Raw genomic sequence first — 52,053 nt, forward strand, 5'->3', positions numbered from 1 at the left:
TAGGCAAGTTCCCCACCGACTTCAGCTTAGTGCCTCACTTCCCCAGAATATGGGGCCAAAATTATATAACAGGCTACCGCAAAATATTACAATGGAAAATAATCCTACAAAATTCAAAAAATTATTATATAACTATCTCATACAGAAAGCTTTTTACTCGGTTGGTGAGTTTTTTTCCGATTAGTAATTTTAAAGTGGCTATAGAAATTGTGAAAAGTTTTAGAAATATTGTTTTATTTAGATATGCAACTTAAACCATATTTTTCTGACGAGTGTAATACAATTATTGTAAAAATTGTCATACTACACAATAAAGAATTTGAATTAGAATTTGAATATAACAAACGTTTATATACGTTTAGATACGTCTATGTACATCATAGTGCAACACATATTTTTATATGAATAATTTAAACTTATCTTTGACACTCCTTACATGTACACTTATCGAAATTATTGTACATACAATGATTGTAGAGTAGATTCTAACTTTTTATCTCTATGTAAAACAGCTGCAATTATATTCAATTTACCAGATGATCTTGAAAAACATCATATTGCAGAGATAGATATCAACTCAAGGCTACTGGAAGGGAAGTATCTGTTACTTTGTCAGTTACTGTCAAGTGTGTGTATTGTGATAGTCGTTAAAATTACTCGTATATGTATGTGTCGTACATGTTTATATAACAAAAGTTGTTTTCATCTGTAGTGACGTTCATCGGATCGAAGGCCGCGTTTTTTGTGTTTATTAAAATTTCTGTGTATCGTAGGATCAGTAGGCTGGTAATTATTTTGGAATAACAAATAACTCAGTGTAGAGAAAGTACCTAGCTTACTTTGGCATTCCTATCTTCACTTAGCTAAATTAATTAGTGTGGATTTTCTTAGTTTCACTGCCAAGCTTCTTTATAAAAAATAACAGGAGTTCCAGAGAACTCAGTGTATAATACAACGGGATGTAGGGGTTTTCTGATAAAAATTGATGGTAATATCTATTACCTTTTGTTGGTCACTAAAGTTATTATTCAGAAGTAACTAAATTGTATTGCATAGACAAGAGATCCTATCCTCTTCCGAAGATGACAGTTCCTAGATCAGGATCACAAGTAAAATATGAGTTACTTGAAGAAAATAAAAGGTGAGACATATGATTAGTTACTATTTTGTCCAATCCAGTGTTTGATATGTAGGCTATATTTTTTACAGGCCTATTGAGATAGGGTACGATAAGTGGACTTGGTTTGTTATATTGATATTGACAAACAATATTATTCAAGTATAACTTTCGATATATCTAACCGATACTGATTTTGAACAATAACTAATTTGTATAAACTATAAACACTTTCATATACTAAATGTATGTTCTTTCATAGATAATAACAGACAGTTGAAAGTTCGTGTCGTGAAACAAAGTTTAAAAAGTGGCATATTAGCCGACCTGCTTGCAGACCCTCTCTGTGAGTATTTATGCTGAAGAGAAGTATGGTTTTCTAGAGGAGAAGCTTCAACAACTTCTTGAAAACGGTTAATCATTGCTATTCAGAAGAAAACATGTAAATAATTACGCATATTTCGTATGTGCTGTTATAAATATTTAAATGTTGTTGTTATCATTTCATTATTATTTATGAGTTTTCCTATTTCCAGTTCTAATAGTTTTTTGATCGTTAGAGCTCATTTAATATTTATAAGATTATAACTATGTGCATCGCATTAGTTATTTCAATTTAAAATATGTTTGTGGTTATGGCTATAGATAGATATTTTGATATGATGTATAAACACATTCGATAAATGAATATTAAGTATCGATGATAGTACTAATGTATATAACAAAAACCGGGTCCACTTATCGTACTCTACCCCCCCTATTGCTTTAATGTTAGCCTGAGGCTACAGTATACTTGATAAACAGCCACCGCGACAATCGAGTCAGCAAACCAAATTATCAATTAAAAGTACCTAAAATATCGAGTACATAAAACCTATCCTAACCTTTTTATACCTGTAAAGAGTAGACTTTAACAAGCAGCCTCCACTCATTATTCAGTTGTTTTTATCTAATGGTTCAATGTTTTTATCGGAAGGAATAATTCAATATTACGATTTATTTAACTTACCATATGATTTAAACTTATTAGTTATAGTAATTTTAATGTAAGCAGTAAACAGCAAGAAGTAACTAATATTTTGAGACTTTGAAAATGGCGATGAATGAGGAAAATATGTGAGATATTTGTCACAAGTGACAAGATTTGTTTAAGTGGCTTCAACATGTGGGTTTGGCTCCTGGTAACCCATGGGGAAAGTTCTTTTCTCCATTTCACAAAAGCGGTTGCTCATTGATACATAGCTGGGCAAGTTATTAATATTGTAAGGTTTTTTTATATCTAAGTCTAGGCCATAGTTGGTTTTGTTGTTTTGTAACGTTAGTGTTAAATTTGAGTTTTTTAAATTATAATGTATGAGATTCTTCTTGTTTCTGTATTTTATTAAAACTTATTGTGTACAATTTGTAAATATCAAAGTTGGATAATATATCGAATTGTCCAATAAAAATAACCGAATAACGAGAGTAGGCCGCTTATTAAAGTCTCCTCCTTTTAAATTATAATTATAGTTATTTAAAATTAATTATTGCTAACTGTTTGAAATGTGCAGTCTTTATTTATTTGACAGTTCCCCATTACATGGACTTGATACAAGATTGTGCATTTAACATTATACTTGTAACAAGTGGAAGATAGTACATGTGATAATTGCAATAACATACAGTATATAAGCTTAACGAACAAAACAGGTTCAAACTAACAACATTAAATTAAATTCATGTGCAAATGTTTGTGGTATTAGAATAATGGCCACAACTACAATTGTGATGAACTTGCATTATTTGTGTCACAAGCTGTCAGATACATTTATCCTTCAAAATAGTAATAAGTAGCCTAAGTAAGTTTTACACTGCTTTGTCTATTAAATTTAATAAATACACATTGATAATTTTTACTCAGATAAATTTAGATAATCAGAAATATCAATGATTCATTGTCTAGAATAGTCTTCTGTTGGTGATGTATGCTAATGTTTTATTTCTTTTCAGTAATTTTTGATCATTTGAAATTACTACTAAGTTGTTTAAAAATTATGTAAACAATTATTCCAGGATATCTACTAAGTTAAATAGAGTATGGTCGACTTTGTTTAGTGTAAGCCTACATTTTTACTAAATTACAATTTTTACAATTGGCAATACCTGTGTGCTATAAAATTTTAATTTTTGCAACCTTAGTATTTGAGTGAGAGACTCATATACCAGGAAGAAAGAGATTGCTCAGCTGATCACTCGTCATGATTGGGATTTACACTGTCTCAGAGTAACACGGGGGATCAAAAATTACAATGTTCTTGTTTTATTCCTATGTTGTATAAAGGTCTTGTTTGTGTAACTGCTCAAGCATTCATACTAAAGTTGGTAAGTCATTATTTACGTATTTAAGTTTATGGAGATTGTATGTTCCAAAAGAGCTGTTGATGATAAGTTCAATTTGTTTTAATTCTGTGTACTAGTTGAATATAGTATATCAGAATACTTAGCCTAACTAATATTCTCATGTTAACAAGTTAATAGTATATCATTTTAGAATTCTTAATTTACATCACAAAATTACAGAGTTCAAGTGATCTCTATTTAATAGGGTGTCCAGCGGGAATTGTACTTAAATTTACTATGTAGCCTACGGGAAAATGTGGGATATGTACAGGAATTTTGAGCAAAATGCATAAAAAGTTAAGAATAGACAAAGCATGTCTAACGCTGATTTTTTTTATTAAGTTCAACGATATTGGACAGCGCCGCCTTAGTGAAAGAGAGAGTAGAGGTTGTGAGTTGACGGTTCAAGGCCACTCTCCACTAGTGGAAGTGTTGTGGTGTTGCGCTGGTCCCTGACCGATCATTTTAGACTGGGAATAGTCAGGGAATTTGAAAAAATGGAGAGGGTTATGGAAAAGTCAGGTAATTTCACGATAGGCTGGAAAAACTAACTGGATTATGACTTTGTGATAAATTTTCTGTTTAAAAAAATATTTAATGGTATTGTGATAATAACTATAGTTATGTGTCGAAGCCAAATCTCGAATCAACAGAATCTTTAAGAAAGATTTGGTCCGAAAATCGATCGATGGGATTCAACAATAGAATCTGGGAAGACTCCCCACATCATTAATTATCGGCTAATCGTCAGTATACTAAGTACTCATTAAAAAAACGTTTTTGTCTTATTCTGTGTTTGAAAGTTCGTTAATAAATCATCTTTTTAATGAACAGCCTGAGTTTTTAAAATAGTGCTTTGCTTGCAATGAGTATTAGATTTACCTTCGTAGATCACCACGAGTCTGCTGCGCATCTTCTCGGACGTTAATCAGCATTACAGAAATTACCGATCGCGAAAACGTGATTTTTTTTTTTTTACAGAAAGCTACTGAAAGTGCTACTTATTACACATTTAAATCCTTAAACAGTGTTTATAAAATTAGATGTATGCATATGTAGCCTATACATGAAATAATATGTGTATACAGTTAAAATAATTCACAATCATCATATTCTTTCCAGACTAATTTCAATCATGCATCGATAAAAAAATAAACATATTCAAACAGGAGGTATTAGTATTACATTGTATTAAGGATTGTGAAGCTTTTACTTTACCACAAACTATTGTAAGGATTGCAGACATTAAAACTCAAGTTTTCATAAATATTCAATAAATAAAAATGAGCGAATTCAATATAAATCGAAGTAAAATAAATCGAATGTCTTGTTGTGTTTATCAATAACTAACTATTGCATTTTACTGTACTTTATTAAAGACGCGTCAAATTAATATGTTTTCCCAAAATTTATTAGTCAATATATTTTAACTTACAAGTATTTGAATTCTTAATGTTTTCCTTAAAATCATTTATTATAGACGGCTTAAGTGGATGTTTTTACGTTTAAAAGAGGGCAGTAGAACAGCACTAGACATATAGGTTCACCCCCTTGGATGATCCAATGTGCCATGTAAACTTACCCCTACAGACCCTCCACTGTATTCCTGCCAGCTTCTCTCTCACGGCAGTCAGACTGTAAGAATGATGGCTGACATTGTACCACGGGACAGCTGTAGAGAAACCTATATCATCTAAATATCCTTATCTTGCGGTTTAGTTTCGGTAAACTTGATCTTTCAAATGGCCCCAATAAAAGCAATCAAGAGGGAATAAATCTGGAGTTCGGTGCCAGCCATTCTACCACGCCCTTTCTATTGATCCAATTAACCTGGAAACACATAGTTTAAAAGATGTCTTATGTCTAAACCAAAATGAGGAGTTGCTCCATCTTGTTGGAACCAGTTTTCCAAAGTCCTCACCAGCAACATTCTGCAAGGCTGAAATTATTCGGTTTCTAAGCATTGCTATATATTGATCAGAGTTTAAGTTTTCTTCAATAACAAATGCTCCTACCACCTGGCCTCCAAATATTCCCACCCAAACATTTAATTTTTGCAGGCATTGTGTATGGTTCGCAACCATTCAATGGGGGGTTTTCGTCACTCCAATACAGATAGCTGTGTTTGATGACTGTTCTATTCAACACGAAGTTTGCTTCATCCGTAAATATTACGTTTGTTGGAAGATTCGAATCTCTATATATGCTGTCCATTATAAGTTCACAAAACACCTAACGACGATCAAAATCTTTTCACATAATTCATGAACTAAGCACAGTTTATAATCTTTACAATGACTTCGTTTTAAAATCAGACTCAATGAAAAGAGTCTATTTCATGTTCTAATGCGGCTGACGTAATAGAGCTGTGTTGGCCTCCAGCAAATTTCTGTTGGCCTCCAGCAAATTTCTGTAAGACATCCAATTCTTACACATCTTGTCCTCATTGGTAGATGTGTGTGGCCTTCCAGATTTTGGTCAATCTTTAACGCTACCTGTTTCTTCAAAACGCTTCATGTGTAAAAACAATAGATTTTGAAATAGGATTTTTATCTGGGAAAGTGTCATTGAATAAATTTTGCACCTCTTCAATAATATATTCGATTGAATATGATCACCATAAGCACACGAGTACACCATCATGATGAGTTATAGCTAGCTACAACACTCAATACTGTTGACAGTGAACCAGCAATTTTATTCCCAATGTGGAAAACCCCTTAATTATGTTATTATTCTATTAATGGGCAGAGTTCAACTGATTGAGAAAATAAGCAATATCTTAGAACTTTCTCTTAAACATTTCAATGTTTGGAATTCTCAGATTAGATAATATAACTACTTGGGTGATCACTCAATTAATAACATATTGCTTATATCCTTGTTGTGAACGTAAATACAGGAACACTTTTTTTAAATAGTTTCGTACTGTAATTTATTGTGTAAAAACAATAGATTTTGAAATAGGATTTCTATCTGGGAAAGCGTCATTGCATAAATTTCCCACCTCTTCCAACAATCGAATACGATCACCATAAGCACATATCATTAACAAAGTGATTCAATGTAAATCAATGTAATTTTGTAAATCAATAAGGTAAATTAACTGAGCTTTTGAGCTGTAGTTTGTGGCATTCTTCTTTGCTTGACTAGCCATTTAAAATGATGTGCACATTGACCTATTTCCATCGGCTCCTTACGGGATAACCCCCTAGGGTGGTGAAGAGCTACTGATTGCATCAAAAAGTTCAATTGTATGCCCTATGTCACTGTACAAGGTTGTATGTTTGTACGTTTACAAGTACAGAAGATTTTAAGCCGTTTCAAAACTTTTCAGCACCCCTGTATATTTATATTTGCATATTTGACAGAAACAGCCAAGTACAATATAATTAAAACGTAAAAAGTAAGAGCCAGCACACTCACCCGGCAAGTGAGAGATTCGGGTGCAAGTCCCGGTGGAACAAGTACTTTTTGTGAATCAATGTTTATTGAAATTATATTTATATATATATATATATATATATATATATTTACCAACAAGTGTATCATGTCAAAGGAAATACCAACTTAAACACTAGAAATTTACTTTATCAATTTGATTATAATTACTAAAAAACTACATTGTTGTTGGCCAAACGTGGAATCCCTTACTCATAAGAGTAACTGGCTATCGATTTAACATTGTTCATAACGACGTAGAAAAACCTTTAGCCAGTCCCACTATAAATGTACACAATCAAAATTGTTTAGAAAATTGTTACTCTATCATAGATTTTCATAAGATCCATGAAAATTGATATGAGAACCTTAATATATAAAAATTGAAAAAAATGGAACTGCACACCAACTGGTACTGCAAAATTACATCCGAGAGGTCTTTTAACTATAACATCAGTTTTACAGACCAATCTATTGTGTTTATTTATAATGTTTGTTTTACTTGTTTGAATCCTCATTTTTTCTTTTATATTTGTTGTTCATATTTATACAGTTTATATTTATCTGAAGAAGACGTGTACTAGATACATGAAAATTTATACATTTTTTAAACCATTATACAAAAGCTGTTTCTTAATTTTTTTTAAAAAAGAATAAACATGTTTTCTTTGTGTATGTCCATGTGTGTACATCTCTTGCATTTTCCAACTTTGCTGCTGATACAACTTTGGAAAAAGAAATAAGACCAAACAGTATTGCAAATGACCTGAGAGTTAAAATACTATTTTGCTTTCCTCTGTGACATAAGAACTGAGAAATAATCCTTTTACAAATTTTGAATAGCTGTCAGCTTGAAACTTCAAAAGAAGAAAAACATGCAAGATACAAGTTGTTCAAATTACATAATGTTAAAAAAAGTACGGTATTTGTAGTTTATGTTATGACCACCTGTTTCAATTTCTTTTGTTTAGATTTGAACAAATCCATTGAATCTATAAACAAATAGTGTCCTACCAATTTTAATCTGATCTATTAGAAAATTAAGGCAATTACTATGTTCACAAGCTTTCATTATGTTTCATAAGCCCATGCATATATAAATTTTCAATTATGTTTGTTTTGAGTTTTGTGGACCTTTATTGGAGAAAATACAAAACTTTCCTGGAAATTCATGTAGGTGATTACCATGTGCAGGATTTATATGAAATCCACCTAAAAAGGAACAATGTAGATTAATGTAGTAGCACTAACCTGTAAAAGTCATATATTCATAAAAATTTGATTTTGTTTGTTATGTTTCAGAACTGCAGTTAAAGCAAGTCACTTGTGGTCAGCAGTCTTGTTAGTAATTTTAATCACATGTTCATCGATAATTGCGCTATATCTAACATGGCAACATATGGTGAATGTTTCAAAAGAACAAGAAAACTTGGATTTCTTAATGGTTGGACCCACAAAATCATCTGGAGGTAAGCCTTAATAAATTATTAACTATCTTGTTAGTTGACTGATTTCAATGTTAAACATCATGCGAATTACAAAAAATACAAGATAAGTGATACTGCTAGTTGATAGTTCATCTATCCTCATGTTTAGTTTTATTATCAGGGAGAAATCACAATCTCACTGCAAAGAAACAAATTCTGAATTTTATATGAAATTATTATCTTTTCTATCAAAACAAGCTGAAAAATCATTTTTAAAATAATTCAGATGGAGGTTTTGGGTTTTTGGATACCGTTTAATAAATGTCTTCCAGCACAGTTGGATGGAATATGTAGATGTCACTTAAGGGTGTCATATCAAAGTTATACAACTATAGAACAGTTGCACTTCCTTCCTGTTATTTCTAAAGTTTTTGAGAAAGCTATTTGTAATAGGTTAATTGATTTTTTTAGAAGCTAAGAGCATACTTTTTGTTAATCAGCATGGATTTACAAGGGGAAAATCCACTTTGTCAGCCATAATCAAATTTCTTAATGAAATAATGAAAGGAATAATAAATGGTGATTTTAATTGGGGTGTGTTTCTAGATCTACAAAAAGCTTTTGACTGTGTAAATATAAATATTTTGCTTGATAAATTAGAAAACTATGGAATAAGAGGGACACCTCATGATTTACTGAAATCTTACTTGGTTTGTCAGAAACAGTTTGTCACTATAAAAAATGATCAGGCTGAAGTCACATCTAAAAGAGCAGACATTAAGTGGGGTGTTCCTCAGGGTTCCGTTCTTGGTCCATTGCTATTTTTAATATATATTAATGACATTGGAAATGTAAGTAATCCTAACCAGACAATTTTATATGCAGATGACACATCTATACTATATAAACACAAAAATTTGGAGGATTTAGAAATCATAGCAAATATACAAATTAATAATATAGTGCAATACTTTAATGAAAACTTTTTAACAGTAAATGCAAATAAATCAACAGCTGTAAATTTTACTTCAAATAAAATATCTTCCTTTGAAATTCAAATAGCAGTTGAAAATTTAGTAATAACAATGTATGATTCTACAAAATTTCTCAGATTGATTATCGACAAAAATTTAAATTGGAATGACCATATAACTACTCTGTTTAAAGTTACCTAAACCAATATTTATGATGAGAAAACTGTCTGAATTTTGCAACGAAATAGCTCTTAAAATGGTATATTATGCATTTTTTACTCTTAATTAGTTTATGGTATTGAAATATGGGGAAATACATTTAAAAAGAACATTAATAAAATTTTATTAATACAAAAAAAAACAGTACGTTATATTTCTGGTATTGGCTATAAGGATTCATGTAAACAAAAATTTCAAGAACTTCATATTATGACAATCCCTTGTTTAGTTGTGTATAAACTGTTGCTTTACGAGATTGCTACGTCAAACAACCTAACATATAAAAACATCCACCAATATAACACAAGGGGCGCAAACAATATTGTAACCAAAAAACTGATTTCCAAACAATATTCATTAGTGACATTATCTCTTGGACGAAAATTATGGAACGCACTGCCAAATGGATTAAGATTAAGATCACTGCCATTTGGTATTTTCAAAAGACAAATTGGATTTTTCCTTTTAGAACACCCATTTTATGAAGTAGATGAGTTTTTTGGGATTAGTCATGAATAAAATAATTATTGTTGATCTTGGGAAATTCTTTTATCTGTGTTGTAATTAGTTTTTAATGAATTAATTGATTTGTTTAATTGATTTTATTTATTTAATATATTACTTCTTTTAAAGATCTGGACGAACTGGATGATTGCATTGCTCTTAAAAATGAAATGAACAATAATGTGTTTTCATGTGTTTTCAATGTGACAATATATGTAATCTTTACCAGTAATTAATGAGTATAATTAAGTATCAAATTAAATTAAATTTGTATTAATATTTCAAGAGGATAATCAACACAAAACTGGCAGTATGACAAAATCTTTATTAGTTGGTATGCTAATATTATTATATTATTTTTATACTATTATTATAATACTATTGAAAATTTAGAAACCTCGTCCTCTTAAAACCTTTCATATTTTAATAGGTATGAGCATATCAATGGTTTCTAAAAATAATGTACTTGGCGTTTGATTCTAATCAGTTAAAAATTATGTTTGTAAAATATATTTACTTGTATTGCATTACTATTATTGTATTGTGTATTAAAATTATTTACTGGTTTACAATTATTCTGATTTGATTTGAGGCATTTTGATTTGATTTGATATTCTCTGTGATACATAATAGCTGAAATATATCTATATTTTTATTTGAAACTGAATAAGTTATCCACCATCTTGAAACCTCAATAGATATTGAAAAATGTTACTACAAAAGTTATTTGAAATTGTTTATTTCTTTATTATTGGTCTTTGTTATGAAATATTATATATAGAGTGTCAATAATTTGGACATAAAAATCCACACTGTCAATAATCTAAATTCATTTCCAGTGACAAATCACATTAAGATAATACAGTATTACATTAGTTTAGCAAATCGCAGAGTGCTAAATATGATTTCCTTACAAATTGGGTTGTAGGTACTGTCAGGAGAGAGGTTTGGAGATGGCGGAAACTTTATTGTTTTTTTTACATAGACATATTCATTTGCAGACAATCACCTTATGCAGAAACATAAAATTGGTCAGGAATGAAAGTGGCATTTAAGAAGCAGGGAATGATTTTAAGTTTAAACACTGTAGGTAATGTATTTGTTTGTTACATTTTTACTGCTGCACTTGTTTATTATATAACTCAATTATTCAGTGTAATAACTTAATAATTGTAGACTCTTGGAGCAATTGGAAAATTCTTTAAATATTATTAAATGTTAATAAAAACACTACTTTTTTCCAAATTGTTTATTTTTTTGGACGAGGCCTTTCGAAACCAAAGGTTTCATCTTCAGGCAACTCCACAAATAAATATTTACACATTGTTTGTTATAATTTAATATTAAAATAACATATGGTGTAAAAATGTAAATACAAAAATTTTGGAAATATTTCAGCCAGTATGAAAAATTAGATTTGACTAGAGTTTAATTTTTGAATAAATTGAGAAGAAAGAAGATTTGAATTTTCAATAGGGCCCTCTTCATTGTTCATGATTTTTCTTTATTTTTTGTTTATGTATAGTGTTTCCCAAGCATTCAAGTTCATTGGTTTTGTTATTTCTTTTATTAATTTTAGATTTGTAATTGATGTTCTGTGTCCTGATTCAATGCAGTGCTTGGCTAAAGCAGATTTGTCAACTCTTCCATATTTTGTGTGTGATAAATGCTCTTTAAATTGTGTTTTTATTGTTCTTTTTGTTTGTCCAATATAAATTTTGTCACAGTCATCGCATCCAATGTCATAAATTCCCGATTTACTATCATTTGAAATTTTGTCCTTAGGGTTTCCTAAAATTTGGGATAATTTGTTGCTTGTTTCTGTGAGTGACAGTTTTATTTGTATGCTTTTTAAAAGTTTTGCATATTTGGTTGAAAAAGTGCTGTAATGTTGTGCAAATAAATTCATGTTTTGTGTCTTGAGATGGTCTTTAATGTTCGTCTTATCTTTTCTACTTCTTCTTTTTAAAGCTTTTTTTAGTATATTGTCAATGAGTTGTGTAGTGTAACCATTGAACATAGCAATAGATTTGATGTAATTTAGTTCTTTCTTGTAGTTTTCTGTTGAAAGTGGTGTATTTAACAGTCTATAAATCATTGAATTAAATGTTGCTCTTTTTTGTGCAGATGGATGGTTAGATTCATTGATGATGAACCTATCTGTATGAGTTGGTTTCCTGTAGATATCAAATTCAAATTTTGTTTCATTTCTAATAACTAATATGTCTAAAAATGGGATACTATTGTTGTGTTCAATTTCATATGTAAATTTAATAGTAGGGTAAAACGAATTTAGAGTTGTGATAAAATCTTGTATGTTTTTATTTTTATTAAATATTGCAAAAATATCATCGACGTATCGTATCCATTTTCTTGGGAAATATGTCATTTTAGATTTGGTTGTAGTTTCAAAATAGCTCATAAAAATATTGGCAATAAAACATGAGAGAGGATTTCCCATAGCCGTTCCATCAATTTGGGGTGTAGTAAGATTCTCTATATTGGAATGTGCTCTGAATTCATACATAAATTTATCATACGGGAATATTCATCAATTATTTCCTTTTGTAAATTTTGAGAAGTTAACCAGTCTGTAATTATTTTAATTGTATCCTTAATTGGAACATTAGGATAAAGCGATGTTACATCAAAAGAAACGAGATATTCATCTTCATATAGAACAATGTCTTTAATTGATTCTATAAAAAATCGTATCTGTTCTTGATGGAAAATGAAGGAAAACTTTCTAAAGTTTGAAGATTTTTTCGACAACCATTGAGACAGAAAATATGTTGGGGAGTTTATACATGACACTATTGGTCGCATTCCATTCCCAGGCTTGTGTATTTTTTGGGAGACAGTGTAATTTTGGAATGGTAGGATTAGGAACTATGAGTTTTCTATATAATTGGTTTGTTAATTAAATTTTTACAGTTTTTTAAGGTTTCTGATACTGATTTAGTGTACTTTTGGATTGGATTTTTTTGAAGGATATTATATTGTCCAGTGTCTAAAATTTGTTTTTTAACTCTTTTATGATATTCTTCTTTGTTCATAATGACAATAGTATTACTTTTGTCAGCTTTTCAAATAAAATACATTCTTCTGTTTAAGACATTTTATTGTTCTATTGTATTTTTGTGTTATGTAAATGTGAGGAACGTTTTTCTTTTAGATTCTTGGAAAAGGTAGAGTATATGTCGGATCTTATGGCAGTTCTTTGTACTCTCATCTAAATATTGAATGTTACTTTCTATATCAACAATTACATTTTCGCTGTCATTTCTACTTGTTAGGTTAAAATTTAAACCTTTGTTTAAAAGATTCATTTCATCTTCGGTAAATGTTTCTGATGACAAGTTACACACTAGTTGTTGGTTTTTGATAGGAAATTTTGGTTTCTTGATGAAGAAATGGCTCATTGGAATTTAGAAGTAATTTAAATTTGTTTTCTAACTTTTCCTGTTTCTTTTTTGAATTTAAAATCAATACTATCAAGCATATTACAATTAAATTACTATTAAATTTACATATGAAATTGAACAAAACAATAGTATCCCATTTTTAGACATATTAGTTATTAGAAATGAAAACAAAATTTGAATTTGATATCTACAGGAAACCAACTCATACAGATAGGTTCATCATCAATGAATCTAACCATCCATCTGCACAAAAAAGAGCAAACATTTAATTCAATGATTTATAGACTGTTAAATACAACACCACTTTTCAACAGAAAAACTACAAGAAAGAACTAAATTACATCAAATCTATTGCTATGTTCAATGGTTACACTACACAACTCATTGACAATATACTAAAAAAAGCTTTAAAAAGAAGAAGTAGAAAAGATAAGACAACATTAAGACCACCTCAAGACACAAAACATGAATTTATTTGCACAACATACAGCACTTTTTCAAACCAAATATGCAAAACTTTTAAAAAGCATACAAATAAAACTGTCACTCACAGAACAAGCAACAAATTATCCCAAATTTTAGGAAACCCTAAGGACAAAATTTCAAATGATAGTAAAATCGGGAATTTATGAAATTGGAATGCGATGACTGTGACAAAATTTATATTGGACAAACAAAAAGAACAATAAAAACACGATTTAAAGAGCATTTATCACACACAAAATATGGAAGAGTTGACAAATCTGCTTAGCCAAGCACTGCATTGAATCAGGACACAGAACATCAATTACAAATCTAAAATTAATAAAAGAAATAACAAAACCAATGAACTTGAATGCTTGGGAAACACTATACATAAACAAAAATAAAGAAAAATCATGAACAATGAAGAGGGCCCTATTGAAAATTCAAATCTTCTTTCTTCTCAATTTATCAAAAATTAAACTCTAGTCAAATCTAATTTTTCATACTGGCTGAAAATATTTCCAAAAATTTTTGTATTTACATTTTTACACCATATGTTATTTTAATATTAATTATAACAAACAATGTGTAAATATTTATATTTGTGGAGTTGCCTGAAGATGAAACCTTTGGTTTCGAAAGGCCTCGTCCAAAAAATAAACAATTTGGAAAAAGTAGCCTAGTGTTTTTATTAACATTTAATAATATTTAACTTAATAATTGTTCAAAAAAATGGTATTGATTTTAATAAGGTTTATGTGGAAGACATCTGTTTGGCCTTTTATGGGTTCATTTTGAAAATCAGGATAATTTAATAATCTGGAAGGGTCCAGTTCCAAATAATGTAGACTATCAACACTGTACCGTATATAAATGATGCCAGAGACTTAGTGAATCGCTCAGTTACATGTTCAATTGTTCAAAAATGCATGAAAAATCTATATCTAATCTTACAATTAGTTGTCCAATCTAAAATATATTAATTTAATTTCAAAATAGGAATTAAATTGTTCCTCTGTATTAATTTAGTTTTTGGTGTTCTATTACCTCTCTCTGGGAAAATGAGTACTGTTTTTTTGTGCTGGAAACTTTCTCAAACACTGTATTTAGATTTAATTTATATCTTCAAAGATTTCTTAGAGGAGGTTCCCTAGACCATTCATTCTTTTAGTAGGTATCCCATACCACTACAATCACTGGAGGTTACAGTTCTACCACCTCTGGTCCTAGAAATCCAGCATTAAAAATGTTGTAAGCATTGATGTTCAAAACTGCCTATATAAAGTAATGGATATTTATTTATTTCAATATTGACAAAAGTGGCACGTTGTAATTTCAGAATAGAATAGGAACAGTATTCAATAATGTTCTGTACGATATTGCAATAATAAGGTGTAACCATTGATAATGCTTAGTATCTAATCTCTGTCACTTTAAGCCGCTGGTATCTTGGAAGGAATCTGTACAGTTATAGACAGGGTATGATTGCAACAAACTGAAGCTCAATTTCTCATTTGTATGGTAACATTTCTTTCTGTATATATATATATATATATATATATATATATCTATATATATAAAAATGAATGTTTGTATGTTTGTCCTTTATGGAATCGTGAACTATTGGACCGATCATGATGAAAATTTGTACGTATATGTATTTTTCCACGGAGAAGGTTTATAAGCTATGCCCATCCCTTTCCCGATTCAGGATTCCGCCCCACTGGTTACAGAAATACCCATAAGAAATGCATTGCAGCAAACATATGTTAACGTCTTTTCAAATTTTTAATCAGCTGTTCTTTGTAAACATATATTACACTTATAGTTTTAAAGCATAGAGTAAGCTTAAGAGAAACGACAAATTTTGTTTAAACTGTTTTTGCAATCACTGTTAAACATAGACTTTACTATCCAGATAATACAATTCAAATTTGACGTAAAAATTCACCTTTAACTGCAATATTTATTTAATATAAACCATGCTCATGCTTGATCAGAAGAGTAATGCAGATATCATAATTACTATCTTACGTTGGCTACAAATATAAAGAATGTTATAAAATCAACCTTAGTTGTTTTTTTTGACAGAAGTATGGTTCTCAAAACTCCGTGTGTACATATTCTCTCGATCGAGACAACAAAGCAAGCTCAATCGTGGCATCGGAGATATAACTAATTTAATCTAAAATTTATTATAGTAAAAAAAAAAAATTTACTAAGTAATATAAGGACTTCGGTTCTTAAGATTTGCGTGCGAAGCCGTGGGTAACAGCTAGATAGAGGCAGGAATATGGTACATACCTTCATAATACGCCCAAGAGGCTCACGATGGAACGACTATCAATTATCTCAGCAATGTTTAGAATGTGATAGAAAAAGAATAAGTGAATATAGTGTACTGTTTTCAACGGGAAATTGCGTGCGAAGCCGCGGGCAACTTTTGCAAAAAATTATTGAAATGCGCAGCAAAGCGCGCCGGGCCCGCTAGTATATATATATAAATATATATATATATAAATAAATGTATAAATTAATAAATATAAATATAATAAACGAATAGTAAATTACTCAAAATTCCAAAAATAAACCTAAACAGTAAAGCATATTTTACAATATCAGAATTTTAGATTGATAGTATGCAATGACATGTTACATGTACCATTGATTTCATCTAATGGTAAATATGATCTTTGAATGTTATGAATCAAAATCTATATTCTTTTTAAGTGGTTTATAACATTAACAATTTTTGCTTGTGTGTATTGTTAGTCTTCGTTTTTTTATATATTTCACCGATTTTAACATTTTGGTGGGTTTAAGAAATTTATTTTTGAGGTAGGAATACACCACAACATGTGTCGCATAACAGGCCTCATTAAGGTTACATGTCCAATTTCAAGTCTATAGCTCATTTTTCATTGTCAAAATGTCCCGCGAACAGACAGACACTCATCCAGAAAAGAAATTTATACATTCCCTCAACAGACTAAAATATATTGGGTCAGCCTACTGAAGTGATAGGTTTCAATGATGCTCAGCCAAATTCCATGGTTAGATATGCACCATCACTGAACTCATTCTTCCATGTAGAAATGAAGTAACATGCAGAATAAAATCTACAGGTAAAATCTTTCTTGAAATATCTTACACATTCACATTTTTGTTCATTAAGTTGGGTTTCATAGCGGTATTCAAAAATAATAAAAGTTCCTGTGAGCTAGGAGTACTACAATGTTAAAATATTAACATGTTAAAATCTCATATGGTTGTACTCTGTTTACAAGTTGATTTATTCTGCTATTTTCTTGTTAACATCATGATTACCCATCAGACGAATGTACACATATTCACTAACATTCAGCCAAATCCCACGTACCACCATTGAACTCAGTGTTGCATACGTAGAAATGAAGCTTCATGCAAAATTTCAATTCTATACATCAGTTCATTTTTGAGATATCATGCGGACAGTCAGAGATAGATAGACAGAAATTAAATTTTTCAACCCTTCAAGTGATAGGCTTCTCTAACGCTTGGCCAATAATTCTCAACAATTAGAATAAGCATTTATTGAAGATTCCCAATGTACAAATGTATATCTAGGCCTAGTTTATTTTAAATTAACCGTCACTGACTAATTTATGTTACTAAAGCATTGTTGTTTTATTTTGACCATGGCTGTAATATGACATTGTCAATGATTGTAAGAATATGAACGACAAATAAAGATTTATTTATTTATTTATTATTGTGGTTAATGATGAGGTACATTGTTTCTACTCCTTTTATAAACTTTTCTGTTTGCCTAATTTTTAGAATATTAAAATTAAACATTTAATAGAATAAAAACTGAATATTATTGATTCATATTCTATAGGAAACATGCTTATTATTTGAAAAATGTTTGTGGAATGATGGAATTGTCACTTATGTGCAAGTACAGGGTCACTTACACTTGTGTTACCTAATCTGTGTAGGGTTTTCCTGGAAATCCTGCCAGCTAGGGGAGCTTGCAGCCAGGTGGAACATAAGATGAGCAGAGACCCACACTGGTCTCAAACACAGCTGGTGCTGAACATGTCTCATCATGCAGAGCCACCAGAGTATATGCTGGTATTTTACTATAAATTACCTGATCTGTGTAGGGTATTCCTGAGTCCTCCCAGATAGGGCAGCGTGCAGCCAGGTGGAATGTGAGATGAGCAGAGTAGATCCACACTGGTCTCAACCATAGCTGGTAATGAACATGTTTCATTGTGTAAAACCACCAGAGTAAATGCTGGAGTGTTACTATAAATTACCCAATTTGTACAGGGTATTCCTGGAAGTCCCGTCAGCTAGGGGGACTGTACAGTCAGGCGGAACGTGAGATGAGTAGAGACCTACACTGGTCTCAACCGCACCTAGTGCTGAACATGTCTCATCATGCAGAGCCACCAGAATACATGCTGGTGTGTTACTACAACTTGCCTAATGGAGGCAGTACAGTAGTGCTTAAACCAGACCTGCTGGATCCTGATCTTTGCTCTCACATTAACATCGCATTTGCTACTGTTGGCAATGGCACTATTCAACCCAATCTACCCTCTGACCTTGAGGTATGACCTTTTCTCATATGGAGGGTGATTTTGGATTGTAGAAAGTTAGCTTTATAATTTAATAATTTGTATGATAATATTTAGTTCTTTGGTTCATTAAATGTAATACATGTATATTTTACTATCATATTTTAATTTATGTATATAATTAGTTTTTACTATGACTTTTAGATAGAGAAAAACAATATTTTCAGGTTTACAAAGGGGTCACGGCACTGAAGAAAAAGAATCCACGGTTGAAGGTGATGTTGTCAGTGGAATGGTTCACCAGCACAGGAGAATTTGCATGGATTGTTTCTTCTCCGGAGAACAGAACACGGTAAGAAAACCTCATTATCAATAATAAACAATAATGTTGGTTATCTAACCACAGTAAACCACAAGAATGTTAATGAAAACATTTGAGGTCAGATGATGATTGTTCAGCATACACACACGAACAGCCATTAGAGCCTCTATACTCACCTTTCTAAAATATTCTTGTTTTATTTCCTGATTAAACTATTTTTTTGAAGTAAATGGTTTTACACAGATAAAATATTTATAGCTTTACAATTATAGATATTTCATGTATAAAAAACATTTTAGCTCATTTAAAAATAAATGTATATTTTAATTATGACATTGGCAGAATACAAAATGTGAGGTTGGTGCAGTTTAGTTTATTGCAAAATTAATTTTCTTAATTGTACCAAAATCCCATAACAAGAAAACACTCTATCGAAAAAACATATTCCAAACCGATAATGGTTCTATCTAAAGATGATCTAAAAATAAAAAATATCTAGGAAATTAAACTAGCATAAAGCTTTTATGGAAACAGACAAATTAAACTGTAGTTTGACAAATAAAACTTTGATTTTTTTTTCGATTTTCCAACAGAGCATAGAATGGTACATAAATAATATCATTGGTAACATTTAATTACACATGAATGTTGTTGTCATGTTTTCAATTATCAATAATATAGGGAAAACCCCAATTATAAGTGAATAATGAATAATCTCTTGTTTGATTTGTTGTGCACAGTAATGTGCAGTTAATGAATCGTCCACTGTATTAACAGAGTTAACTAAATGTAATTGGCTGAGTGTTAATAAGGCTTATAACTCAAGGGATTAGACAAATTGCATTTGTCTGTATACCTGTTTACAGGATATTTTGAAAATGATTTCATCTGTAGTCTTAAATTTTGCATTAAGTTTCTTTTCCATATAAGCAACATTGAATTTGATGATGGTGCATGTCACTCCATGGGATTTGGCCGAATGTTAATGAACATTTTTGTATTGGTCTCGTGTATAACCATGATAGTAAAGTGAAAATCGTAGGGTAAATAATATCATAAACAGAGTCCTGTCTTTAGATATTTTGACATGTTCTCCAATTATATTCAGTAATTCCATAACTGACGATGGATGCAAACCAGCAAACGCGCTTTTATATTAAAACTTTGTGGAAGAACAAAAAAATTTTGTGTAGTAACACATGTAAAGGTTTGTTGATTCGTTGGTAAGACTTTCCTTGTGTTTTCTTCAGTCCTTCAATATTCTGTTGCTTTGGTTTATTTTTATATAAACAGGGTAATGTTTGATTATTGTGTGTGTCCCTCCTTGGGATTGAGTATTTGTGTAGCCTACCTAAATGTTCACAGAATATTTTGAGAATTATTTCTCCTGTTGACTTAAATTTGCATGGATTCACAAAAAACAAATCAACATCAACTGCTCTGATTAGCTTTATTGAACATATAATAGATCAAATAGAAGTGAAAAACACAACTACTGCAATACTACTTGACTTAAGTAAAGCCTTTGACACGCTTGACCATGAACAACTCTTGATCAAACTATCGTCCTTAGGTGTACAGGGCACTGCGGCAGAATGGCTGGAGAGCTACTTGACCAATAGCAGAACAGGTGGTTGAAATTAAATATGCCCAACATAATAAAGTTCAGCGAATTAGATCCTGTCCACTACCAGTTTTAAGAGGCGTTCCACAGGGATCTGTCCTGGGGCCTGTCCTATTCACACTTTTTACCAACGACCTGCCTAAATATTTGGAAGAATTTGCCACAACCCTGATGTATGCTGATGATACTGTTCTGCTTCTGTCTGAAAAATCTATAGAACATTTAGAGATCCAATCATATATTGCTATGAATATGGCTGTACAGTATTGCCACAATAACAATCTAGTGGTAAATGAAACTAAAACCCAGCAGATAATTATGGGCAGCAAAAAGGAACAAACAGCTCACCTGTTGAATGTTCGGGTGGCTTCAGAAGCAAATTACCTGGGAGTGACAATAGATAAGGATCTCAGCTGGACAGCTCATGTTGACAGTTTGTCTAAGAAACTAAATACTGGGATCTATGTCATAAGAAGATTAACAAAAATTACAGACACTGCCACGGCTAAAATAGCATATCATGCTCTTTTAAAATCTCATCTCCGTTATGGTATCTTAGTATGGGGAAACTCTTCAATAGGCAACTTACATGGCATCTTAGTTATCCAGAAAAAGGCAGTAAGAGCACTGACTGGCTTACAACAGAGAGACAGTTGTCGTCCATTCTTTGTCAACTTTTCAATATTGACGGTCACGGCTCTCTATATTCTGGAGGCAATTACCTTTGTTCACAATAACGGACTACCAAGAGGTCGTGACATCCATCATTACAACACTCAAAGGGCAGAAAACTTTCATCTTCCTGTGCATCGAATGGCCCTGTTTGAGAAGCCATCATACATGGGTATGAAGCTGTGGAACTATTTACCAGAAGATCTGAAGAAGAGTAACACAAAGGCTTTCAGGAGTGAAGTAAAGAAGTGGCTGCTAGAAAATCCCTTCTACACCATTGAAGAATATCTAGAAAGAGATGTTTGATGGAAAAAACAAAACCAATTTATTGTATACAAATTTTAATATTGTTTAGTATTAAGGACGCTGTTTACTATTCTCTATGAATATGTAAATAAAAAAATATTGTCATGAAACTATTTCTACATAGATAAGAATGAGTTTCAATGATAGTATATGTCCCTACATGGGATTGGCTGAGCATCATTGAAGTAGGCTGGGCCAAATTTATCTTCTATTTACCTGGGGGCTGTAAAAATTTTTGTTTCTGTCTGTCTGTCCACAGGATATTTTGAGAATGAGATATTTTTATATTTATATTTTTTTATTATTAGATATTTTATATTTTTTTTCACGAAATTTTCAAGAAACCAATTACACAATACATGGTGTGGCATACTCGTACTACTTTGTTTTCTATTTAAAATGTCATATTTTAAAGATAAATTATAATCGTGCTATTTATGAAAATTGGATTGTATCATAAAATTGATAATAATAAAACAGCAATTCTTAATATTCTGATATTTGTTATAGCATTTTAACAAGTCTAAAGACTATATCAGTTTAAAAATTTTTCTCACGTGAATAAAAAAACTTTTTGCTACTCATTTTTGGACATTTATTTTGAATTCAGATAAACTTAATTAATAAAATATAATTAATTTTCCTGTCTGTTTATATTAGTATGTAATCATTTTTTTTTTTTTTTTTTTAATATCTTTATTTATATTTTGCACATGAGTACAATAAATAGCGTCACTAAAAATAAGTTACTATAATAGTTTATGAGTTAAAATCATAATATTGTATAAAATTCTTCAAATGAATAAAATGCCTTTTGAATTAAATACTTTTTTAACATTGATTTGAACTTCTTTATGTCTCGAACACTTGATACTATTTTTTGGAATTGATTTTAAAAATTTTATTCCAGCATAAGAAGTTTTTTTTTTTTTATAAATACTCCAAATTATGCTTAGGTAATACTAATTCCTTTTTATTTCTAGTGTTATATGTATGATTTTCACAGTGACTCTTGAAACTGGACTGATGAGTCTTAACATACATCACACATTCTAAAATGTAAAGGCTATGCACTGTTAAAATATTTAGTTCAGTGAAAATGATTTTTAACTGATTCTTCCTTATCAATTTTTAACATTATTCGCAGCGCTTTTTTTGCAAGATAAGAATTTTAATTAAAATTTTGATTTGTGGTTCCTCCATACACATCTATTCCATATGCAATATGGGATTGAATGTGGGCATGAAAGACCATCTTTAAAGCTGATAAGCTGCATAAATAAGACAGTCTTTTAAATAGCATATATTCCAGAATTGATACGATTTATCACCTGTTCAATATGCAAATCCCAGCTAAGGTTGTTGTCTATGATTAGTCCTAGAAATTTTGTATTGCGAACTTGACCCAAACAGGAATCATTTAATAAGATATTGGGACTTGAGTGTTTTCTACTTTGTTTGGTACTGAAAGAAATAAAGTTAGTTTTTCTCCGTATTTAGAACTAATTTGTTGTCAATGAAAAATGTTTGTAATTTTGAAAGTTCCAAATACACCGTTATTTCTAATTCAGCTTCTGTTTTGGCAGAAATGATTAAGTTTGATCATCTGCAAATAAACAGAGCTGGTTTTTGTTATTTTCAAGAATACTAAGGCACTTTGGCATTTCCCTTATGTAACAAAATAAATAATAAAGGACCCAAAATTGACCCTTGAGGTACTCCATTTCTTACTATTTGGATGTTTAGATTGAAATTTTTGTAATTTGTTATTTTTCTATGTGAGATATCTCAACAACATACTGTTTTTCTATTGGAAAGATATGTTTCAAACCATCTTAAATGGATGTTATTGATTCCTAAATTTTTCAATTTCTCGAGTAAAATGTCATGAGATATGCTATCAAAAGCTTTTGACAGATCCATGAATATTCCTGTTACATTTTCATGTTGTGAGTATATCACGTATGTTCCACTCTATCCTATTTTTGAGTATGCCTATTGTACATTTACTTTTTGTTAAAGGCAGTATATTACTATGAATATTACCTACAGTTTGGATTTAATGAAAAATAGCATATGCTTTTAATTAGTTATTCCAGTTTTTTCAGTCTAATTTCAAAAATAATTTTAACATGTTTATTGTAAATGATAGTTATTCTTAATCACAAACCATCACATCATAGGTCTGAACATAACTTAACCCTCCATCTATCTGTTAGGCGACTAGTGACTAGTCACTAAATGTTTCTCCAATCTTAAACAACTAGTCATTAGTCGATTTTGCAGTCATCTATTTAACACGTTAGATGCCACGTCGTACCGATCGGTACTTACACCATGAGTTTCTAAAAGTAACACGTCGTACCGATCGGCACGACAATGCCACCTGGTGGCGTTTTACAAAAAAAATCGTTATGTGAATATGAGAGGCATCTAACGGTCACAAAAGGAACTGTTATGAAGTTCAAAGTGTATTCTAAAACACAGAAACAATTTGTTCTGTTTATGGGCAATATTTGGGATGTCACCTAGCAACTGAAATATTGAAATTTCGTCGTACCGAGCGGTACAACGGTGAATTTTGGGAACTTAGGAACTAGAAAGAAATAAGAAAATGCACTATATTGTTGAAAAACATTGTAATTAGTATTAATTTATATAGTATATGCTTAAACAATATTTAGTCTAATATTTTAGGTTAGGAATAAGTACATTATTCGGAGACGTTCATTGTAAGTAATATGAACACAAATATAACCCTTGTGCATTATAATAAGTTGTATTTTTATACAAAAAATTACAAATCTTTAGGCTAGAATAAAATATGGACAGGTTAGGTTTGCATTACAAATTAGTACATTGTTTAGAGACAAGTTCATTGTAAGTAATGTGAACACAAATATAACCTTGTGCATTATAATAAGTGGTATTTTATACAAAAATTACAAATCTTAGGCTAGAATAAGATATGACAGGTTAGATTGCATTACAAATTATTAATTATTTCCAGATAGGTGCATACTAAATAATATAAAGAAAAATAAACTCTTTCTTCAGCTTAAACATGAATGTTCCTAAAACAAGTTTTGCACATAAACGGTTGTCCACAGCACTTATCGCAAAACGTAGTAACCTTGAATTTATTCTTGGACCTTTCCCTTCCTTCTAATCCTGCACTTCTTTTATAGCACATTTTACACATTTTTTTAACCCGCCGCCTGTTTTTGCCTGTACCAACGAAATGTTCAGTTTCTAGTAAACGATGTTGTCCTGTTACTTCTACACTTAATGATGGCTGTTCCTCGAGGCCCATCAGTTTCTAGAGCAATACTTTCTTTGAAAGATGTTGATGAGAGTCGCTTGATGTTTGGTTTCACAATTATCCTTGTAAGAAAGCCCAAGCATTTACAATACAGATACCAAAAAGCAAGCTCTCGGCAACTTTGTGATACCAGCATAATGTTTTTGCGGACAGCTGAATTGTATGAGGCCATTTGGTCAGCAATATCAATCCCCATTTTTAACTCATTGTATTTTGATACTACAAGAGGCTTCATAATACTATTCCCATTTCTATCCCTTTTCCCTGTATCCACCATATCTATAGCATGTTTAGTAGAGAGCATTAAAACTCTTCTTTTGTCTTTGCCAGTTAGTTATAGTAATTCCGTCAACATTCTCTACTACAGCCATTTCTCCAGGGGTAAGATTTATGTCTAAAATCAGGTCTTTGGGTATTCCTATATGATCAGACCATAGTGTACCCACTAAGTGTGTTTTTTTTTTCGAAGGAGACATTTAAGCTAGTTCAATTGAGCAATAATAATTATCTACATAAATGGTACTTCCAGAGTTTACATAGGGTTCAATTAGTTCCAGAACAACAGACGTACCCATCAATAAATCTGGTGTTACAATTGTTCCCTTTCCAGAGTAGACTTTGACACCATATGTATACCCTTTGCTGTCACACAGTTTGAAAACCTTAACTCCATACTTATGAGCCTTTTTGGGTAAATACTGTCGGAATTGTAGTCTTCCTCTAAATGGAACCATTAATTCGTCTACGGCTAGTTCATCTTCAGCAGTTTTTAAATTTTTGAATACATCATTTAGCATTTGTATCAAAGGGGTTATTTTTGCTAACCTACCAGTTTGTTCTGCGTCTTCGTTATTATTAAAATGCCAAAATCTTAAATATAAGTTGAAACTTATTTCTACTCATAACTTGGGCTTGCAACAACATTCTTATGTAATATCTTATTAGACCAGTAATCACTTATTCTAGGGTAAGAAGCTAGCTAGCCCCATCCATATTAGGAGACCCAAAAAGTTTTGTCATATCTTTAAGATCAATAGGCTGTCACTTTCTAAGTCTACTACTCCGACTAAGACGCCGTCCAGCTAGTGTTTGGACAGCATTGCAATTAGTCTCATCAACCATAAGTTGAACAATATCATCTGTAACCACACGTTTATAGTAATCTATAGGCTTACTGTTTCTTGGTAAGTTAAAATGATATTCACGTAGTCTAGTTACATCAAATGATTGTTGTAAACCTTGGAACGCACCCCAAGAATTGTCAATAGGCGCATTGGCCCTGTTGTTCCTCCTACCTCTTATTGCTGGTTGACGGTTGAGAGAGCGTCCACGGCCTTGACCTCGACCACGTCCTCTTCTTTCACCTCGACCTCGCAGACGTATAGCAGGTGGATCGGTATTGATATGGCATTCCTCATTAGTAGGTTGCTGGATATCTGATTCTCTGTCAGCATCATTCATGTGGATATCATGAGATTCAGCTAGGTTCAGATTGTTGATTTTCATGCTCGGGGACATTAGAAGTTTGGAGGTTTATTTGGTAATTGGTCATGGAGAGTTTGGTTGTCCTCAAATAAAGGTATTTCTGTAAATAGGTTATCATCTTGAATTTCTAAATCAGAAGTTAGTAGGTTTTCATAACCATTCTCACTTTCAAAAAGATTATTTGTGTTAGATAAAATCGTGCTAGTATTACTTTCCTTTGATAATGATACACAATTGTCATTTGAATGTTCACTGTAATTATTGTCCCAATCACCTAATAAGTCTTGCAAAAATGATGACCTTTGTTAGTATGTGTGTTATTTGCAGTCTCACCTATATCACTATCTTCATCTGTGTCAGGTCCACCCGAGTCACTCATAGGAGGTGTAAAGTAGCTAGTAATTGGAACCACAGTTATTGTCACTTAGATCACTAAACCTCATCTCCCATTAACTCTCTGTCAATTTCAGATGAACCCAGTTGATCAGACATGATTGCAGAAATATCAATTCAAACAACAAAACACTTCACCCACAATATCGTATTACACAAGCAAAACATTTACTACTATCAAAAATATGCCACAACCTATAGAAACAATCAAGCGTAAATGCGATGAAAACAACAAATATCTATAAACGCGGGAAGTAAACACCACCTGCGAGTACACAATATGAACGCAGCTAAACGAATACGCTTGCAAGTATCTGGATACAGGCCCATGGAGAACAAAGTTAGTAGTAAACGCGCGGGAAATAGCCTCAGTTGATGTCGTAACCGATCGATACGACGGGTGAATTTAAAGTGATATTCTGCTCACTAAAAATGACATGTCGTACCGATCGGTACGACATTTTTTTAAATATTTATAAACATTTTGATGGTAATATTTATCATTTTAGATGTCCCTCTAAACACACTACACTAATTTATATTTAAAAAATGTTGCCGGTAAATGTTGGCATTTCTGATGGAAATCAGGTATTTAAGGCCTTGGCAGCTAACGTGTTAATGAAACTTTTGCTATCAAAAATAAAACTTAAGTAGGACAAATACTATATCAAATTAATTGTGATGTTTCACTGAATAATTTGGTATATTATTTATTGAATAATAATGCATAATAAGTATGCACCAAAATTGTAAAGTTGCAATACAAATGTTGGTTTGGTGTGTCTTTGATAGAGCACGAAAAAACAGGACTTTTTCGGTATACTTTTGCTGCAGGAAACTCCACTTAGGAATGAGTATGGCTACATCACTACATTCAAAATTTACTTTTAACAAGATCATCTGCTTCAAACATCGTTTCATTGATGTATGTTGCAAAGAAAAACCTACGACGCAACCATTGTTTGCAACATTTCTGTAATGTAGTCGGACTAGTTTAGTCGCTAGTATTTTGTTGTTTCTCGTAATATATATTAGAGTTGTGTTAGTATCAAATGATATCAAACTTCTCTTAGTGAAATTTGCCATTAAGTGGTATAGATATCTTCAAGGAATAAGTAAATTATAAGGGTTTATTTTATGATCAAAATTTATAATTTGGAGAGGACTATAGCCGCCATATTGATTGATGCACCGGCATTGCTCATTGTGTATTCTAAACTTTTATTTGTGAATTCTAAGCTTTTACCTATAAACTATACTGTGATCAATGGTTTGTTTGTGATTCATTTATTGTATAATAATTGAGTGACATTTCACAGGTTTGTAGGCTAAATTGTGATATAAAAATCGTTATACCTAGGTCTACACCTAGATTACAAATAATGTTTATTTAATTATTTTTTGATGTATTGAACACTATGAGTGATGTAGTAAATAAGTCAGGTAAACCTAGACAATTATTATTATTACACAATGAGGTTTATTATAATAAATTTACTTCATTTTCTGACAATATATTATGTGTTTTTTACAACTTTTATTTCTTGATAAAACACTTCTTAGGATTTGTAAAACACATTTTTTATATATAAAAGTATCTTTAAAAACAAAAAGATTTGTTTTTTAAACTTTTATGCTCTACAACATATTCTTATTCTTATTCTATTTACCAAAAACAATTTACAAATTTTGGGGAAAGTGGAGTTTTTTGGATGTTTTTCACAAAAAAACATTTTTAAGACATTTTGTATATTTTATAAATTAATAAACAAAATTATTTCTATTTTTATAAGGCTTTACTTTTGGATATTTTTGTCTTACTTTTATTATTTTCACTTAAAATGAAATAAACCTAAATTTAAATTTAAAAACTAATTTAACTGCATATAAATGTTCCTTGTTTCGTACTGAAAAATAAAATATATAATAGAGTATACTTTGTTTCAATAATAAATATTCTACATAGGTTTGAATGAAGGCATGTACAACTAGCAAAATAGTGCCTGGCATTATAGGAATTTAAACTGCCAGATTCAGGTTTAAAGTTATTTAATGTGCAATTAATTATATGATTTGTAAAACGGACCGAAATTCCTATAATTATTTCATAGGTGGTATATTGTTCTATAAGATTATTAAGTAAATGTAATAGATATAAGAATTTAAAATGTATATTTTCCACAATTCTGTCTTCAAAATATATTTAACCATGTAAATTACGTTTCTTCAGAACCAATCATTAACTATTATTAATGACTAGGTTTGTCGATGAGGCTGTCAAGTTCTTGGAAGCGTACGAGATGGATGGACTGGATTTAGATTGGGAGTTCCCTAACTGGCCAACTGTGGTCACCAACCAGACCAACTGTTTCACTGAGTTGCTGCGTCAGTTGTCCGCTAGTTTCAGGCAGCGGGAATCTCCTCTGCTACTCAGCGTGGCAGCCGGAGCACCCAAACCTATCATAGACAACTCCTACAACATCTCAGCTATGGCAGAGTGAGTGGAGAATATATTACAATGTCACATAAGTTATATATTGTGAGTCGTATAGTTTTATAAGGTATACAATTTTTTTATTATAGTTTTAACATATCATATAAATTATTCAAGGTAACACTTTTATTAAAATATTTTTAAAGATAACTAAGACGGATGGAACTATATTCTTTCCAACATTGATTTTCTGATTAGAAACCAATAACAAAATCCCAAAAAATCTGTTGTTAAATAACAGCTCATTGCTATTAATCATGTGCTGATTTCAACAACAGTTCAAAAACTCTAAATATTTCAAAATTGTATCTATTTATAAGAAAACCTATTGTTTGTTGCATTTTATTAATAAATTGTCGTTTTGCATTAATAAAATTTAGAGTAAGGCAGATTCAGAAAATGTGTATTACCTTGATAGCATGTCATTGTGGAATAATTGTAATACTTGGAACAGTATTCCTGCATTAACAATATAAACAACATTGTTTATTTACAAAAAACAAACAAATAATTACCAAGACAGAACAAAACTTCAAAAATGATGAAGCTGAAAGACGTAGTACATCTGTCTCATTCGATCTTACAATCAAATAACAACTTTAATATAGGATGTTTTAATCGAATGATCGTTTCACCCACAGTCAACAAACATGATTATTTTTAATATGTATATAGTAGATATTTCATGGTACTTTTTGTTGGTAAAATAGACTTTTGTAAACGTAACATGGAAACCACTTGCTGGGTTAAATATAATTTATGTTTTATTTGTATGTATCGCTCAATACAACCTACTCCATTTTACTACAATATAACTGTTAAACAACATAAAACAACAATAAACAATTGTATAAGATTGAAATATTAAAATTATAATATAGGAAACAAAAATAGTAATCTTAATTTCAAACTAATAAAATTAGAATACAACTGATAAAAATAAAAACAAAGGTGTATTGATAACAGCGCTTTTAGTGATAGTTCCTAAAGTCTCTTATATTAGTTTTATCCCTACCAGTCTCTTATTAAAATTGGTATTTAGTATTAATAATAATTAATGAAATAATAACACTAAGTATTTATACAGTATATAAAAGAAAAAATCCCCAAATTAAGTTATTTGACGGGATAATCAAAGTAAAGTCTGTGCTCCACTTAGTTGTTGCAGTACTTTGCTTTGTTTCTTTGTTCACAGGTTATATTGTGCTAGCAAGCTGAAATCCAGAAATTCTCTTTGTTTGTATTTAAAAGTGTATCATATCATATGATAATTGGGGAAGTGTAAAGTGAATGATTGTATAGTTGAAGACCAAGGATTTTAACTATTAAACCTAATTGGTTTCTAGACTAGAAGGAAAAGTGATAATGAAATGTTTTGTGTAGTACATGACAGTGTAATCAATGTAGCTAATAGGTTTTATCATATTATTTAACACGCACAAATGAAAAAAAAATTTAGCAAAAAGTTAAATGTGAAACTTGCCAAACATAACTTGTCTAACTTCTTCAGGAGGTTTAACCCTTTGGATGCCAAGCAAATTTCAAGATTCGTTTTGAGTAATGCCATGCATGTGAGCTGTGGGTGTTTCCTGAGTGCCAGTGGTAAATGGCCTATAACAGCCAAAAGTGTGCCAAGCACAAAACAGCTATTTTGTTATGTTAGACTAAAAATTTTATAACTACTATCCTAATAATGATAAATGGATAATTTTTGTTTTGTTTTTTAGGTTATGAAATATACTGTTATGTAATAGCAAAGTTTTATGATAATATCCAAAAATAGAAATAAGTAAACTAAAAAAGAAATAAAAATAAAAATCTTTTTTATTTTTTATTTTTTATTTTTTTTTTATTAAAAAACTTATACTATTATACTATTTATGTAAACATATGTTACATTTTACATTAGTATGTATAATTATGAACCAATATAGAAAATTTCAGAAAGAAATTTTGAGAAATAAAAGTTTTATAAGATTTTTAATAAAACTTTACATTTGGACTAAAATGCTAAAATATTGACAATGTAATGTAAGGGCATGTTATTGTAAGGACTTTTCTAAACAAAACTATATTTATTAAACTAGCATTGAGATGGTTGAAAAACATTGGTTAGGACCCTAATGCATGTTCCAAAAAAATAAAATCATGACAAATAGCCTATTTTTTATATTATTTGCTTTTACTCACCCTCAGTTATTGAAAGGCAGAAAAAGTCCAATCTTCAATCACTCACTATTTTTTAGTGCCTATAGTCTATAGCATAGGCCTATTGAAAAATGTTACTAAGTCTATAAAAAACTATGCAAAGAAATGTCTCTATATAAAATATATACATTGTTACATAAACGTTCAGTCTATTTACACTCGTGGCGGGGGAGACAGTCAAGGTGGCAACCCCGGGTGCACTTGACACATACTGTCCTAGACCTTATACTATAACAAATTATATATAAATTTGTTAAGTAACTCTTCCCCTTTCATTTGATGTATCTGTTATGAAGATTCGCTTACTATATGATTTAAAAAAATAATATAATTGCAAAGCCGAAAATATCGGCCCGCGGCACACTTCGGTTAAACGTAATGGGCCGAAAACATCGGCTCTCGGCACACTTCGGTTAAACGTAAAGGGCCGAAAATATCGGCTCTCGGCACGCTTTGGTTAAATATAGTGAGCCGATAATATCGGCCCTTGGCACCCAAAGGGTTAAACTTGTTCCAGTACTAGTACAAGCGATATGGCTCCAAATCTAATAAAAACATCACTCAGTTACCGAAACTAAGGAGAACATAGTCAGAACTGAATTGTTGTGGATAGTTAAATTGGTACCATCACATACAGTATACAATTTGAGACCCTTTTTTATGGCTCCTGTTTGTATTTTTACCACTAAAAGCCCTGCATAAGTTGATAGTAAAGTTGTTATTGTACATTTAGTTTCAAAATTACTAAAGTTTTAATGGAATGCTGAAAATTAAAACTAAATATATTTTTAGAAAAGTGGAATAGAAAGATAGTTTGTATAGTATATTATTCGACTAATTATTTCACTTACTAAAGGTGGTTGAATAATATCAAATTAAATATTTTGTTAAAAATTTTATAAATGACACTTATATTCCAGCTATATAGACTTTGTGAACGTGATGGCATACGACTACCACATGTACCAGCCGTATCTGCCGCTGACCGGAGCCAACGCGCCACTATACGAGCGTCAGGTAGAAAAGGGCTACTTCACCACACTTAACCTGAACTGGACTGCTGCCTACTGGTTGTATAAAGGGATGCCTGCATCAAAAATTATAATTGGAGTTCCGACTTATGGGCACTCATTCACGTGAGTTGTTAGAATTTTCTAATTTCAGATTAAAGACTACATGAAACAGTTTTTGTTTCAAAAAAGGATGATTTTTCCTAGACTAAGGTATTAAAAGTTCTCATGCTTGTTTTAATTAGAGTCCGTTTTTCTTATTTTGGGTACAAATGCATTAATAGTGAAGATTGTACATCAATACCTTAATCTGTTTGGAATATATTCAGGCGTATCAGGTCTTAATTAATTTACACCCTGTATATACACGTAAAGGGATTTTTTTTACAAACCTGTATATATACAAGTTGTAAAATAGGTCCTGATATGCCTGGATATATTCCAAACGGATTGAGATCTCAATGTACAATATTTACCATACTTATTAAAATACGTTTTAAGATTTTTTAAGGATAAAAATTTCCTTCCCTTCCTAAAGGAGAGTAGAAGGGAGTAACTTAAAATTTTCAAACTGCTACCCGTATCTTGTGACATGTCATTTTAAAGAAACAGTCCCAATAGAAACATAATGACATGAATAAACTTCTCTATGGCCTTCCTAGCAAAAGTTATGGGCAAATAATTCCTCACATTTTAGTAATTTTGGAGAAAAAAATTCCCCCCCTTTTCAAAGAGAGTAAATTAAAATTCTCAAATTGCAACCCCTATTTTGTGACATGTACTTAAGGTCAATTAAAAAGAAACACAATGGCACTAAGAAAATATCTCTACAATGTTTCTAGCAAAAGTTATGGGCAAATAACATAACAAAATAATAACCTGTGGGGACAATGCCAAAGTCGTGCACATGTCAACACAATGCATGTGTGATATCTTTCAGTAAGACTTTGATGATATGTATATATTTATCTAAAACGCTCCAATGAATACATGTATATGAATATGAATACAGCTCTTGAATATTGTATTTGAATACTATTAGTCCAAACGAATGAATACTGTAGGTTTGAATTTGATTCTTACAAAGAAATTGTATTCATTTCAAAAGTATTCGAATTCATTTTGAAGTATTCGAATATGTGAATACCCGGCTCTATTCGAATACTATTCAATTATGTATTTGTTGCTCCGTCACTACTTTATAGGTGGCATTACAATTTAAGACATTATTTGCCCATAACTTTTGCTAGCAATGTTATAGAGAGATTGTCTTGTGTCATTGTGTTTCTATTGAATAGTTATTTAAAATGAAATCTCACAAGATAGGGGTTGCAATTTGAACATTTAAAGTTACCCCCTTTAAAAGGGGAGGACATTTTTTTAAATAAGTATGTTAAAGATCGTACATTGATATATAAATCCCTTTGGAATATATCCATGTGTATCAGGACTTAATTTACAACATATATAAATGTATATTTTATTAAAATTAAAAATAATAAATAAAGTAAGTAAATAAAACGTTAATTTAAGTAATAATGAATTAGTAACTCAAATGTATTTTATGTATTTTTTTATTTTACTGTCATGTTTCATACATTTCATATTCTTCAATTGTTCATGATTTTAATTGCTATTGACTATGAATTTAAGTGAATTTAATTAAAACAACTTATAAACATAGTCATGAATTGGTTCATTGTTTTAAGTTTATATTTGACGATGGAAGGATTGTGAAGAAAACAGGATTTTTCTGGACATTTGCCATCGTTCAGTGAAACAAAAAATCAGTAACACTATGTTTCGAGATCTGCAATCTGATCTCTTCTTCAGGTAAATTACTAACCTAACACATAATTACAAACTAGGCTAAAATAAACAACATACCAGAGTGTTGTGACACGTTTAAGTCAGGAATCACAACCACCATGTTGTGTGTCAACTTCACTAACTCTGCACTTAAAAAAAAACTAAACACAACACTAATTATTAAAACTGAATACAGAATACAGGCCACGATACGTCTGCATGAATTGGTATTTAAAGAAATGTGATACAATGGAATTATTGATGGCTTTATGATTTACAAAAGTTATTCTCAGATAGTTGGATTTTGTGTTACAGGCTGCTGAATGAAGGCAACAATAGATGGAATGCACTGAGCAGTGGCATACACTCAGCGGGGTCTGATGGGTTTGTCTAATCTACCATTAGTTCTGCCCAAATATAGTTGGATTGTGTGTTGCAGGCTGCTGAACGAAGAAAACAATGGATGGGATGCACCGAGCAGTGGCATACACTCAGCGGGGTCTGATGGGTTTGTCTAATCTACCATTAGTTCTGCCCAAATATAGTTGGATTGTGTGTTGCAGGCTGCTGAACGAAGAAAACAATGGATGGGATGCACCGAGCAGTGGCATACACTCAGCGGGGTCTGATGGGTTTGTCTAATCTACCATTAGTTCTGCCCAAATATAGTTGGATTGTGTGTTGCAGGCTGCTGAACGAAGAAAACAATGGATGGGATGCACCGAGCAGAGGCATACGCTCAGTGGGGTCTGATGGGTTTGTCTAATCTACCATTAGTTCTGCCCAAATATAGTTGGATTGTGTGTTGCAGGCTGCTGAACGAAGAAAACAATAGATGGGATGCACCGAGCAGTGGCATACACTCAGTGGGGTCTGATGGGTTTGTCTAATCTACCATTAGTTCTGCCCAAATATAGTTGGATTGTGTGTTGCAGGCTGCTGAACGAAGAAAACAATGGATGGGATGCACCGAGCAGAGGCATACGCTCAGTGGGGTCTGATGGGTTTGTCTAATCTACCCTTAGTTCTACCCAAATATAGGTGGATTGTGTGTTGCAGGCTGCTGAACGAAGAAAACAATAGATGGGATGCACCGAGCAGTGGCATACGCTCAGTGGGGTCTGATGGGTTTGTCTAATCTACCATTAGTTCTGCCCAAATATAGTTGGATTGTGTGTTGCAGGCTGCTTAACGAAGAAAACAATGGATGGGATGCACCGAGCAGTGGCATAGGCTCAGTGGGGTCAGATGGGTTTGTCGCATACCACGAAGTCTGCTCTTTCATGAATAACAAGGGAGTAAAGTCAGTGTTTGACTATGAGAGTAAAGTGCCATATACTTTCAAAAACAAAGAATGGATATCATTTGACAATGAACAGAGTGTTGCTTATAAGGTGAGTCATCTTGCATATTTGACCTATTGGCTACTATACATTTTTAATTTGCTTAGTTTATGCTTGCCATATATATATATCATTCTTTAATTAATTACTAGTGCAAACTTATGCACATTCAATGGCAGTTGGTGGAAAATTAGTGCAAATTATAGTTCTTGTAGTGATTTAATATTACACATTCTAATAATTCCACTGATAGTAATTATTTATTTACTTCCAAGTATTTTTATTTATCAGCTAGTGAAATTTTGCAAAAAATTTCATATCTAATCTGATATACATGACAACTGTTACTGGAAAAAATAATGTTTGAATATTTCAGTTGGTTATATATAAAACTTTGATTCCTCCTCTTTCAGGGCTGGAATTCAGTTTGTTATATAGTTTGTATTTTTTCTATTTTTAACAGCCTTAACTTCATTACATTTTCTATTCAATGAAATTTATTTTGAATTGTTACGATATTCTGTCCAATTTTAAAAATTGTTTACATAAAAATACAATTCTGATGTTATACACATTTTATAAATGAATAATGAATAAATATTGTCTTTCTTCACATTTTCAAATAGACTTGAAACACAAAATTGATATAAAGTTCAAAAGCCAGAATCTGTGTATCATGGTGACTGTGATACAAAAGAGTAGTATTTGGTGAGTTTAAAACATATTAAAGATAGCTTACCTTGTAGTAAGTATAGTGGTGATAAGATCGAAAGAAAATGCCAAAAAGGGCTTTGACTTCATTCAATTAAATAGTAATGTTTTGAGTTACTGTACTTTAATTTCATATTTAGGATATATGTTTTGTTACTGTTATCTATAGAGACACGTCAAATACAAGAGTTATTCTGAAAGTCAAGAGTGTCCATTTCTCAAAAAATTTTAATTCAATAAAGACCTCACAATTTTACAACATATTTTCATATTTCGCTACTTTTTTATCTTGTACTCCACCATCTTTCCCGTGTCTTGCACACTCATCTGCCACCAAATTCAAAAACCAGTCACAAACTCCTCTTTAACTTACTGTGAATCTCCATATTGCCAATCTATTCATGTCTGCTAAGTTATCCATTGCCAACCAACTACTATTCCGGAGTTTTGCTCCGGTATGCTTGGTATGACTCATTACTGCATAGTGCAGTAATTCAAGGTCATTCATGACTGAAAAAATTATATCGTTTTGTTTAACATTTTGGATTAGGTGAACCTCTTAACGTTATACTTTTTATATTTGAATTAATAGGGCTGAGAGCCAGGGATTGTTACTAGTTGATAGGGAGATCAGCAGACTTACCTTGAAAACTATGTTCTAGAGTCCACTGATTGATAGAACATAAAAGTATACATATTTTACACATAGTTTTTTGATTGCACTGTAATCTTTCTCAATCAGTAGAGTTGTCTATAGACAGTATAGTTCGTGGATTGTATTTTTTGTTGACTATTATGACTTTTTCTATTATTTTCTGTAAAAGAAAACCCACAATTGTCCAATAATTGTTGATTCACACCAGTTTTTCCAATAAGAAGAGCACCTTCTTCACTGAAATATTCTAAGACTGTTTAATCAAATTCAATTAACTCGTTTGCGACGACATATACCCCATCAGGTACACACGATCTTTCATAATTGCTGTAATGAACCTGATCAGGTACACACCAGGCTTTTGTAAAACGCATTGTGTGCCTAATGGGGTACACATTGCTATGTGATTCCTTATTGCGCACACCAATTACCCCATTGGGCCCACAATTTCTTAATTTTTAAGGTAAATTAATTTTTTAGATACTCCTTGGGGTATACGAAGAAACATATTAAAATAATTTTTGTGTGCAAAATTGTGAAGCCTACTTACTTTCCTCATTATACTTAGATGTTTAACATAAAAAATTACGGTTTTTGCCATTATTATTGAAAAAAATCAATGGCAAATAAAAAAAGTTTGGAAATAAGCCGTCATTGTGAACGTGTAGTTTGCAAATATACTGAGCTGCTATATGGAAGTCGTCTCCACCCACAGACATATGTCTATTTGGAAAATTTATTCTATTAAATTAAATTAATTAACTAATAACCTATCATGTAATTTTAGGAAAAACAAATTTATTTTCAACTAAATTTTTTTACATTTTAGTTTTTATGCTTGTGTGGCCTGTGTCATGACTATGTTTTCTGGTTCACACCAATTTTATTTATTGTTAACAATTAAATTCTTGAAATAATCAACATAGCTGTGGAGATTCATCGTCAGTGAACACAGTTCAGTTGAAACTGCCAATAAAAAACATGTCTGCTTGTACAGTTGAATTGAATCAGGCAGGGCTGTGTAACATGATTATCTGTGACAAAGAAGCTGTATTGATCATTGATTAATTATAATTAAGCTATGCCAACCATGTTACAGCTCTCATCTCTTTCAACTCATCTGTATAAACGGGCATATTTTATTGGTAGTTTTATTTAACATCTCTGGACTGACAATAGCTCTAAGCCAAAATAAGCTGAAATATTTAAAGAATTTAATGGTTTTTTTTAGATATTTTTAACACGAAAGGAAAGGTTAATCGTGTTTATATCCTTATTCTGCCTATCTTCCTGAGTCACTGATCTGTGCAGAGAATAAGGTAGAGAGTCAGTACATTAGATGGTCAACAGTACTAATAAAAATTGCAATGCTCACTAATAGAATTTGAACCTGCACCATCTCTAACTCGGATCTTAAGTCTAATCTTAGACCATGAGGTCGTCACTGCTCTCCCATGATAACAATGTTTCAATGCGATGTGAACTATAAAACGTAGATGATGGTCATACCTAGTATATTTTAAAATGAGAAACAGTATTAATCATATGGAAACATGTTTCTGAATTATTTTTTTTTCTCTATAACAAGGCTGAATTCACGAAAGAACATGGGCTGGGTGGAGTGATGATCTACTCCCTGAACACGGATGATGTGTTGCTCTCCTGTGGGGGGTCCTCCAGGTTCCCTCTGACAGCTCGGGTCCGGGATGTTCTGCAGGATGACCAGTTGTGACAGGTGGAGCGGGGCCTAGACATCGCCCTTCACCTTCACCCCACGCTCTCAATCATTCGCTAACTTACTCTACTACTCTGCAGTGTGTCAATCCTATCATACAAACTTTCAGTTACATTCCAATATTTTGATCCAAACTCAAAATAATTAAATTTTTCCTATGCATTTGTTTACATGCATAAACACTCCAATTTTAATCAATACATCGTTATCATCACACTGTCCTGTGCCCCAGTATGTTATCAGGACTTAGAACCTTATTAATGGTGCTTAAATTGCAAAAATACTACAATAATTATTTTATGTAAACATTAATATGAATATAACAGTTTTGTAAAAAAAAAAAACACACACACACACACACACACACTGCAGATCTCTACTGGTATTGAATTATTTATAAATATTCAGTTTGTGTGTTTATTGTATGTTAAGTTTGTTTAATTTATATTTGGATTTTTATCATATGATGTCATATAGTTTTATTAATGTTATGTTTTGTTTGGTCTCAAATATTTTTTTACATGAAATATGTTAGATTCTATTAAGTTAATGTTGAGCATTTTAATATAGATTATTAAAGGCTCATTAAGCATTTTAATTACTGGCTGCTGTAAAATAATTGAGCTTGAAGCAATTTACAGTTACTTTAAAACTAGACAAAAATGCAAAGAAATTACATTCCAACAAATAAATAATTTTGACCCCTTTTATAATGAAGAATGCACGTTGAAAGCTACATTATTTAGTAATTCAATTCAATTAAAATTATCAATCTATAGAGAAAATCTTATATAAACTACCTTTTTCTGGGTAAGTCTATAAAAATAACTGAAATATATATATATATATTTCAGTTATTTTTATAGACTTCAGTGTATATATATATATATTTTGATAGTAGTACATTTATTCAAATGTTTATTCAGTTTCCTTGTTATAGTGATGTGACAATCTATTAATATACCTTAACTTTATTTTTGTTGTAATTGGTTCAGTTACAAAGTTAATAACAGTTTTAGGTTAATATTTATTTGTTTTTTATGTATTGGTGCTCAGGAGAGATTTGACTTTTTCTTTTGATTTATAAAAAATTATAACAAAAATGTTACCGTATATATTATTGAAATTTTCAATGGTGTTTAATATTTGTGATTTTAATCTAATCACTGTTTTATTACTTCTCTCATTTCGAATTTAACAAAAGATTTGATTTTTTATAAAATAAATATGTAGCAAGAAAAAAAGTGTTATGTACTGACCATGATATGAATAAAGAAAGGTTTGTACAACCGTGAAGTAGCTAATGCACATGTACAGGTGAAGCAATTATTTGGCACTCACAACTGTCCATTTCATATGTTAATTGAAGTCAGAACTAAACAACCTATGCAATTGCAAGGGCGGGTTTAAGAACATTCCTTTTCAATATAATGTTTTGCGTAAGGTTAAGCTTACTGGCCTGTGGTGGGAAGTCTTCTGAATAGCCATCATCACTTTCTCTCACATCCATATTTAGTGTTTTCATTTACCACATCCTGTGCTCAGAAATGGATTTTGAGAGTTATTCTACTATTCAATGAATTTTATCAATGTGGACATTACAATCATCTGGACACTATTTTGCTTCTTATTAATAAATTTCCGTAGATGAAATAAGCTGTTCAGATAGTTGTTAAATTAATGTTGGAGAGGTTAAAAAGTGGACCGATTCTAGATTTTAGAAACAATGTCTAGAGATTAAAAAAATGATGATTTGGAGTGTGTATGCAAACTCTTAAGGTAAGATTAGAAAAAAAATTATTTTTTCAAATTTTTGGTACAAACCTTTCTTTTTGACTTATCTTGTATGAGTTCATTAATTATTACAACTTGATTAGGGGAAGGGGATTTCAGGGATTCTTATTTACATGAAACTTGAAGGGGAAATCGTTACAATAAATGTAACAGATGATTTTCTCTTGCCTGAATAACACTTGTGTGATGAGTCTTCCATAAATAGCTATACTAAATTTGACAGGTACAATTCTGAGGTATTTAAATTACATGTTATATGCTTGCAAGTAAAACAGGAACATGATTTATAATTTTAATATTAACATCACACACACACACACACACACATCATTCACTTTTTTATTATAGTGTGTGTTTAGATTATTTCCAAAATTAAGGCTTGTACAGGCCTGTAAAACTTTTTTTAAACATGAATTAGTGCTATTCATTTAATTTTATATCTGCGCTTCTAAAATGTAATTTTACAGGGACATATTTAAGTGTATGAATAAAACAGATTATCTCATTTTAGCACAGCATGCACAGGGTGTTTTACATGTATACTATATTAAATTCAAGTATGCTATCTTAAATGTGAGTTATTTTAGATTGTACAGGAAACATGTAGCTTATACTCTGGAACTTCCAATGTAAATTATGTTAAGTTATAATTTAAAATGTATAATTTTGTGTATTATTATTTGTACCATATATATATATATATATATATACCAATATATAAATAGTGTGTAATGCAATTATTATAAATTGTTTTTCCAGTTTACAGAACACTTTTTGGTAAATTAAATTTTTTTACATTCAAGAAAATTTTTGTTACAAGGTTTGTCTATTCTGATATTGAGTTTAGTAAAAATCAATTGATCCGATCGGTACATATTGTTAAGAGTCTTTAAAATAGCAACCCTGGAAATCGATACACTGCTGCCAACATGATTCCCATCCTGCAAATGCTTCCTGGAAGTCAGCTACTACAATCTCTTTTTGTGATTTATTAAAATCCTATTGCATGGTGGAAATACCTTTAAAATAGTGACCTCTCAGGCTTCTTTTTAGCTTTAAGAAAAGGAACAATTCGCTAAGCTCACTTGGAGTCTGCAGCAAGTTTCCAATGATTAGCAAATTTTATATGTTCAAATTTTCAAAATTCATTTTACGCATGTTGAGGTTATCGCAATGACAGTAATGTTACATACACTCAAGCGACTGTCTGAGATCTCTTACTTTGGCCAGATTTGTTTCCAAACCACTATTTGAAGGGATCGGATGTTTTCAATGGCCTCCTGTCCATTCTTGAATTTATTGAACCACTGCAAAATATTCAGTCTTGACAGAGAGTTTTTTTTATAACTGATGGAATCATCTTATTCTCCTGTGACAGCCAAATTTCATTGTGTAGCTCTGCTCTAACAAATGCTCTATTTTAGTGTTATGAAAACAAATGACCCTCACTATTTCATAGCTTGGATATGGAAGCCGCCCAGTGCATTAGTTAGCTTAGAGCTCCACAACAAATCTTGCCACAAGGGTGTGTGGTGTTAGTGGTAGTAGAGTCTCTTAATACAATGGACAAACCTTGTATGTTATGTTTTGTAGGACTCAACAGTAATATTTAATACATATTCAATATTTATATATTAATCATTAGTTGTGGCATTGCTTTCTATAATTTCGCTGTATTTTATGCAGTATTAGAGTGTATATGTTGACAATAGTAAATCTACTGTAAAAACTATTATTTAAAAACAATATAAGTCAATAAAGTAAATAAAAAGATTTTTGTAAAATACATTGTGAGCTGTATGTATAAGTGCCCAATATTTAGATGTGCCTTTAAGCGCTTTTCATTATACAAGTATTGCAGTCATGTATTGGAGGCAAAACATCTTGTATATTATAAATAACAGCTTTTGTGATATTTGTGCAAATAAGCTATTTACATTGTTTATAATGTATAATAATGTTGGTTATTTATTATTGATAAGGTAATGACCATTCCTTTTAAATTTTATGACGAAATGTAATAAATTACTCTATACTATTTCATGATAAAATTCAAGCTAACATTATAATAATAACTATTACCAAAATAATAAGCGTTATTTAGATTTTTGTATTACCTTTTCTAGTAAGAGTTCTGCATAGATTTACTCTACAAATTAATTATTTTACTTTGAATGTCCTTTTTACCTTCTATTTAATTGTATACATTAGTTTAAAATGTTAAAAAACATTTAAATAAACTATATACAATAGTTTAAAATGTAAAAAAAAAACATTTAAATAAAATATTTGGCTTTTAATAATTTCTTGAGTTTGATCTACACATAGAAATCTCAAGTTCCTATGTAGTAATAGACTAGACTTAGAGCAAAATTAACTAATATGTGGTTTTTGCAAAATTAGTCATATTCAGTAAAGACATTTTTCCCAAAGTTTTTGTCTAAGAAAACTATACGCTGTATGTACATAGTGTTAATAGTATTTTATGAGAAAGAATTTTTGTTTTCTGTTATATTTTCCTTAAGATTCTTGGTGTTTATTATAATTTCAATTAAAAAAAGTTAGGCAACTTAAATTGATTTGGTTAGTTGACTTAAAGCATATTCAAATAATCTACAAATAAAATAATAATTAAGGTATTTAAAAAAATATGTCATATCAAAAACAACTTTTAAAAATTAATTTAATTGGGTGGCAAAAATGTTTCCTTTGTATTTTTTCACCACTTTTCAGCTTCATAGACACAAAAATAGTAGGTCCAATTCCAGCAACACCTGTGTGTTTCTTCGTGTAATGTAGAAATTGTTTATATCATTAAAAGATACAATTATAATACACAATCATATTAAGAAATTTTTTCCTATTTGGTATATTAAATATATGTTAGTGCTTAATAATGGCATTTTTAATATCATTAAATAATATAAAATGTAAATCTATAACTCTGTATTATTTTAACCTTTAAATGATGTTTCTCCTTTTTTACCAAAGAATTTTGTACTAATAATGATTTGTAAAGAATAGTTAAACCTTCAAGTGTATTATATCACTCCTTAACTTGGTATACAGCTAACCCGCTCATGTCTGGTCCTCTGATATCCGAAACTTCTCGTCTGGGAAACACCCATATTTAAAAGTGATATAAGACATTTTAGGTTAGATAGTGCAGTATAATGGTTTTAGCATGAGTAGTAGCATGCAATATTGTGTAAAGGTAGAAATATTTGTACAGTAACAAACTGTAAAGGAATGTGAGGGATAACATGAACTTAGCATTGAACTTTGAATTTTCTGCCAGACGTCACTGTGATTGGTGGCTAAATATGAACAGCTGTACACTGTTAGTTGTTGCGTCTAGCCTACAAGGCGCTGGAAACACGTGCAACGTGACACACGTTGCTGTAACACTTCATCATTAGCTATTCAAGATGTCATTAGATACACAATGGCTTGATAGATATTGTCAGAAATGTAATAATCTACTGTTTAAATATTATACACTGAGATACATCATTGCAAGCCTGGCCATATGGGCAGTTACTGCACCCCACTTTCCCCTCACCTTGCGACGTTTACACATTGTTGTATCAGCTTAGTCTCAGTATGAGGTGATGCAACGACGTCCCACTTCCTTCCGGTTGTTTACATCCTTTTTATTTTTTGGCATTCAATTATTCTGCATGTTTTTATTTTATTATAATATTTTGCTCACATTCTGTGTCATAGTGTAGACACTTGTTAATTTAAATTGTGAAGGTAAAGAATTCAAGAAGATAGATGAGCAGTAACGATCTCTCGATTGTTGAATTCAATCGATTATCCCATCACTATCTATTCTTTGTTACAGTTGGTAACACTGTGCCACAAACTAGACTCCCATTGATATGGCTCGTATTATAGTAATTTTTTTAAAGTATTACACACAAATTTTAACTACACCGCATGGGCCATGGAGGTCAACTCATTTGCAAGGCATTCACATTGACTAGATTAAAGTTCAAAAAATCTACAAAAATATAAATTAAACATTTAAATAAATTACACAGTAAACAAAATTAACTAAATCAGTTGAAAAGAATATATTTAGAAGTTTTAATCAAAGTATGAAACTTATTAAAAATGTAAACTGGCAACTCAAAAAAAAGTTAGAACATTTTAAAATTATGGTATTTTTTCACAGTTTAAGAAGTCAATAATAAAGAAGAGAACTATCATAAGCCAGTTCTTAAAAACTATTAACATTATTCAGACTTGTCGTTCATGCATTATTAGATAATTTATTAAAAAGTTCAACCTTCACAGAACTGTTAAATATTTCTCCCAGCCTTACAGGAATTAAATGTAATGTACATTAAACTATAGTATTATCATTATGAATGTTATGACACATCTCGTATTACTCATCAAAATTGTATCACACATGGATATAATATACACAAATGGTATCATCATTATGGAAAACTGCTAAATTTGGTGACAAGATTCCCTGCCCTTCACATTCTTGATCAATCTTAGAGCTTGCTGAAGCCATAAGATAACACTTAGGGATCCACTACTATTACCTAAACAAGATTGTTTCCTATAATAAAAGTGAATGAAAAAATATAATGTTATTGACATTTCTTTTAACTTTCGTAATAAGGTCACTCTAGATAGTTTTGTACATTCAGTACTTTTGTGAGTATTTAAAATAAGACTATTATACAAATGTATCCCTAAACAGTTAAACAGCATTGTTTTTATTTGCAACAGAAAAACTCGAACCAAGCTAAATGTTTTTTGTGACTGTTTATATTTTTTTTTATTTGCCCTAAAAATATTCGAAAGCCGTCATTACATTACCCTGCACTGTCCAAACTAATTAAGTGTTTTCCAAAGTTCAGTAATGTTGTATCATCTGCATGTAACATGAACATACAGGATACACTAAATGTCACATCGTTAAACTTATCACTACTATTGCAGCCAAAAATAAGAAAGGCTTCAGAATGGAGCTCTGATGAAAACTAACTTGAACAGTTTTGACCTCTGAAACATCAAACCTTAAGCTATAATTTGCCTTATGCTTCTTAGCCTAAATAGGAGTTCATTAAATTTAACTCTTTACCCTATATAGCTTTGCAATAAAGTTCTTTCAAAAATGAAATTAAAGTGGCTGATAATATCTCCATATTTTTAATCCTTTTTCTAACTACTGATCCAACTGCCATAATAGTAATGTTTCCAGGTACAAATATAAACTGCTCCGTACGAAAAAATTCACTGTCAACGAAGTAATTGTTCAATTCAACTTTTATATATTACTTAAAAGTACTTATTAAATATAAGTACAAATGATATCAGATGATGACTAGGATATGATTTATCTACTTTTTGTAAGATACAGGTAATTTTAACAACTTAAAGAATATGTAGGGAAACACTCTGCACAAGCATCAGACTAAAAGGAAATGTCAGAGGTTCAAGGATAATGTCCTATTTCTTTGACTATTTTGTTTGAGAAACCAATATCATCACTCTGTGATGAACTCAATATAGAGACAAATTTGAGCACATCATTTGAATAGATCTGTTTCCATTGAGAAACGCTCTTGTCAACTCTTAAATTAGATGTCCAAAAACTGGATTACACAATAATTACAACTAGTCATTACATTTTGTGTAGATGTGGAGTTAAATAGTTATTAAAACTATATAAGTCAACTATTATTTCTTGATCAGCCTCTGATATAATAAAACTGTTTCACACTCTTACTGAAAAACTGCCATCTAAAACTTATATGCATCTCAGGTAAGAGTTAGTACAGGTAATGATATATAACAAAGAATCAGTTTTCAACGCCAGGAGGGTAAACATATCAACAGAGACTCCAATTCAAAAACAAATTTCAAAAATCTGACTATGGCATTTTATTCTTTTCCTATCATAAATATAAATGTTCCCCCAATTATGAAATAATGACTTGTTTAATATTAAGTTTCCAACTGTATATCAAGTACCAGATGCCATTTAAAGTGTAATGAATAAATAAAATTAACCTTTATGTTCATTGTTGTGATTTACCTACCTTTCTATCTTTATCCAACCATTAGATATAGTTTTAATGATACAGTACAGCCTGTAGGGGTAATAGATCAGTCTACTCTTAAGATAGCTAATCTTCCTAAAAATCGTCACGCACAATAAAATAAACTTATATTTTTGTACATAATTATAAACAGACTACTTATATTTTAACCCTTTTTTACACTAGACATCTAAGTCGTAGAGACAACATGCTCCTTTCAGAATAAAATTGTTACCTGGGTGTGTTCACATTCAGCAACCATGACCTGGTTACCAAATAGTACGATGAAATGCAGAGGCAAACATACAATGCTTGGAGCATGGTTTTCAATAATTGGCTTTGGTTTCATTAATACTAAATGACAGAGTACATTTTGTCTCCTAACCTGCTTTCTTCACTGTTTGCCTTCTAAAATGTTGAGAGTTACAATGTTAATAATATCAAAATTAATTTTATGAGAAGAGTAAAACCAAACCCCTCAATTTGGTTGAGATATCGTCTCCTTTGTATTTTTATCTAGCCTTAAATCATTACAATGTGTGTAAAAATTTGACCAACTGAACACTAAAGGTTTTAATACATTTTTATAGTCCTGGTAATTTTTCACTCTTTCCATTATCGAAAACTTCCAATGGAATGAACAATCTTGTAGATGTAGAACAAATTAAACAAACTTACCGAGATCATGGAGCGAAGCTTAACATTCACACTAAGACACATATTAGGCGTTTTTTTTAAATCACTATAAATTCATCCTGAAGTGGAAAAAGATGGAGTAAGGTAGTGGCTTGTTGATGGGAGTATATTTAGTTGGACCAGGTTACCATAATTATTGGAGAATGACTCAGCTTAGGTAACACCAAAGGGGGGGACACTTTTTGGTATTAACATATTTCAGACTTGTACACTGACATAAATTGACATTGACATTGTGCAAGAATCTTCTGTTGTAATCTGTATCCTCCTCAGACATTGGTAGATACTATTTCATATTCGTAATAATGGTTTACATGGTAAAATACCTTTACATTACTTGATCAAAACTTGGGTTCTCTAGTAATTTCCCATAATATTTTAAAAATTATCTGTGGAAGAACAAGTAGAGAGTGTTAGTAAAGTATATCACTTGAGAGTGTAAAAAAATGTCATGTTCAAATTGCTTTCTGTCCGATATCTCAAAACAAAATTGAACTATAGACTTGAAATTTTGAAAGAAACTTTGTTTCTACATAGGTAACACTTACATTGATGGTGATGCATCTCACTCCATGGGATTTAGCAGTACGTCTATATATATTTTTAATGTGGTGCAGCATACTGTTACCTTGTATTATTATTATTAGAGATTTATTACTTATGATATTCCCTTTGATTGACAACATTTTTGATAGGCTCTTTATAGCTCCTGCCTTCTTGAAAGAATTTTAAATTACATAAATCTTTGGTAACATTCTTTTATCCAAGTAAAATACATTTTTTTGCAAAGCATGTATCTATTTATACGTATGTATATACAATTTTTCTTAAATAAATATAGAGGTATTAGCGGTGGCGTAACTAACGCCAATGCAACCAATGCGGTGCATTGGGGCGCAGGCCTTCAGGGGGCGCAGGCCCTAGAAGGCGCAAAAGTGTTTTTTTTTTTTAATTGAAGCTAAATTTGTGGGTAACAAAACATTTTGACCACCCGAGTTGTATTCGTTACTCTAACAGTACAATAGTATGAACTATTAATTACACTATTTAAAAATATTCTCATGATGAGTATATTTGAAATGAAATATGATAACTAGTCCACTCAAGTTTAGGTTATCTGCGATGTTACTATGCCGGACTGATACGTTCAGTTTGAATGTTGGGACACTACTGAGCCGCGCGCTGTCCCCACAACTCAGTTTTACTCCGTAACTGCTGCGCATCTCAAGGTCATGCGGCATGTAGTAGGCCGCCGCCCCTCCCCCTCTCGTGTGCCGGGTGCCTGGGCGAGTCCAAGTCTCGGCGGGGGAGGGGTGGCCGCTGCGCACTCACAGACTAGTCACCCTGTCCTGTCAGTCGGTCCTTGTTAGTACGATTGTGCGGTTCAGTAGTGTGAGTTTTATTACAAAACAATTTTGTCTGTGTATTTGTTATACAATTTAAATCAGTGGACCGTTTTTACCGTATAAATTTGTGCGTTTTTTAATGGATTTCGTTATGATTGTTTGTGATTGAACGAAATGGACGGAAACAAAAGACCTAGTGTGCCGAGTTCCGAAAAAGGAAAAAAAACAAGAAGAAGAAAAAAGTGAAGAAACTACCAAGATTGACACGTTTTTTTAAAAAAACGGGATTTTGCTGATACCTCTCAAAGTCAATCAGGTGACGATGGTGTTGGTGAGAATGAATGTGGGCTTGGGGGTAAAATATCCACGTCAGAAGATATCATCGAATTGAATGTTCTTGCCGATAACCAAACTTTCAGAAGTCCACCAAAATGTGAGTAAGTCTGCTGATTTAAATATTACATATACTGCTCCTTCTACATCAGCAACTGGCGGAAGTATTTCAGTACAAGAAAATACTGATGTCTTTTGGTATAATCTGCAATGATGGTGGAGTAGAGAGTACAGACATAGCTCTTTTCTCAGAAGATATTAACAATGATGATTGAAATCTCGGATTTTGAACTCCGAACCGTGTAGACCTCAAGGGCCATTCCCTAAAGACATTAAAACAATAGATCCTTTTCGAAAGATTATTATTTTTCCGAAACGAAAACTGGGTCAAAAAATTGAGCGCTTTTGGCTTTGTTACTCTCCGTCTTTAAATGGCGTGTATTGTGAACCATGTTGGCTGTTTGCTAACAGACTTGATAAAAAACTTTAACAATGCATGGTCTACTGGGAAAATTAATGATTGGAGAAAAGAAATCTGTCAACAAAAATTAAAGACCACGAATTGAGTAAGTGCCATATTAATGCATGTATCGCATATGGAATAAGAAAAAATAATAGAGATATCAAAACTCTTTTCTATGACAAAGAAGATAAACTGGTTGAAGTAATAAAGAGAATTTTGGATGTTATCATAACAATGTCAACTGTAATCTAGCTCTTAGAGGTCATCGATCTGAGAGCATAAAAAAATGTTAAGAGTGAGTCAGGAAATTTTCTGAATATTATTGATCTCCTTTCTAGATACGACCCTATTTTAAAGAATCACCTGGAAAACGAAGATAGTAGGGTAAAATACTTAAGCCCTTCAATTCAAAACGAGCTTATTCATTTGACATCTTATCAGATTTGAGTGAAATATTGACTGATGTTCAACAGTCTCCATTTTTTTCTCTCATTTTAGATTACTACACAAGACATTTCGAAAATTGATCAGTTATCAATAATCTTAAGTATGTTTTATACAAACCAGACCTAAATCAGCTTGAGATAATGGAATCCTTTTTTAGGCTTTGTGCAAGTACTAGACCAGTCAGCCGAAGGACTAGAGGATCTTGTAGTTAAATTTATAGAAGAAAAGAAAATATCTTTTGATAAGTGCCGAGGTCAAGGATATGATGGCGCTTCTGTCATGAATGGAATTTACACAGGACCTGCAGACCAGAATAAAATCAAAGTCTCCTAACGCTGAGTATGTCCATTGTGCTAGTCACAATTTAAATTTAGTTTTAAACGACAGTGTGAAATCGATTTCAGAGATTTCATCATTCTATGATACAATAAACAGTATTTATGTATTTTTCGGCCAAAGCCTACCAAGATGGCAATGTTTAAAAGAGTTGACCGACTCCTGTGTTATCAAGTTAACCTTGAAAAAACTCTGTCCTACTAGGTGGTCGTCAAGGTACGACGCTTTACTATCAATCAATGTAAATTTTGTCGCTGTGCTGAAGTGTCTATCGAAAATAATTTTGACTTCAAGCAAGAACAATGAAGTCGCAGAAGCACTGGTCTTATAAAGGAAATGTCTTCTTTTGAGTTTTGTTTTTGATGTTAGTGTTTTCAAAGTCGAATTTTAGAAAGAATCCAGATCACGTCGAAAACCCTACAGAGGTCCGACGTTAATCTAGACGATGCAAAGAATCTCCTTCAGAAGTGTTTAAATACTGTGAGCCAACTGCGAGGAGGAGAATTCGACGATGTCCTAGATCAAGCCAGGAGGTTAGCTGCTAAGTGGAATATTGATTCGTCAATGACCTCCAAACGTAAAAGAAAAGTAAAGACTTTTTTTGAACGAACTTTCTAGTGACTATGAGTTTAGTGATCCTGTGCATTGCTTTAAAGTTAGGGTATTTGTGAGAGCTGTTGATATTTTAATTTCACAGTTAAACGAAAGGTTTAAAATCTATGTTATGTATAACTGACACGTTCAGTTTTTTAAACCCAGATAATTTGTTACGGTTTTCTGACGAACAACTCGTACAGTCAGCCTCTGACTTTTGTAAAAAAATATGAATCTGATGTGACTCTCATGCTTTAGTTAACGAAGTCATTTGCTTTAGAAATATAGTCAAAGACGACATCAGAAGTAATAAAATAAGCAAAATCAGCCAGCTGGCTGATTATCTATTGATTGAAAATAAGTTTATTTCATCAAGTGTGCCAAACGTATGTACTGCATTCATAATGTTTCTTACATTACCCGTGACTGTGGCAAGTAGTGAAAGGTCTTTTTCCAAACTAAAAATAATTAAGGAAACTACTTAAGAAATTCTATGTCCAATACTAGACTGTGTGACCTTAGTGTAATTAGTATTGATACATGAGAGAGCTCGGTCTTTAGATGTAAAAAAGGTTAGCTAGACGGTTCCTAGAAACAAAGAGCCGTAGGGGCTTTGTCAGGGAGTGGGAGTAGGAATTAAAACCCTCAATTAAAATGTCTATGTTTCATGTTTAGCATAAAATTAACATTAAGATAATGTTGGAGCTTCTTACATCATTTATATGTCACTGAATAAATGTAAAATAAAGTAAAAAGAAGTAGTCTTATTTTATCGTCCTAAAAAGTACAATAATTAATTGAAAGTATGTAATGTGATCCTAGTCTTGTAGTTAAGCCCTAATTGAAATGTTTGTACATAATCTTTGACAATCAAAACATGTAAATGTAAACAAAAGATTCATCATTGGTGTTAACATTTAACCAGGTGTTTTGCCAAATTTAACATTAGTGTTTACGTTTACCAATTACCAGGTGATTGAATGATTGATTTAAATTTTACTAAGTTTGAAACTAATATGACCAAGAAATACAAACAGTAAAAAGTCATAACATCATAAGTTTTAATAATCCATTGATTATAAAACATTAAAAAATTAGAAATACCGTCATTATTTGACAGGATGATAACCTAAATAACCTAGTATATAATATATCTTTCTCTAATTGGATAGAGATTGTACAATGCCGTATGTAGCGAAGCAGTATCAGGAAGACTTGCATTGGGGCGCAATCAAACTAGTTACGCCACTGGGTATTAGCAGTTACGCAAATCTTCACACGCAATTATGTACGCTGTGCACACTGCACTTGAATGAGAACTTCTCGTTCGAGTGAATTATATTTTCAATGCCAATGTTAAGTTTATCT

The 52,053-nt window shown here is 31.4% G+C and overlaps 1 protein-coding gene across 2 annotated transcripts; it reads left to right on the forward strand.

The window, feature by feature from the left end:
- Positions 1-579: 579 nt before the first annotated feature.
- Positions 580-38,842, forward strand: LOC124362433 (acidic mammalian chitinase-like). Of its 2 annotated transcripts, XM_046816928.1 has the most exons (8): positions 581-1,141; positions 8,240-8,406; positions 18,269-18,552; positions 18,747-18,871; positions 28,904-29,140; positions 32,266-32,481; positions 35,348-35,558; positions 38,462-38,842. In XM_046816928.1, exons 1-8 carry the CDS (start codon positions 1,083-1,085, stop codon positions 38,603-38,605), a joined length of 1,443 nt encoding a protein of 480 aa, XP_046672884.1. In that variant the 5' UTR covers positions 581-1,082; the 3' UTR covers positions 38,606-38,842. The 2 variants fall into 2 exon arrangements, with proteins under 2 accessions (XP_046672885.1, XP_046672884.1); XM_046816929.1 differs by lacking the exons at positions 35,348-35,558; positions 38,462-38,842 and adding an exon at positions 34,604-35,149 and having other exon boundaries at positions 580-1,141.
- Positions 38,843-52,053: the final 13,211 nt, after the last annotated feature.

This window comes from Homalodisca vitripennis, chromosome 5 (assembly GCF_021130785.1).
Source record: "Homalodisca vitripennis isolate AUS2020 chromosome 5, UT_GWSS_2.1, whole genome shotgun sequence".
NCBI classification, from domain to species: Eukaryota; Metazoa; Arthropoda; class Insecta; order Hemiptera; family Cicadellidae; genus Homalodisca; species Homalodisca vitripennis.

Coding starts and splice junctions, on each gene's coding strand:
- LOC124362433 (XM_046816928.1), top strand. CDS start 1,083: ATGACAGTTCCTAGATCAGGATCACAAGTAAAATATGAGTTACTTGAA. Junction 8,407..18,268: donor ACCCACAAAATCATCTGGAG/GTAAGCCTTAAT, acceptor CAATTTGTACAG/GGTATTCCTGGAAGTCCCGT. Junction 32,482..35,347: donor ACTTATGGGCACTCATTCAC/GTGAGTTGTTAG, acceptor TGTGTGTTGCAG/GCTGCTTAACGAAGAAAACA.